General features: G+C 36.7%; 4 protein-coding genes across 5 annotated transcripts; 2 read left to right on the top strand and 2 right to left on the bottom strand.

Moving 5' to 3' along the window:
• Positions 1-26617: 26617 nt before the first annotated feature.
• LOC120255549 (heat shock 70 kDa protein 3-like) lies at positions 26618-27145 on the bottom strand. Its single transcript, XM_039263361.1, has one exon. The coding sequence runs from the start codon at positions 27143-27145 to the stop codon at positions 26618-26620; it is 528 nt and encodes a 175-aa protein (XP_039119295.1).
• Positions 27146-32977: 5832 nt separating this feature from the next.
• Positions 32978-34849, bottom strand: LOC120255552 (protein indeterminate-domain 12-like). 2 transcript variants are annotated; one of them, XM_039263363.1, is made up of 3 exons: positions 34678-34849; positions 34182-34581; positions 32978-33536 (listed from the first exon to the last, which is right to left on the bottom strand). In XM_039263363.1, the coding sequence occupies exons 1-3, from the start codon at positions 34733-34735 to the stop codon at positions 33107-33109; spliced, it is 888 nt and encodes a 295-aa protein (XP_039119297.1). In that variant the 5' UTR covers positions 34736-34849; the 3' UTR covers positions 32978-33106. The 2 variants fall into 2 exon arrangements, with proteins under 2 accessions (XP_039119297.1, XP_039119298.1); XM_039263364.1 differs by having other exon boundaries at positions 34182-34575.
• An 11500-nt stretch (positions 34850-46349) lies between these two features.
• LOC120255553 (double-stranded RNA-binding protein 8-like) lies at positions 46350-49691 on the top strand. The gene is made up of 4 exons (XM_039263365.1): positions 46350-46594; positions 47580-47839; positions 48553-48766; positions 48850-49691. Exons 1-4 carry the CDS (start codon positions 46369-46371, stop codon positions 49260-49262), a joined length of 1113 nt encoding a protein of 370 aa, XP_039119299.1. The 5' UTR covers positions 46350-46368; the 3' UTR covers positions 49263-49691.
• On the top strand, positions 49337-52297 carry LOC120255548 (formin-like protein 5). Its single transcript, XM_039263360.1, has 7 exons — positions 49337-49388; positions 49490-49587; positions 49677-49736; positions 50740-50787; positions 51014-51086; positions 51636-52090; positions 52163-52297. Exons 1-7 carry the CDS (start codon positions 49337-49339, stop codon positions 52295-52297), a joined length of 921 nt encoding a protein of 306 aa, XP_039119294.1.
• The last annotated feature ends 7059 nt before the right edge of the window (positions 52298-59356 follow it).

Below are 59356 nucleotides of genomic sequence, written 5' to 3'. Positions count from 1 at the left end.
GAAAAGAAAAGAAAAAAATTCCTAGGGTTTTTGGAAAAAAAATTTTTTGCGAAAGAAAAGTGGTAAAGGAACAATTGATGGAGAAATAAATAAACAAATAATTGAATAAATAAAATTGATGGACCTTCGCTCTTTGTCGCTTTGATGAGACAATTGGGTCAATAGTAAGATCAGTGTCATCAATGAATATATTTTCGTTGATAAATCTGTGGCCCTTCGAAGATTGCCCTCGCTCCCTATTAATGTGTCTCTTGTCTCAAGTCATCTTGGATCAACAATGAATGCCTCTGCTTGAAAAAAAGCTTCAGCAGTTCTCAGCCCATTCTGCATAAACAAGTATAAGTCTCCCTTCTCTATCATGCATCGGGATGTAGAATGAGCTAGATGTCCTTTGGCGAGAAAGATGGAGCCAGTACCCCGCAAGAATTCCGAGAGAAGGAGCCCTCCTGGGAATGTTAATGAACGCCGGAGTATGCTAATCGTATCCAAATTGGCGCCCAAATCGATGTGGATTATAAGGTTCTGCAAAAATCTCCTCGCACAATCGAGCGGAAGAATTCCACAACGAAGATTTATCACATATTCCATGGTATATGAATCCAATACATATGGTCCGAGCCGGGTATCCGGAATCTCGTACCACCTCGTCATTATGGTGCATGAACGAGAAAGGGCGAGATATAAAATTGCTTTCATGTCGGGATAAAGTTCCTCACATATATAGGATTGGTAAAGCGGAGTCGCTACTGGAATTCATAAATTGCGAGATCTTCGAGTATTCTCAAGAACCCGTGGATACTTGAGGTATTGTCGCTCTATCCTCCTTTTGAGATATATGCTCCGAAAATAATAACTAGCCCAAGCATACAAGAAATGAGCAGGAAACACTGTGGTGGAATATCCTGGTCCTCTTCTGTGTTTAGCCATGGTATTCAAGCCTAAGTATAAGCGTGCTAGCACTGCAGGGGCAAAAGCTACTCTCCTCCCGTGCGCGATGTTGCATGCCATCATAAAAACTCCTGGTCTAATTACTTTGCGATCACCTGGCATGATAAAAAAGCAAATCCACAATGCTATGAAAGCAACTAAATCTGCCTTGAAAACAAGCATTGGAGGGGGATTAGACGCCGATCTATAACGGGAGCTATGTGTCGGTCTCCTGAAGAACTCCACCCAATCCTCAAAGAATACATCTTCATCGATGCTTTGTCTTGAGAGCCATTGAAAGATGTCGAAAAGATTTCTTAAAATAGAAAGTTCAGGGTCATATCTTCGGCAAATTGTGTCATTAGGAGGTATGACTTCATCATAGATGTCTCCGGTAATTGGAAGTCCTCCCAATTCCTTCATATCCCATAATGAAGTCCCAACTTCTCCGTGCAAGAAGTGGAAAGTGTTAGTATCGGGACACCATAGTTCTACTAGCGCTTTATAAAAGTTTATGTCAAAATCGTAGCGACCGACTGAAGACACAATCCCGCCCGTCAATTCTCCTTCAGATATCTCCTGCAAGTAGTTATTCACTATAAATTTGGCCCACTCTGCGTAATACGGAAGGTCAATCAAACTATTTTGGATTGGTTCCCTACCCTTCCATCCGGGCGGTGATTGATGATCTTGATCCAAGGGTTTCGAATGTCTTCAAATCTTTCACTTCTCCTTCGTGTTTCAAGCAAATTGCATCGAGTTAGGCCGCCTTCAAACCAACGGTTTGCTAGGACAATTTGGCAATAGCCATACGATTTGGATAGCGCTCACCCACTCGATTGTTCTCCTCCTTCATATATGATCATGGGTTCGGCTTCAGAATCAAACATAGGAGTGTGGCGCATGAAGGCTTGACCTTTGGGAACTTCATTGTAATTTTGGTTCATATCCCAAAAAGGTTGAGATATATTAGCCATGACAAAAGAAGGATGATTCTTGATCCAAGGGTTTCGAATGTCTTCAAATCTTTCACTTCTCCTTTAGGTTTCAAGCAAATTGCATCGATTAGGGCCGTCTTCAAAACCAACGGTTTGTGGACACCTGGCAATAGCCATGCGATTTGGATAGCGCTTCACCCACTCGATTGTTCTCCTCCTTCATATATGACTCAAGGGTTCGGCTCGTAATCAAACATAGGAGTGTGGGCGCATGAAGGCTTGACCTTTGGGAACTTCATTGTAATTTTGGTTCATATCCCAAAAAGGTTGAGATATATTAGCCATGACAAAAGAAGAAATTGGGGATTCCTACTTCTCTCACTCAAACTCACTAAAAGAATTTCGTGAGACAAGTAGGAAGGGGGCATTTGTTATATGTAAATAATATAATGCATGTGCTAATAAAACTCAATGTCCTAATGGAAACCAAATTCCAATTTAATTTAAATTCTAATATATCCTAACCATAGATATATTTAGAATTAAAATTTAAATGTCCTAATCTTAATCTTAATTGATTATTTGATTGTTTTGGACTAGAATGCAAATTCCAAGTTAAATACAAAATGCAAATTACAAAATTACCCTTGAGAACATATCTCGAGGCATGAATGCAAAATTTACAAGATTGCCCCTGAGAACGGATCTTGAGGCGATTTGAGAAAGTACAAATCTTGAAGCGCTTGAACACACATCCCAAGGCAAATTGAGTTAAGTAAATTTAAAATATATATATATATATATATATATATATAATAATAACAAAAATGAGAAAGCATGCAAATAAATAAATAAAAAGAAAAAAAAACCAAATCTCATCCTAAAAGAGATGCACGTAATAGCATGCATAATTTGTTAAAAAAATAAAATAAAAATAAGATTAAAAAAAACTTTCAAAAAAAAGGTGCGGGTCCCACCGTCATATGCGAACTAAATGAATTGTGAGGTGGGCAAATCATCCACCTTGACTCTATTTGGGTAATTAATAAACCAAATACCGTTTCCCTGGATTCTTTCATGCAAATGTATTGAAATTGATAAATGGTATGATAATTACAAATGAGTGATGATGAAGAAAGCTAGGTGCAGGATAATGCCATCTATTTCGTTCGAGTCCCATCATCATAGACTAAACTTTCCGGGTTGATAAAAAAAAATTCATGTTAAAAAAAAAAGTGCCTGAATATTCGAGGCAATGTTTAAAGAAGCATAAAAAAAAAGGGGAAAGTCCTGTTATGCACAGGACAAGCTTGGATATATATATATATATATATATCCATTTTGAGGCAACTACAAAATTTAAACGTGGTGATGGGGCACAGGTAGTGACTTATTCATTTCCAAATGACAACAAACAAAATTTAAGGCGATCATGAGTCATGCAGCATGGTGATGAGGCACAGACAGTGGTGGCTTATTCATTGTAAGGTGACAATAAGATATGCAATATAGTAACAAGACACAAGTAGCGGTGACTTGTTTATTTTAAAATGGCAACAAAAAAATTTCAAAACGGCAATGCGGTAGGCAACGCAGTAACAAGGCACAGGCAGCGGCGATGATAATTTATATATATATATATATATATATGATGTAATAAATATGTTTATATAATAAAATAATATGAATTATAATTCGCAAATCTTCTTGCTCTTACTTGTACCTTTTGCTCTTAATCGGAGGTTCCTAAGATTTCTAATCTAGGGTAATTAATAATAGAGGCTTGCCTCTATTAGGAATGAAAGAACCCACGCAAAACAAATATGATATTTGTGCTTCGATATATTGTCTGGTGTCTTTTCATGATGCCAGATGCATATTTTCGATCCCACAGTCTATACTAGGTGGATCTCTAGATTCATCACATAAGTACATTAATCATGAATCCTCGGCTTTTGCTATAATTGAATTTAAGACAATAGAAATACCCAATTGAATTCAACAATAATAGATTGCAATGAATCAATTAACATCAAAGCATTCAAAATCCACAACCAATGTCACTCAAAATGTAAACCCTAGATTCCATCTATGTCCAACCACCAACAAATTAGTTCTCCATTAAAGGAGAACACTCATACAATCTAATAGAGATAAGAGAAATGACTGAAAACATGAAAACCCCCTTTCTCTTTTTGCTCCATGGGATGCCAATGAAATCTCATCCTATCTTTCACAAACACTGCTAAGGATGCTCCTCAATGGCTTTAATGGTGTCCTAGATGGTGGATGAGTCTCGTCCCCTTGCTGGATTGATGTAGGAAACCTTGAGAAATTATTTTCTTTTCTACCTTTACTTGGTTATCAAAATATTACCCAAAAACCCTCGAGAAATCTCTTATACCTAACCACTTAAGGGCTACATATGAGCATAAGAACAAGTCTGTAAGGAGCTAGAGATGATGGGGTGTGTGCCTTATGGTATCTTAAGCTGTAAGCTCTACCTATAAGGTCTTCTATCTTACTATTATGGTCCAGCTTACGGCCATAAGTGTTAGACCGTAAACTTTTCGAGATGGTATTTGTGACCTTTCTTACTGGCGTATACTACTCCATATAAGCTTTTTTTGATGACTTATAGTCTGGCTTACAAGCATAAGTCCTGGCTATACATTCCTTTATCTGGTCATTATCCTCCTCTTTTCGAGCATGAGTATGCCTGTAAGGTTCTCTTGATGAGGCTTACAGCCATAAGTCTGGCTGTAAGGTGTTCTGTCTAGCATGTTCCCTTGATGTTGATGTCAAGAGAGCTCTATCTTTTTTTGTTCTGGCTCAAAACTTCTTCGTTTGGTTCTTTCTCCTCAATACGCACTATCCGTCACCTAAAATCATATTTTTTTTCACTATGTTTAACATCATCTTCCAAATCAATACCCTAATATATGCCAATTAAGTATATAAAATAGTATAAAATCATGCCCAATGATACACTTATCAATTGTCTTCCTTGACCACAGCGATCGCAGCATCCTACGGGCCATCCGTGTTTGCATGCCCATACTATGCTCTTGACAAGATCCCCTTGCGTATATCCCGCAAGTGCACGGGTTTGTCGAAGTAATAATCCCGGATGAGCGGGTATCGAATCCACAGGGAGTAGGGAATAAAAAAAACACTTAATCCGCTTCTTAGCTATGTGAAAGATCAGTAGTGATAAGTGTGACAATGATTCAATTCTCAAAATTAAAAGCAACAAGTAAGAGAGCACAAGTAAAGGAGGAGGTAAGACAATCGATAAAGATGGGGTACTCGGATAATGCTCTGCCTAGGACAATCGTTCAAGTACAAGAACCCTCTATTATGCTTCCTAATCAATGCAATGGTGAGTCGTGGAAATCCTTAAATACATAGTCCCAAATCTAAGGTCAACTATGCCTAACTCTATACATGTCCCGGAGGAGAGATTAGATAACCTCTCAATCTCGCACTCGAATAGAATTGCAATGAGCTCTAGGGATTCCAAGTGATAAATCTCTTCCTAATTATAGACCTAATCCTTTGGTCCACGTGGAAGATCCCTAACCACGATTAAGCCCTAGATACTAAGATCGCCTCAACGCTTCACTCCGTTGCACGCGCAACTAAGCCCCAGCGGAGGGTCATCCCTTAGACCATTCACTCTATTATGGCCGCAAAGAACTCGAGGAACGGAGGTAGAATCTATCACGTCGTAGGGGAAAGGGGACGCTCCTGTACCTCTTGACTCACCCTCTCAACCCTCTCCAATCTAGCTTTGTCTAACGCTCGTGGTGTGTCACTCACTCACAAGGTTACCAACAAGAACTCTCAACCCTATTGTCACTCTAGGGGAAATGTTCATACAATCAAGCATTCAAGGTTGGAACTCACTACAAACATCAATTAATTGAAAGCATAATAAAGAGATTCAATGAAATAAATACATCCTAGGGTTCACAAATACCCAAGTACCCACTAGGGGTTTAGCTCTCCATGGAGCTAAGTACAATCAAAGAAATATAATGTAAAAGCAATGAATCCATAGAGAAACCCCCTCGATAGTCGTATCGATGGTCTTGTGGAAAGTCCTCTACTCGTCGTCCAAGGATTCCCTCATCCGGTATAGGATACGCCTCGACGGAAGCTCCCCTACCAACCTTCTTCCTAAGGAATGACGATGTCGGAGCCGTAGAACCTCTCCAAAACCTTAGCCAATACCTCTCAAAACCCTAGCCGAAACCCTCTCTCAAGTTGGGGAAAAGATGGAGAAAAGAATGATGAAATCGGGGCTGAATCGGCTTTAAATAGGGCTGAAAACGAGCGACCACACGGGCCTGTGGATTTTACACACGCCCATGTGGAACTTCCACACGGGCGTGTATAATTTCCACACGCCCGTGTGGATTCTCTGAATTCCTGTTTTCTCGGCCGGCTATAAACAGTGCTGCTACAACACTTTCGCTACAGTGTTCTGCTACAGTACCTGCCCTGAAATACTTCCCGAGTCCATACTTTCATTGAGGTGACGCAAACGGGCACATGTTCACGTCGTGGATCGCTTTGCTTCTTTAATGACAGACAAGTTGGTGGAGATCTTGTTCTATGTGCATAAGTCGGAATGCTTGAGTGTGACTGCCCTTGTGCCCCTCCAAATGGTTGTGCTAACTCAAATACGAGGAGGTTGGCACACACTTTAGCATCTCACACCCGACCTATATCTTCGCGTTTGAACCTTAGCAAGATTTCCTCCAAAATCGGTGCATTATGATCCACATTGGCTTCTTTCCTTCATACTCGGCCTCACAACCCTACCTGCATAAAAGTAACATAAAAACACACATATTAGTGTAAAAACCCGAGAAAGGTAATGCTCAACATAAGGAAAGAACGCTTCGCCTTCATATCGCACAAGCACTTATCAAACTCCTCCACACCTAAGCTTTTGCTTGTCCTCAAGCAAAAATTAAACATTATGTGCATAGATGAAGGAAATATTGGAAGTGCTTGGCCTTAGGTTCACCAAAGTGTACAGAGAGAGCATTCTACAAGTAAGGGAAATTTCAACATTAAATACAAAAAATCAAAGCTCTAGCTAAAAACTTGAATCAAAAAGGACAACAAACCTGAAACCGTGTACGCGTGTGAACTCACTCAAAACAACCCAAGGTATACTCCTCAAAGTTCTAAGTACAAGGGACTTATTTATCTACAAAAGTGATAACAATTTCAAAGATGGTATTAGCTTCACACATCCTCAAAGGTAGCCCTTTCCAAAGCGGCCGCTAAGGTGGTTTTCACACTTTCGAGGTGGTAGCTCTTTCTACCGGAGTGGTAGCTTTCACACATCCTATGAGATAGCTCTTTCTCTCATTAGGGCATAGCTAGTATCCGACTTATGAGAGTAGCTTCATACTTCATAGGTGGTAGCTCTTTCCACCCAACAAGCACAAATAAACAATAAAACTGTTTTGTTCTTTCTTTTCATTTTCCATTTTTTTTTTCAGAATTTAACACAAGAAACAACTATAACTAGTCCCTTTAACATCGAACATGAGTTTCCAATAAAGTTTAAAGAGTGAGCAGTGCACTGAGTGTAATTCGGGTGAAAATTCCTAGAAATTCAAGCAAGAACTAGAGCATGAAAACATTCAATGTTAAAAACTCTCCTAAACTCAAGAATACAATCATTGCAACTAAGGTGAACCGCCATTGGCTATGTGAGCATGTATAACAATCAAAACTAATATAAAAGATATGTGCACTATCAAACTCCCCACACACACACACACTTTAAGTTGTACATTGTCCCCAATGTACACATGCAAAGCTCACTCATAATGTATATCAATGAAGAATATATGTGGGAGAAGCAATCAAAAACAATACTCCCCGACTCCTAGTGTCGCGTTTGATGGAGCTAAATCCTTGGGAGTAATGTTCGATGGGTTGTAGAAGCTCACACGGCCAAGTGCCTAAGCACCTTGGCCGTGCCCATGACAATGTCTCAATTCCCAAGATGACAAGACCATCTGCACGCATATACGAGGGGATTCAGTGAAGCTCAATAAAACTCGAGATGCAAAATGAAAAATAAACTCAGAAGGAGAATCATTTCTGAGTGAACAAGTCTAAAATAAAATGCAAAATAAAGAAAATGCCGAAAAAAATAAAAGTCAAATATCGGTGTCACGCCTCGCCGGGCTCCTCTCGCTCATTTGGTGGTAGGGAAACATAAGGTGGATCCACCGGTCGTTTGGTATAGGAGATGGGAGGGTGCGAGGAGATCTTTGAGGGTCTGGATCTCAATAGATCTCGTAGGAAGTCGAAACGGGCCATAAGATCTGTATACTAAGCTGAATGTATCGCGCGGAGCTCCGCTATATCGGTCTGAATCTCTCTCACATCGCTCTCAAGCCTCTCAATACGATCATAAGGTCGAGGCCCCTGTGCTGCACGGGATCTGGGAACCTGTCCGAAATCCTCCACTGTATCCCCTCCACTCCCAGCGGTCTCTTGGGTAGCTGAAGCAATAATATAAACCCCTGGCCCACATCTCCTTACCAATCCCATCATCCTGATCGTCTCAAGCGCAAGAGCTGTAGGCACAACTGTCCTCTCAACACCACGTAAAGCATCTACCAAACCCATCCCCAAGATGAGTCTGGTAATGTAAGGGCAAGCAAATAATAATCCCACTCTCGCAGACTGACCCTAGTACCTCAGAACATCCGCCACTATACACCCCAAGTGAATCGGCACATTGCGGGCCATGGAGTATAAAAAGAATAAGTCTTGCCTGGTCAGAGCAGCTGTGTTATTGCCTCGACCTGACACAGACCTGTTGAGGACCATGTGCAAATACCTGTAGCTCAACCGGGATAGGCTGGTGGCCTTCGAAATTCCCAATTCAATCTGCCCATGTCCACATAAGACCCTATACACATAGTCTGGAGTCACTGATACTGGAAAATCCACAGGTAAACGTCCATACTCCTCTGTACTGGTATATGCGACATCGTATAGGCCCATCCGAATCGAAAACTCAGTGACACTCATGAAAAATGGATGTCTGAATGCTCGAAACTGTATAGCATCCATAGTGCCAATTCTCCCATACCTCAACTCAAAAGACGCTAAAACCTCGAGCGTCAATGCGCGGTAAGCTGGCTCACGAATCGTCAGTAACCTCCTCCAACTTCCTTCTGCTAACATATCATCAATCTCATTAGCTAGCTCGTCACCCCGCTGAATATCTCTCAGTGCTTGCAAATCCACAAAACAAGTCTGACCAATACCAAGTGCTGAAAGTCTCTCAAATCGAGCTTGATGCTCGGGATTTGAAAATTCCATGTGTATTGGCTCGGGTGGGGTGACTCTGAGACGCTTTACTTCGTTCTTCTTCACTCGAGGTGCCATACCTGTGTTTTGAGTAGACTGGATCTCCTCCACCTCTACTCCATGGTGCAGAGTTTTCCTATTCACTTGGGATACATACTGGCCAACTATTTGTGACATCAAGGCAATTATGTACATGTGGGAGTATCGTTCGTTGGGTTATACATCACGCAACTCATCCGGGGTATAGGTCTTATAGAGGCAATTCGAGTAGCCTAAAAGGTCATCGTTCCTTCACCACTAGGCTTAAATACATTACACATGATGGGTATAGTGAAGAGGGCTGCTTCGGGCAAGTATGTATTGGTTGTGCCTTCTCCAGATGATTCCGAGGATGAGAGAGATGAGCCCAATGTTGCATAGCCAAGTTCATATCGTAGCCTGTACCTATGGAGATCGAGGTCCCCAAACAACCGAGGATGTACAGCCAGGTTCATCATCGCACATCTTTCTCCTCGAGCCTATGATCGTTTAGAGAAGGCTCAAGAATGTTGTGGGAGTCCTCCAGACCGATCTTACTACCAAGCGTATGACGCAAATAGCAAACCATACCGAGGTGATTGCTCACATGGCAGAGTATCATATAGTGATGATGGTGCGACTGATCGTGCTACACTAGATGATGGCATGAGACACTGATTTAACCAGATCTCTCATGCCTCGAGCACCACCGACATCACTGGCATCCCCAGCAGTACTAGCAGACGACGTTGATGCTTGAGGTGTCCTACTCTTGGATCTTCTTATTTACTATTTTAGTGTCTCTTTTGCTTGTCTTTTTGGACTTGTTCACTCAGAAAGATTCTACCTTTGAGTTTTTGCTTCATCGTGTTATCTTTATAAACTCATTTTTATTGTGTTTATGATGAGCTTCACTGAACCCTCTTTTGTGTACGTGTAGTTGGTCTTGTGATTCTTGTGGATGATGAGTTAGTAATTGGCATAGCCATGTGGCATTTCCACATGGCCATGTGATCTTCACAACCAGTTGGAACTTAACTTCCTTGATGTAGGCTCTACGAAATTTTTGCACTCGGAGTTCAGAGGTGTTGTACCCTGTCCAAATTTGGACCTAGGATCTTCTCTTATTTATGTGAAATGCATTAGGGTAAAATGGTAATTTTACATTAATAGATTTTTACTGGATTGCACAGTTGGTTATGTGCGAAAATCCTGCCAAAAACAGGGGGCAATTCGGCCATTTGGATTTTGTTTCCATTCATGTGTTAGAGGGGCAATAGAGTAATTTAGACATTGTAGCAGCCCATTACTATAGTTAAACCGACTTTGTTTACGTAGTTTTTTGCACTCACAGACCGTTGATTACGTACTACATTCTGTAGCAGCCCGATCTTGTAAGCAAACCGACATCAGTAGCGAGCCGAGAGTTAAAAATCAAAAATTCTTTTCTCTTCCTTCTTCTTTCCTTCTCCTTCTTTGCTTCTCCATGCCGGCCGAAACCTCAAAAATATAGAAATTTTTCCGCTGACCAATTCCAGCGAACCAACACCTAAAATTTATTCCCCACATCCTCTTGAGTAAGGTAAGAGCCTTTATCCGAGTTTTTACCATGTATTTCTTCCGTATTTTCATCGTATTCATTATTTAGAAACCTAGACCAAAACCTTAGATTTTCCATGATTTGTGGGAGTTTTTGGGCTTAAAATGAAGCCCTTGATGTCGTCAATTGTTATTCATGAGAATTGAGGCAAAAATTTCATCGCTTTGATTTTTGTAAAATGAGAAAAATCATTTGTAAGGTTCGGGTTTTACTTGTAGCAATCCCGAAAGTTACTTGTAGCACCAAAAACTTTGGTCTTTTTCTTTTTATTTCTTTGATCCAAATTGAAGCTCTTCATTCACTCGAACTTATCTGGGTACTAGGTTTACTCCATTCGAGGTCGTTTGGGTTCAAAAATGACAATGTTTTGCCCTAAAAACCCTAAGGTTTCATATTAGGCATGTATAAATGCATTTGCATGCATTCTCTTTAGCTATCATTCTTGTGTTCATTAGTATTTGGATTCCTGCTTGTATCTAGGTGGCGAAGCATCCTCCAAGGGAAGGAAACCGCCAATCGAGTGTCTGGCGTCTCCACGTGAGGGAACATGTTCTGTGAGTGGGTTATGTTGAGTACACAATTCTAATTGAGTATTGAAAAATATTTTTAATTGTTTTTTTCTGAAAATGATTTCCATGGCTTTTATTATGTTTTTTTAAATCACTAGCTATAGGAGAAAAGAAAGTGTAAATAACCACTAGAGACTATGGTTTATTTAAAATGACTTGTGGTTTACTCTCTGAAAAATCATGAGAAAGCTTACTGATGATGTACTTGCGCTAGTTGAGATTGAATTTGAGGGCATACATGCTTGGTGGATAAATGGAAATTGTTAGTTATTACAACGAGTTCATTGAGCTTATGGGTTATAAGTGAAATTGATTATGTATGTTCAATGGATGATTTAATCTCCCTAGTGATGTATAATTTCTAAAGTTTTGAGGCATAATGTGATAAATATGGTACATGGAACCTGATGAAACCTTGAATGCTAAGGTATATAATTACACTTATGTTGAAATTGATGAAATTTGTTCTTGTAAGTATACGGTAGGGTGCTTAATTATAGTTGATCATATTGTGGTATATATATATATATATATCGGGTGGATGTCAATGATTATGATTATTATTTTAAATGGAATTTCTTTAGAATGTTGATGATGAATAGCTTGAGTTATATGTATGACAAGTGTTGAATTGCAAAAACTGAATATTCTTGTGAATTTCTAATAATAGTTTGATTTAATACTCCTAAGAGGAGATAGTGAACTTGTGAGTATTTTGACAATGGGATTATTATAGATGAAGCAAATATTAATGTTGAGGTAATGGCACTATGATAAGGATCTAAGACCTTGTTGAGTATAAGAAATGGTTGAATAGTAAAGACTTGTGAAAGTAAATACTGATGATGCGTAAAGAAGGATTTAATCAATATATATATTGGCACGTGAGATTATAGGTGATGAGATGAACATATTTTCACGACTTGTAAAGTATTTAGAGGTTGTGATTGACTGGACCTTGGGGATTAATCTTGTACTTTGAGAAAAAATTAGTGAGCTGAAGAAAGAGAAAGCTGGAATGATCCTAAGTAACTTGAGGTTTAACTAGACCAAAAGCCATGTTTGCTCTGACGACTTTTTTTTATTGTATTTCAAACTTAATGTTTCTTTTCTACACTATTGGCATCAACTTTTAGAAATGGTTTGTATAACCTTTCACTTGTATAAGTAAGCTTTTGATATTGATAGTTATGAAAATAAAGGGTTTTTATTTCTGATTGGCATGTTCTTCTGGATTGTGAGTATTACAGTGTATTTGATATTAGCTGCTTTCTTGTCTAAGGCAATGTTTCAATCAACTTGAAGAGCTTCGCATGTTATTGTGTTATTCTTGGCATTTGGGCAACAATGTTTTTGAATGTATTTGCACATCGGGATCAGAATATTATTTGAAAATTTATACGTATTGCTATGCTTTGGCTTTGGATTTGTGGAAATAATGTTTATTTCCGATATGTGAATGCTTGTCCTGGATAAGGAGCCTGTGGTATGATTTATACAGATTATATTATGGCTACATTTACATGATGGTTTGGATGGTGACGGCGGGCTAAGGCCCGACTACTGCAGTAGTGGGTCCCCACGGGCCAGCCTTTAGAGGTGGCGTGGAGGACCTGGGTGTTGATTTGTCCAGATCAGGTGGGAGCGTAGATCCCTGATTGGATGATACATCGGGATCCCGGGGTCACCACACGGGACCGGTGGGCCAACGTCAAGGGTGCGAAAACCTTGACGGCTCTCAACTTAGTCGCGACGGCGGCTAATGTTAGAGAGAGTGTTTTAGGCCATTGTTTATTTGATCGAGATGAGATTTCAATATTTGAGGAAAATTCTATTTTCTTGCAATTGGTATATTCGAATTGTGATCTTTTACATAGCATGTCTGATATCTTAATGCTTTTCGAACATGTATCATGCAGAATTGAGGGTTTGTGATTATCGAGGACTTTTTATTTGTTTAAGTTGGTTTTTCTACTCATTTTGGGAAATTATATCCAGGCATTTGTTTTATACATGTTGATGTTTTTTTTGTCTATACTCGTGAGAATTTATGTTTTGGTTTTTAAATACCAAGGTTTCATATCCTGTATTTTCATTGTGTTGCAAATGTGAACGTTCTAGTTCATTTATGTTATTGTAAAATGTGTTTATTGGAATTTCCTCGATTTGTTTTGATATTCTGTTAGATTTGTGCTAACCCATTCACTGAGTGACTATGGTTACTCACCCCCCTCCTCTCTTCCAGGTTTTAGTGGTTTTGGTCGTCATAGCGAGGCGAAGTGCTTGGCAATTTGTATCCCGAGTCAGGTTGTTTGTTTACTCTTAATCAGGTTGCATTGTATGAGTGCAGTGGATCCACTAGTGTTATTAACTCTGTAAATGTGATTTGTATATCTTTCACTTTACTATTGATTCTTCGAGTGAAAGTTTTGTTTTTTTGGTACCTTTTATTATTGCGGTGTTGTTTAGCAGGAGTTTGTGAGCCTTGCGATGACTCGAGGGTTGAGTGGTGTGTGTCCCTCCTCGGGATCGTCGCGGCGGTTGTCACGTGGCGGGCCCGCGGGTCGGGACGTGACAAGAGGAGTATTATTTTAATTGCCCACTTTCCAACGTTTTCTTTTATTGTCATTATCTTTATTGTGCTTGCATAGGGTGGGGGGAGGAGTTCACATTACACATGTTCTACACTTATGCATTCTATATTCATGCTCATGTAACCAATGAAGGTTTACCTTAGGTGTGAGGGTTGTATTCTTAAGTTTAGGAGAAGTTTGAACATGGAACGTCATCTTAATCTAGTTTTACTTGAAATCCTTAGAAATTTTTGTTTGATTGCCTTTCTTGTACACTACTTACTCATTAAACTCATGAAAACTCTAGTTCAGTACTCTTGGGATGGTAACTGAATTGTTTGAGTTTAAAAAAAAAAGGTTTTGGTTTTGCTTGTACATAGAGGGTGGAAAAAGCAACCACCTATGATGTATGAAGCTACTCTGATAAGTCAGATACTAGATATGCTCTAATGAGAGAAAGATCTATCTAATAGGATGAGCGAAAGCTACTACCTCCGATAAAAAGAGCTACCATCTCGAAAATGTGAAAGCCACTACGGAGGCATCTTGGAAAAGGGCTACCTTAGAGGATGTGTACAGCTATTACCTATTCTTTTTGTCAATAGATAATTTCTCACTAATAAGAACTTCAAGGAGTGGGCATTGGGTTAACATGAGTAAGTTTACACACATGCATGCTTTCGGATTTTAATTCTTTTTTATTTGATTTTTTGCTAGAGCATTGATTTCTTTCATTTAGTGTTTGATATCTTCCTCACTTTAGAATGCTATTTTTATACACTTGTGGTGAACCTAAGTCCAAACACTTCCATGTCTCTTCTTTGATGTTTTAATGTGTTAATTTTTCTTGAGTACAAGAAAAAGCTTAAGTGTGGGGGAGTTTAATAAGTGTTTGTGTATCCCTATTAATTAGTATATTTTACTTACGTGAAGTATTGTTTTCATTAGGTTTTATAGCTCATTATTGTGTTTTTGTGTTCTTTTGGGCATTTAGGGTTATGATAGCATGTTGCGGAGAAAGAATGCAAAAATAGGTAATGGAGATTTTTTTTTTGGGAGTTCTTTTGTGCAACTTAAGGAGCAAGATACAAGCCGTGATTATACATATTAGGGTGTGCGCCAACTTCCAAAGAGTTCAAGTAAATTGGTGATATAAAAGGGTACAAAGGCAGTCACATGCTCATGTTCCAAATTGTTTGAATATTTCAAAAGCTCTCCACATGGTTTTTATGCATCAAGAAATACTGCATGACTTACCACAAGGATGTGTGTCTGTCCGGGTGGCCTTAAAAGAAAACATAATGAAATTTGGAGTTCATTTGAACAGTTTTTAGTCAAGCTGAAAATCCACATAAGGGTGTGAAAATTCCACACGATCGTGTGGATTCCCGATTTGAGGGCTTAAATAGCCACTTTGAAGAGTTATTTGGGAATCTTTTTCCTATCTTGCAGAAGAAACGCAACTAGGGTATGGAGGAGATTTTTGCAAGGTTTGGGAGGACTTCTAAGCCGTTCAACATTGATTTTCTTTGAAGGAGAGTTATTGGGGGAGCCGTTGATGACATCAATTTGCCGAGGTGTGCCCTAAGCTCGACGGAAGAATCTTTGGAGAAGGAGGAGTGGCTCTTGGAGACCATCATCAAGGAACAAAAGGGGTTTATCTTTATGGATTGTCTGCACATTTACTTGCTTTCATCTTTGATTTTGTATTACTCCATGGAGAGCTAAACCCCTAGTGAGTACTTGGACATGTAAACCCTAGGATGTATTTGTTTCATTGACTTTTATTGCATTTTTTTTAATTGAGAATTTATTTGAATTTCAATATTGTGCCTTTAATGCTTGGTTTTCTCTTAGAGTGACACTAGGGTTGAGAACCTGTTTAGATCATCCTTTTGACAAGTGACCATCACCATTAAGATCAGATTGGTGAAGGTTGAAGATAGTTGAAAGAGTGAGTCGAGAGGTAGCAGAACGTCCTCTTTACCCTCCGGTGTGATTTATCCTACATCCACAATCCAATAGTTCTTTATAATTGCATACAGAGTGAGGTATCCAGAGTTCTCTCTCCACCGAGGTTTAGTTACGATTAGGAATAGGGTTTATTACTTCGAATCCATAAAGTTTTAAGCAGTCATACGTGGTGTGAGCATCAAGAGTTTTCTCTCCACTAGGATCTCATAGGGCACTAGTCATGGTTCACCTTAGATTTGGGACCATGTGATTTTGGATTTCCTAGACTCATTAGATCTCAATTATAGAATCATAATCTTATTCCTGCACTCGGAACTAAAATCCAAGGGGGGGGGGGAATTGTCCGAGTACCCGACTTTATCATTGATTGACTCCTCTTCTTGCCCTTTGCTTACTTTCTTGTCTTTTGATAACATCTTGAACATGTTCACAAATTGATTGATAATTTGGCTATTTAGCAATGTTATTTGTTACTAGAGTCTATTCCCTATGGATTCAACTACCCACCCCTTCGGTATTTTATTACTTTGACATCCGTGCACTTGCGGTACACAAGCAAGGGTTTGTCAACCTCATATGCACATATCAAGGAGTTAAAAATAGAAACACTCCTCAAGACCAATATAAATGTCCAGTGTTACCTCCTTCGGCGAACATTTTCTCTTACCTTTCTTGGGGGAAGTGACCTCTCGTCAATGCTTCTTGCTCATGCTTTCCTCAATCAATGTTGGTGTAAGCAAAGGGATGGTCTCTTTAATGTGATGGTCATCCAATGACCCCTCGAAAGGCTCATTGCGTAAAAATTTCTGCACACATTCATCAACAATCGAGTCAGTCTCATCAAGAAATTAATATATATCATCAAAAGTAGAAGGATGTTTCATGGCCTCGGATAAAGTGAACATGACTTCCTCATCCCCAACCCTAAGTGTCATCCTACCATTGCTAACATCGATTAGGGCTTGGAAGGTGGCTAGGAACGGCCTACCGAGAATGAGGAGCACTTCAACATCTTCATCTTCATCCAAAATCACAAATTTTACCGGGAAGATAAATTCGTCAACCTTAACCAATACATCTTCTATGATTCCCTTAGGATGCCTAATATACTGGTCCACTAGCTGCAAGGTCATCCTAGTTGACTTAAGGTCACTAAGTCCAAGTTTCCTAAACATGGTGTAAGGCATTACATTGATACTAGCACCTAGATCCGCTAGGGCCTTTTCATTTACCAAATCACCTATGTTACAAGGGATAGTAAAACTCCCTGGATCTTTTTGTTTCCTCAGTAGTCAATTCTAAAGCAAGACCGAGCTCCCTTCACTCAATGTGACCGTTGATACCTCTTCGAATTTTTGCTTGTTTGTTAGTAGGTCCTTGAGAAACTTTGCATACTTTGGCATTTGAGACAAGGCTTCAACAAATGGTACATTATGTGCAATTGCTTCAACAAATCCAGAAACCTCTTTAATTGTTTATCTGTACGATAATTCTTCAACCTTGATGGATATGGGAGGCCAGGAACATACTCCTTCACTAGTAATGGTGTTCTCTTCTTAACATTTAGGGTCTGTTTGATACGCAAAAAAATGAGAGACAGGACAGCACAAACTCTCTTGTCTTTTGTTTGATTTGCAAATATGTTTAGGGTACAGCACAACAACGTGTTTGAGTAAAGCACAAGTTGAAAAAAAAAATTGTCCCACCAAAACCACGGTACAAGTTTTAAGTTATGGGACAGCATAACAAAAGTCAATTTTACCCCACTTTAAATCCAAAAATTACCATAATTCACTAAAACCGCATCCCATCCAAAAATTTACAGTTGTCATTCAACGCTCTACCCGATCTAATCCACGGCCGTGAACCTCCTTCTCCGGCCTTCCCCTGCGCCGCGGTACTTTCCTTTTCAAATCTCTCTCCTCTTCTCTTGCCTTTCCCCTTCTTACTTTCTATTCTCTTTGAGAATTCTAGGGTTTCCGAGCATCTTTCAAGATCTACCGGTCTTCTTCTATGCCAATTTTTTAAATTTATTTATTAAATAAAAAATTATTATTATGTTAAGATTCTTCTTATCTCTAATTATAATAAACTTATTTAATCTTGAGAATTATAGTTAAAAATATCAAGATAATTAGTTTTTTTAATAAGATAAGAAATGTTAACAAAATTTATAATATATTTTTCATAATAATTATTAGTTAATATATTTAAAATTTTAAAAATATATTTGTGCCAAGTAATTTAAATTTTTTTTTTTGTTAATTTTCTTATTCCACAATACTAGAGGAATATATAAAGGGTATTATAATAATTTTATATTTAACTGTGTTATATTAATTTGTGTTGTCCTTTGAATATCAAACATGGCACAAGACAAATACTTGTGTTGTACTACAAGCACTTGTGATGTGTTGTACTCTTGTGCTGTACCTTTGTGCAAATCAAACGGACCCTTAGAGTAGCTTCTCCTTCCTTTGCCGGACTCTCAACAATCTTAATTTCTGGTCTCTTTTCCTTCTCCATCACCCTTTTACTACCCATCCCTACCTCTTTACCATTCCAAAGACTAATAGTCTTGAGATGCTCATAGGGATTGGCTTCAATATTACTCGGCAAACTTACTTAAGGGCGTTCAAACAATAGTTTAACTATCTGTCCCACCTAATTCTCTATGTTTTAAAGAGCAGCCGGCTGGTTTCTCATCGATGCCACTATGCTTTGGAATCAATTTTCAGACTACTGAAACTTAACATCTGTGCTTTGAATAAACCTAGTAAGTATTTCCTCCAATGCAGGTCTCTTATCATTCTGCCAGTAAGGTGAAAATCCTGGCGGGGACTCTACTGCTGCCCTTGATTACCCCAAGAGAAATTGGGGGCATTCTGCCATCCAGAGTTATAAGTACCACTGTAGGGGTTTCCTTGCTATCGGAGGACACTAGCAACAAAATCTACCTATTCGATTGGTCTGTGCGCCGCTCCTACAATGGAACAATCTGTCGAGGCATGTACTCCCCCATACATGTCAAATACCATGACTACAGCTAACTTATATGTAAAAAAAGTTATCGATCTGACACATCTCTTACGAGTGCATACCGCCAGTGCACGGGTTATCAAAGTAATAAAGTACTCTGGTGAGTGGATAGTAATATCCATAAGGAATAGTGCTCAGAATCACAAGAATTGCTATTTAACTATAGTGAAGATAATTCAAGAGTGGTATGAACAATATCGATGTAAGTAAAAAAATAAAGAAAAGAAGAAAGAGATGCAATAGAAATAAGAAGAGGCAATCGATAAAAAGATGAGACACCCGGAAATTGCTCACCCTAGGACTATTGTTTCAAGTGCAAGACTAATCATTATGTCTCCTAACTGATGTTTAATGAGTCATAGAAATCCTAATACACACGGTCCCAAATCTAAGGTCAACAGTGACTAACTCTACACTATGCCCCGGCAGAAAAGAATACTCTCAACGCCTCACACTATGCAAAGGTTGCTTAAAGCTCTAGAGACTCCAAGTAATAAACCATATTCCCTAATATAGATCTAACCCTTTGGTCCAAGCGAAAGACCCCTAGTCACAATTAAGCCCAGCACTAAGGATTACTTCTACACTTCACTCTGTTGCTCATGCAACTAAGCCCCAGTGGAGTTTGTCTCTTAGCACTTCACTCTATCATGACCGCAAAGAACTCTTGTAATGTGGAGGTAGGATAAATCACACCATAGGGGAAAGAGGACGTTCCGCTACCTCATGACTAACCCTCTCGATCCTCTCCAACCTAGCTTTATCTAATCCTAATGAAGCGTCACTCATTCACAAGGAATACCAATATAGATTCTCAACCCTAGTGTCAATCTAAGGGAAAATCAATTCAACAAGCATTCAAGGTTGGAACTCAATTAAAACATCAATTAAAGAAACATAATAAAGGTCAATGAAACAAAATCATCCTAGGGTTTACAAGTCCAAGCACTCACTAAGGGTTTAGCTCTCCATGGAGCAATACACAATCAATAATAAAATCGAAAGTAAAAGCATGCTATCTATAGATAAAACCCCCTCATAGTCTATATCGATGGTCTTGTGGAGTCACCTCATCTTCTCCAAAGGTTTCCTCGTCAAACCTAGGGCACACCTCGCCGAATCGATGCCGACAAAAGCTCCTCCAATAACTTTCTTCTGAATGAACGCGATGTCGAAGGCCATAGAACCACTCACATGACCTAGCCAAAGCCTCTCCAAACCCTAGTCACGAGCACCTCTATGGATGGGGAAAAGATGAGAAAAGGACCCCCACAAAACGTCCCGAAATCACGGTATTTATAGGGGCTAGAATCGGGCATCCACACGGGCGTGTGGAATTTCCAGAATTTGATTTTCTGCGAGCTGTGAACATTAAATGCTACAGTAATTATGCTGCAATAAACTGCTATAGTCATTCGCCAAAATGCTCCCGAATCCACTCTTTTCATCAAGGCCACATGAATGGGCACACATCCATATGGTAGATCGCATTGTGTCTTCAATGAAATCACATCGACGAAGATCTTACTAGTACTGCACAAGTCGGAACACTAAAAGTGACTGCCTTGGTGCCCCTCCAATTTGCGTATTTGCTTGAGCACAATAAAGGTTAGCACACACCCACATGCCTTTGAGCACACTTGTGTCTTCACGTTTGTTCAATTCAAGAACTTCATCAACAAATGCATCCACGATCTACTTTTTCTTCTTTTCTTCCAAAATTGTCTCCACAACCCTAAATGCATAAAAGAACACATATACACACAAATAAGCGATAAAATCTGATAAAAGTAATGCTCAATGTAAGAAAAGAATACTTCATATTACTTATACACAAGCACTTATCATGATCTTTTTGCTCAAAGATTCCACTTGGGTTGCTAGTGCTGTAACTTCATTAAAATGCTTGGTTGGTAGTTATTCATGGCTATTTCTTCTATCAACTGCTTGGTTGCCTATTAGACTAGCTTCACAACTGGCTTTCCCCTTAAGTTATACTGGTAGTTATTCATGACTATCTCTTCTATTAACTGCTTGGCTGCCTCTAAGTTCTTATTGCCAAGTGATCCCCCAGTTACTGAGTCTATAAGCTGTCTGGTACTCTGATTCCGGCCCTGATGGGAAATATGAACTTCCATCCATTCAGGGAGGTTATAATGCATACACTTCCTTAACAAGTCTTTAAATCTTTCCCACGCATCAAACAGTGATTCAGTGTCCAACTATACATAAGTTGTAATATCCTAACGCCATCGAGGAAAAGCCAAAAGCTACTACTTAGCTCTTCCTTTCAATAAGAATGAGAACAGGTGGAGTCTGATGCCGTTATCCAAAAAGTTGTTGATTTTCAGCATATCGCACACCTCGAGGAATCCTCCTATGTGACTGTTGGGATCCTCGTCTGATAATCCATAAAACTATATTGAATTCTGGACCATCTGAATAAAGGCAAGTTTCAGTTCAAAGTTATTAGCTACAACTGGTGGGCACACTATACTTGACTGAGAACTATCAAGAGTGGGACAAGCGTAATTAGAAAGGGTCCTTTGTCGGTTTCCTTGATCTACCATTGTGTCCAACTGCTCTCCCTCAACACTCATAGTCAAAGATCCTGTCTCGTTCAGTAAAGTTGTTCTCAATCGAGATCTAATCACTCTTTCTATATTGCTCTCGTCTTCTACCAGTCTTGTTTACTTTCCCTTTGGTGGCATATATTGAAATTAAACAAAAGAAAATGAATCAGAAAACAATAAAAAAAAATCAAAAGAAAAACAAAGAAGAAATAAAAGAATTGGCTAAAGTGACTAATATTCAAGTGGTCCTAATATCACTATTCTTCCCCGATAATGGCGCCAAAAACTTGATAGGGACGCAAGTGTACGTGCCAATTGCGTAATAAAGTGTACATAAAAACATAGCATCGGTCCACATGAAAGAAAATGAATACTAGTAGTAACCCTAACCCTGAAAAATAGCCTAAGTGATTGAATGTTGGGTGTGTGAACAAAAGAAAGTAAATATAAGAAAATATTGAAAATAATAGGAGAGAAGTCAAGAAAGAAAACGATGTCAGGGCATAACATCTCTCTAGGGTTATAAAGTGCAGTATAAATGTTATTTATGCATGCAATCCTATTTGAACTAAGAGGTTTCCAATATCTCAATCGAAGAGTAACTGACTAGATGCAGAGCTGATACGGATATTCACACAATCGCATTAACACTTTTTGAAACCTTACTGTGAGCTAATAATAATCTCTTAAGTAGATAACCCCCCTGTAGAAAGAGATTATCCCTAATCTAAATACAAAGTAGAGATGCGATTTCTCCTAAAATACACTCTACATGATTGCAAAGAGCACAGAGATTATCACTAATCCACTCGAAAGGATTGCGGGAGACGAAGTCTCCTAAGTACTCTAACCAGAGGTGTACTCACTATCCTCTTAAATTGCGGCATGTCTATACTAGGCGAAAATTTTTTCTCGTCACATAGCACACCAAACATGATAGCTAGGGATTTCACTTTGTTAGCAACCAAGCATTCAACCACGCAATTAGATTTAAATAGAAATAATTGTAATTAAATAATTAAAGCATCAAAGATCTAATAACCAATGTCAAAAAATAAACCTTAGAGTTCAACCATGCCTAAACATCTACAAATTAGCCCTCCATTAATGGGGGGCAAGTATCCAAGATACAAATAATAGGAGTAAACATGAAAACCATGAAAAGTCCCTTCTCAATCGTGCCGATGAAGGATCACCGGAGAAGCTCTAGGAAAGCTTCCACGCACGCCGCCAAGGTTACCTTGACGGCTACTATCTTCAATCCCCTTGAATGTTGATCCGAATGCCCGTTGAAATTACCCCATAGTGCTAGAGATTCATCTCTTATCTTTTCTAACTTCACCTCCAAGAAACACCCCAAAAGAAAAGAATTCAATGCCCTAAAAATCTTCATAAGTTCTATTTATACCTGACTGCTTACGGGGGCTTACGAGTGTAAAGACATGGTTGTAAAGGAACTAGAGATGATGGTCGTGAGCCTTACGGGAACACTTACAGCTGTAAGGTCTTCTTTTTTATGTTTTGGTCCAACATATGGCCGTAAGCAATGGACTGTAAGCTTCACTTTTCCGCTTCTTCTGACCGCCCTTACAGGCGTTAGCTATAGTCGTAAGTTCTTCTAGATGATCCTTACAGGCATAAGCCTTACCCATAAGGTCCTTTGAATTGGCTCTGAATCCCTCTTATGGGTATAAGCATGCCCACAAGGTCCTCTGGAATGGACTTACAGTTGTAAGCTGCCCATAAGCCACCCAGTTTGCCTTGTCCTTGATCAAATGATGCCGAGAGAACTCCAACTTCATTGGTTGAGGTCTAAAATGTTTCTTTTGGCTCTCTATCATCTTGAAATGATGTCATAAGCCTAAGAATGTGAAACACACTAGATTTAGCATTGAATTCCACAATACAATTCTAATACATAACCGAATGGGTGTACAAAGTGATATAAAATACATGCATGTGTACACTCATCACTCTTAACACAAAGCTCACCAATTTCAACAAGTATAAACCCTAGATCTAACATTCAAGAAATGAAATACAAGTAGGAGGAATGGAAGGATCAAGCTTGTAACAATGATCCTACCCTCTCACAAACAAGGATAGGGCAACAACCAAGCTCCACATGTGCATCAATCAAAGCTCTAGATTTAATGTAGCAAGGATGAAGAACATGGAGTAAAATAAGGAGAAAGAAGATGGCATGCCTTGTCAAGCCCTAAGGAGAAAGAGAGATGAATGGAGCTTCTTCCAAGAATGAGGATGAAGGCATTCAAGTGGAGATCTTTCATCCAAGAGGAGAAGCTAAGAAGATGATAAGGAGAAACAAGGGAGAAGAGGTATAAAAGGGTTTAGGGGCTAAAATTACAAAACTAGCCATATAACATCAAGAGAAGAGGGTGCGAGAAAATTCCGCACAAGGTGTGCGGTTTGGCACAGGGTGTGTTGTTTCACACGGCCTGTGTGAATCTTAGCTCAACAAAGGTTTTAAGCTAAAACTAGCATAAAATGTGATGATTCGCGCGGGCTATGCGGATCTCAGCCCAATAAAAGATTTGAGTTAAAACTAGCATAAGCTGTGCGGATCTTAACTCAAAAAATGATTTGTGAGCAGGTTGTGCGGATTTCAGTATGTTAAACAATTCCTAGGCTAAAGATGGCACAGGAGATGCCGAATCACACAACCCGTGGTAGAACCCTATCACAAGCACTATTCTACAGCTGAAAACTCCTAATACTAAACAAAGACCTACTGGGCAGACCCAAAGTAGGGAACCAAACCAAAGAAAGTTTCTTAGTATCACAAAATCACCAACACTCAAAATGCCCAAATGATTTTCTTTACTGAGAATGAAGAAGGTCACTAGTAGTCTATCCTTGGAAAGTGTTAAAAACGCAATGTAAATAACAAATAACAAATAAAAGATAGATGTTCACGGACAAGAATCAAAACCTGTAGGTTAAATGGAAACTTGAATCGAGACCGAATCCTTTGAATTCTTACTCTCAACTTAAGTATATGTTGCTCTCCTTATGGATTCCATTCAAATCAATGTTAAGGAAAGCCCTACTTTGTATCATTGTTCCCTGTCTTCTTAAACCTTCACCTTTCTCTTACTCCAAGCTTAAAACATGAATCTTATCTTGCATTTTCCTCATCATGTTTGCTTTCATTGTAGCCAAGTGTGCTCCAAGTGAAGGCTAATTAAAACCAGCCTTCTTTCTACAGTCTAGGATGGTTGAACTGTGGGAGCCTAAATCATCCCTCCTTTGCAGTTAGTTGAAGAGACCTTAGTTAAAGTTGGTTGGTTTTTATTATTTCTTTTTATTTTTTTTATTGTTGCAGCTAATTTTGGGTAAGGCTCCTCGATTAGTAATGTTTTTGGTTGAATTCCCACAGTCTAGCATGAGAAAACTTGGTGTTTGTTGTAGATGATACCTTGTGATCCTTGTAAAAGATTCAGCAATTCCAATAGTATATTGCTTAATTTGTGACTCTATGTTATTAGTTACTTGGCAATCTGTTATGAATCACAATGAGGATTTCACCAGGATTGATAGATCGAGGACTTGTAATGCTATATCAGTAGCTAAACTATCAATGATTCAACTATTCTTCCACAATCTGAACTAAATCAGAGAAATCACTTCAAAAGAACTCCAAATAGCATTCATTCAACCAGAAATTAACCACATATCACCAGATCAATCATCATCCATCACTATCTAGCAATAAAAGAACTCCAAACATTCACAGCTCGCCAAATGAGATCAAAAGAGTCACAGATCGATAGATCAAACTCTAAGATGCAAGAAATAGAAAGAAAACAATAAATGGGCTTACTGCCCTCCTGTCCGATCGCCAGCAGAGCTCACCGAAGCTCAGCTTCTTCCCAGAACCAGGCCTCACTTCGATTCATCCATCCCCTCTCCCTTCTCCAAGCAACCCATCTTCTTTTATAACCCTCCTTGCCTCGGGATAAGTTTACGAAATCCCTATCCCAATACATCGTAACATTACCCCACCCATCAAATTTGACCTTGTCCTCAAGGTCGGAGTGAAATAGAGTGATGACCATCATGTTGTACATCCTCAATATGGTCGCGGCAAGGATATCGTTTAAGAAACTCAAACATACCTTCATTGTAAGCTGGTCAATCAAACCTCCCACTTGTAAGGACTGGCCATTGACAATCAATACCTTGAAGGAATGAGCAAGGAGAATATCATCCACTCTATGTGTGAAAGCTGCAAGGATGGTCACCATTATATCAAAGAATTCATTTAGACAAGTAGGTTTGCTCCTGAATATCTCCTTAGTGGTTGTCAGAGTCTTAATTGGTGGCAATGCCTGTTGTGTCCAACCCATCATAGTATAAAATGCATGGAAGTGCATATTAATGTCACTGTGGCATAGTGATGAATCGCAAAGGAGTCGAGAATGGCCGGTGGCCATAAGCGGTGGCATAGAAGAATGGAAACAAGAGGAGAACAAGAGAAAGTCCTCTTGGCCAGCCACAACGACGGTGTATAGAGAATCGAGTCTCCAAGGTATAACATCAAGATATAATTCTTGTTGCCAACCAATTGTAATAGAATGCCGAGCCAAGATTTCGAATGGCATCAAGAAAGAGTAAGTCTTGCATATTTTTCATTTCCATCACCATTGAGAATTGTAGCTCTGAACAAGATAAATTCCATCATCATCACTCAAAGGCACCGTTATCATAATAAAACCGGCATAGGCATATCCCACAAACAAAATGTTCGAATAAATTGCATTTCGCCGATCCATCACAACAAGCATTCGGTGGGATTCAAGCAACTCATTACACCAACCATACCGATCCATCAGTGCTTTGGTGATTCCAAATACCACAAGAAAAGTATGGTATTGATGGTTCATCATACTAGTCCAAAACAATGCAACATGTGTTCGATACACTTGTTCGAGAATGCCGACAAGCATCGGGGATGCATTGAATGAACAGATCGGCAAAAACAAGTTCTTTTCGTTAAAAGGAGTTGAGGCCACAATAGGGAGAGATATCATCGAAATTCGTCGTGAGGAAGACACATCCATCCATTGGTTAAAAGGTGAGTGATTTGTATCAATATGCTATAAGGGTTGTCCATATTCTGCATATATGATAGAGAATCATGATTTTCAAGAGTCTTGAGTAGTTGCTCAGTTCTAGAAATCAATGCAAGTGAGTTAGGGAAGTATATAGCTGCAGGCCTGTATGCTTCAAAAAAAACATCTGAAGTTGCTTTTGCCGCATCAATAAAACTCCTATAGAGATCCACCATGTAGTCATCAATTGGACCACCCCCAGGATCGAAAATAAGGACATTCTTCTTACCGAAGATGTTGGCCTTCTTGGCGAGACTATAAGCAATAACTGTAATCGTTGATGCACTGCTAAGTCTCAGGACATGAAGTTTACCAATGACACTAGCATTATTTGAAGTCTGGTGTCGTGAGTCAAAAAGGTAGGCAGGAACAATAACCACAACATTCTTGATGTTGGTGTTGAGGTAACTTTCAGCAGTGTTTCTCATGTTAATGAGGAACATTAACGAAATCTTTTCAAAGAAGAAAGAGCTTTTCATTACCCTTGAAACTCTGCAAGGAGTTGTCATGAATCACATCAACAGAAGAATTTCCATTAGAGTGGTTTGTGATAGCATGTTTTTGCCTCAAAGACAAGTATGTATTTATCATCTGAACATCACCAATAACTAGCTGGGCAACAATGGAGCCATCCAAAAACACAACCCCATATAGGAATATGCACATGGTTCCTGTCGTACCATGCTCAAATACATTTTGCAAGAGCAATTGCCATTGTTCAAGCTGACAGTGTACATCTCGAGCATTCAAAAAGACAATGGGATGTAAAGCTCCTTCATTGAAATATTCTTCAACACAACAGCCGTTGGTGTCCTTCAAACCTCCACCATCATATGTTTTCCCAGATAAAATTGTTAGATCAAGCTTATCCCCTTCAACTTCAAGTGCATTATGATTAAAGGGCCTAGTAAGATGAAGGTTATCACCTGTTTGCATCTTCCTCACAAAAACCGGAGTGACGATGATGTGCAAACTCTTGATCAAGATGGCCATTGTGATATCAATTACTTGGTCAAACATAGAAAGAATATATGTATAAGGACGACACTGCCCAGTAGTAGAAGTGCCACCGCTTTGTACAACATCATCATTAGAGCCATAGGAAAATGAACTATTGTGAGAAGGAGTTGCCATAATACTACTAGTTGGAACAACAAAATTAGGAACAACAGATTGCCCATCAACAACAAATTCCAAGGTAGACATTGGACTAATGTGATAAAGAAAATCTAGTCTATCACATTTCTCAGGTATTTCTGCAAATAATTGAGGTGTATCGTACGAATGATGCATGCCTTTGTCTAGATGAAGCATTTCTAAAGATCCATAGGTTGATGTGATGGCTTTGGCTAAAATTGACCAAGAAGAAAGAGTACCAAACTTCTGAAGCTTCTAAAACCAAGGTAGCACCGGTCCATCCATATTTATTGCTGCAATTTTTAATCGATATGGATCTGAGATTGCAAAATATTCAAAGAATTGTTCAGCCTTAAATACCCACTGTAAGGCATTTGTTCCGTCAAAAAGGGAATATTGACTTTCACCATTCTCCTTTGATGTGGAATACACAGCTTTTGTTCACAAGAAGTTGATACAGGGCACTGCTGTTGAACTAGGCGTGATATAATGCGATTCAATTTATTGGAGATATCAGCAAGAATGCTATCGATTTCATCCATAGAGTGAGTATAGAACGAAAGCACCAAATGTTATGAATCACAATGAGGATTTCACCAAGATTGATAGATCGATGACTTGTAATGCTATATCAGTAGCTAAACTATCAATGATTCAACTATTCTTCCACAATCTAAACTAAATCAGAGAAATCACTTCAAAAGAACTCCAAATAGCATTCATTCAACCAGAAATTAACCACATATCACCAGATCAATCATCATCCATCACTGTTTAGCAGTAAAAGAACTCCAAACATTCACAGCTCGCCAAATGAGATCAAAAGAGTCACAGATCGATAGATCAAACTCTAAGATGCAAGAAATAGAAAGAAAACAATAAATGGGCTTACTGCCCTCCTGTCCGGTCGCCAGCAGAGCTCACCGAAGCTCAGCTTCTTCCCAGAACCAGGCCTCACTTCGATTCATCCATCCCCTCCCCCTTCTCCAAGCAACCCATCTTCTTTTATAACCCTCCTTGCCTCGGGATAAGTTTACGAAATCCCTATCCCAATACATCGTAACACAATCCTAGTAGTTAAGTTAAAAAAAAAATTCTTGGTAATAGCTGCTGTCATGAGTTCCTGCTGTGGTGTAGATGAGTTATGTTATTAGTTTTAGCTAATATGTATATATATATATATATATATATATTCCCTTACTGTAAAATCTTCAAACCAAGGTGCATGACAACCCATTCTCAAGTCTTCTGGGTCTTTTGAAATATATATATATATATTCCATGCACGCCCGTTTCCTTGAAGATTTCTTTAGTTATAATCATGTTTTGAACATCACCTAAGCTGCAAAATATTCCTTTATAATTAAGCTCTCCTTTTTCCCTTGATGCAAGCCATTTTCTTCCTTCTTTCACTCACTCATTCTTTTATTTATATCTTTTTTACAATCTTACTTTTGCATCGCTATTAAACGTGAGTGGATTGTTGAAATTCGCATCACCTAACATGTTTCTTAACTTGTTGTATTGCCTTGTAATTAGTTTGAATTTTATACTCTCCTTTCTGTATAATTATTCTAAATATGGCTAATATAACAAATTACCTTATCTATGGGATTTGTTATCAATTTAAAAATATTAACAACACCTAAATAGGAAACAAATGAGATAATTACACCATTAAATGATTATTGATATTATAAAGATAAAATTACTCTTATGCCGACAACGTGACTCATTTTATTTTGATTTTGAGATTCCATTTTATGGTGATGGTGGTGAACCGAGGGCTTAACGTACTACAATAGAGGGTTCTACCCACTGATCAACCTATTGAGAGATGGCGTGGATGATCAGGGGTATGTTATTTCTATTTAGGGTGGCATAAGAAACTCTAATAGATAGGAGAGACACTCCTTAATTCTAAGCCACTATACTTCACCACATTGGTAAACTCAGGCCAACACCAAAGCAGGTAATATTTAAAAAAAAAAAAAAAGGAGTAAAATGTAAAATGTAGCTTTGGTAGACCCCCAAACTAAGCCACGGCTATGGCCAATTCGAAAGGTACTTTGGTAGGCCCATAATTTGTATTTCAAAAATCCAACCCTAGGTTAAATTATTTTTTTGAAAATATTATATCATTGATTTTTTATCACTATAATGTGTATTCAAGAGCTATTTATTGAGTTTTATACATTTATTTTTGTCACTATTCTTGTACTTGGAATATCTATTCTCCTATTAGTGCATATATACTGAAATCTAATCTACTAATGTTTATATTTGAGCTTATATTTATTGTAACTACTATAGGAATCTCCTTGAGTTCGAAATATTTTTTTTTTTTAACTCCTCATTGAGTGAATGTAACTGTGTTACTCATCCTCAATTTTTTTTAATTATTTTTTAAATAACTTTTGTCCATCTTTTGAAGTGTTAACGAGCAAAGGTACCACTAAATCTTGCGGTTTTTAAAAGATGGATGTATATACATGCCACCTACTCGTGGACATCACGACGGTTGTCACGTGCTAAGAACATGTCGAGACATAATAATTTTTAAAAAAAATAAATAAATAATAATAATAATAATAATAATCCTTTTTAAAAATTTGAGTTTAAAAATTTGAATTTAATCATGCATATTTTGAGCTTATAATCTTTAGTCTATTTCTATCGAGGGAAAGTAAATAAAAATAAAAAAAATGTTGGACTTTATCAGACATTTTAAATTTCCAAAAAAAAATCAAATTATAATATATTAAAGTACAAAGATAAATATATATATATATATATATAATCAATGTATTTTTATCTATTTACTCCTATGTGATAATGTTGATTATTGATATACCACCTACATAGAGTCTAAGCATTATTTATTGTGATAATTCACCACAAAATACGTATTATTTATAAATAGAGTCTATGCACTATTTATAAATAGAGTTTACAAAGAAACCACCAGTAATATAGTAATAACTCATCAAAAAAAAATGTAAGGGATTGAAACTTAACTCATTTAGTATTGTTCACGCACTATTCACTATGGGTCCAATACAATAGAAAACTATTCATTTAATGTATACTGAGTCCCGTATATATATTAGGTCCCATTGTGTGTTCCCTGTGAGATAAATCATATTATCCACTTTTCAAAGTTGCATAACAAAAAAATTTACCATTGTCGAGTTGTGGTCTCTGATACATCATCTTGAGCACAAATGACATACCTTTATTATCTCGCTGGTTAGTCTATCGCATATGATAAATCTCTAAAAATCATTAAGTCACGCAATTTATGTACCTTCATACCAGTCTATCTCTTCAATAGCTAGCGTTTATCGCTTTTGTCAAAATATAAATATATACATGTAGAGAGAATCTCCACCAACTCATGATAAATTATCGAGGTTCTTATTTGCCACCCTTGAAAATTAATGAAATTACCTATATCACTCCACTTTTCAGGAATTACTTCACCCACGATTTAAATTAATATTTGTCCCTCTTCGAACAAATTCTGGTGTTTAAAATTTGATTAAAATAAAATCTTTACTCTTTTATAAAAAAAAAAACTTTTATAACGTATTTCATTGGATATTACATATAATTTAAAAAAAATAAAATAAAATTTTCTTCATCAAGTCAAATTACATATCCCTTTATTTTTAATTAAAAAAATCCATTGTCTATTCATGAAAATCAAACACATATCTAATAAATATGACATGCATTACCTTCGATATAAATAAATGAGTAAAAAGAAAGACAATTAATCTAATTGATTTGATTTTTTACCAACTCAGCAGAGAGCACATGTCTCTTTAAGATTCACCAAGTTTGTTTCTGTCTTTGTTATTTATTTTTATGTTAGTTATGTTGTCTTTTTCTCTTAGATGTTGTACTTCTTCTTGTAGCTGTGTCTGTTTTTTATCTATTTACTTTTGTGAAATGTAATCCCTTTTTCTTTGGATGAATGTGGCAAAATATTTTAATATTTATAAATTTTCAAAATTAAATATTTAATATTTAATTTAAATAATTAAATTTCATAGAAGTAGGGATGGCAACGGGTAGGGTATGGGTAGGGTATGCCAAAACCCTTACCCGTACCCGTAACCCCTACCCCATACCCGTACCCTTACCCGCACTCTCTGCGGGTAAAAAAAATCATACCCTTACCCTTACCCGCAGGGTACGGGTATACCCGCAGGGTACCCGCTTACCCGTTGTTACCCATTGTTCAAATTATCGAATTAAATTTAAATAATAATAAAAATAAATTAATTATACATTATATTACAATCTTTAAACACATGTCCATAAATTCAAAATTACAAGTTGATATATATTTGTTTATCTTAAATTATATAATCACATAAAAATGACATTTATTTAGAACTCAATGGTAACTCTACCTTTTTGTTTTTATTCATGTTTAACTATCTTGGTTTTTGTTTTTAAATTTTTTTATATATCTACTATTTATATTTTTATATAGCTTCAAATTTTTATAAATATCTAGTAAGATTTTGAATATAAAAAATATTATAAGTAATTCTCATAAGTTATATCCAATTGATTTTTTTATTAGTATCTTATTTTTTTCGGGATGTTTTTATAATTTATAGAATAAATTATTATAACATTATTTTTTTATATTTGTTTATTTTTTTAAATTTAATTATGATTTTTAATATATATCTAAAAATTCAATTTTGATAATATTATCAAATATAAATATAGAAATTAAATAAAAATTTAAAAATAATATATTAAGAGAAAAATTTGAAGTATTATTTTCAAATTAATCACCATGAAAAATAGATATTGAGTAAATGTTTAGTTTAATAAAAAAATTATATATATATATATATATATATATATATATGAAAAGGGTAAGAGTGCAGTGCAGGGTTTTCACCTGCACTCTTCAACAGGTGAGGGTAAGGGTAAAGTGCAGGTAGGGGTAGGGGCATACCCTTACCCCGACCCTGCACTCCAAAAACTAACTGTACCATCTTTGCAGTCATCCCGTGCATTTGACTCAAAGAGGGTAATCACCTCTTTGACCGAGCACTGGCATCGAGTATCTCCCGTCGGGTAGGGTACAAATTGCCATCTCTACATAGAAGAAAAACATTAATCCATCACTCAAAATAAACTAGTTCTATATATTCTCATACTCAAACCAAATTTTCACACACAATGAGGACCATAACGAAAAAAGGACATACATACATACATCTATATATTATTAATAGTCACCCAATTCTCTTCGGGTGACTCGCGGTGAACCACCGCGTATGCTCACCGCGAGTCACCGGATCCACGGCCACGCTCACAGGCTGCTCTACATTATCCTCCACCGGCGCCGGCGCCGGCGCTGCCACCGCCGCAGCATTACCAACTCTAACATCGACGGCGCCAATGAAGTCCCTGGTCGGACGGTCCTCGTTTCTCCACGTGGTCAAATCACAACCATTTAAAGGGAAAGAACGCATGGCAGTTGCCTTTTGCAGCAAAGCCATGGCCGAGAGACTAGGGTTAGGTTTAGGGTTAGGGTTCAAAGAGTGGAGTTCATGGTGAAGAGAAGGTTGAGGAAGCTCATGAGGTAGTTTCATGGAGATCAGTGTTGCACTCTCTTGTGCCAGTGCATCACAGAAAGCTCTGTGAGTGAGGAAGCTGTCCTTCCTGCATGCATGCATATGCATGCATTTATCACAAAAACAAAATTAGGGTTTCATGTTTTCATCATGCAGTTCAAAAGTAAGATCATATATTTTCATCTAATTATTTTTTATAATTTCTGCTGAAAATTATGAACAAAATGATGATAATATAAATGTCTGAAATGTTTGAACTAGCTAGTGATCGATCGATGCAGAAATATATTTTTCTATTTTGTTTTGGAGTTTAAGAAATAAAACATTTCTAAACAAAATCATGAAATCTTTGAAATATTTCAATAAAATTCAGCAGAAATACATATTTATATATATCCTATCATGAGAGATGTATAAATTTCTGATATGTTTATGTCATCATACAATTTTGTCCCTTCCTTCTGTAATGAACCTATCACTTTATTATATATATGTTTCAAAATGTTAAATATTTTCCCTGAATTTGCTGAAATGGCAGCACGAATTTATTTCTTTTTCCAGATATGAATGATTTCACCTGACATATCTCTTTAAATGTATTCATTTTCTATCTTCAGACAAGTCACATATATGTATATATATTATATGTATATGCAACTCACCTGCACATCTTTAACACCATAAATTTCAACAAAATTAACCAAAAATAAATAAATAAATAAATAATCATCACCTGGAGAACAGAGTTCCACAATCACAAGTGTACTCTTTGGTTCCACAAGTCTTGAGATGAGCTTTCCAATCAGAAAGAACAGCATATCTCTTAGAACACCGGTCACACTTCCACTTCTTCTCACCATGTTTTCTGCAGTAGTGTTTCTTGATTCCAGTGAGATCACCAAGAGCTCTTGAAGGGTGATGGTGCACACAAGTTGATTCAGGACAAACATAAACCTTTTTCTTCATCACTTCCTTGTTGCTCTTCTGTCTGAGCTTCCATGGCAGGTTGTGACCTCTTCTGTGAAGCTGCAAGTTCTGGTCCCTTTGGAAACCTTTGTTGCATATTTCACATACAAATCTGTTTGTTGCCATCAAGCTCTTTGGTGACATTGCTACTACTTCAGCATCTGGATCTTCAAACATATATAAATATATATATATATATTCCATCAACTGAAATGATCAATGAATCAAAAGACAACATGTTTGCATGTAGAGATCATATATACCTGGGTTTCCAGGTTGGTTTCTCTTCTTCTTGAGCATGGACATGGAGTGTTGAAACATGTTTGAGTAATGGTTGAAAAGATGAAGAAGAAGGAGAAGAAGAGGGGTTTAAAAGGGAGAAAGAAAAAGGAAAGATGGGTATATGTTTCCAAGTGATCTGATCAGAAACATACAATGAAGGAAGAACATTGGATAATTTCAAAGCAGGGAATGAATGCTCTTTTTAACTCTCTGAACTTTTTGAGAAGGGACAGTTCAGAGTAAGTTTAGGAAGAGGTATAATTATTATTATTATTATTATTATTATTATTATTATTATTATTATTATTATTTACTTACCACTCTTTTGAAAAAATACCAAATTAAATTTGCTTGCCCTTTCTTTGATTTTACCAAAATTATATGTTTTGACTTAAATTTAAATCACCTCTCTTTAGGTCTTTGTTTATATTAAATATTTGTTTTAACATATATCGTCGAGTCTTAAATATATTTTGATGATTTTTAATGCATCAACTAGAAGTTGTTTATTAAAAATATAAAATATTATTAATGTATCACAATTATAAAGATTTTATATAATAAAAGTTATTTAACTTAAATTAAAATATTAATTCTGAGATAATTATCTTTATAATAAAAGAATTAATACTTGATTGAGAGTTTGAATTCGTGGTTTTTCTACTTTTATAAAAAAAAAATTGAGATAATTAATTTTTAAATAAATCAAAAAATATAAATAACTTGGCCGTTTTTTAGTGGGTGGTGAGTAAAAACCTGTTTTAGGAAGTGGGGTTCCTTGTGGAGAAGTTGGTATTCTTTTTGCTAAACATGCAAGAGAAGGGATAAATGCACATGAGTTTCAGTGGTCACCAAAATAAAGATGTATATATATATATATATATATATATTAGGTTATGTGGTTGATGAATCCCATCTCTTTCATTCACCAAACCTTTTCTTTTCTTTGTTTTAAATTTTGTTATTTTCAAAAGAAGATGATTTTTATGAGAAGATGGTCTTCATCAAAATCATTAATATGATATAATTTATATGGAATCTCAAACCTAGTCAAGTGTTCATTAGATATGGTAGACTATATATAGTTCATTTTTTAATTTGACTCCTTGATCATCATGGACTCCGATTAGGTTAAGATGTGATATATTTTAGATTTATTAAAGAATCTCACCGTTGTTTAGTAGACACATGTATTCACATGAATTCGTTTTTTTTTAAGTATTCTTATTAATAAGAATTTAATCTATTTTACGAATAAATGTTAATAATTAAATGATTTGGATGGTAGGGTTGGAGTACTAGCTAGCGTGAGTTGATTTATAATGGCTTAGAAAAGGGATTTAAGCATTTTAATTGCAAAACCTTTTTCTTTTTTGTTAGCCTGCACCCAACGTGATTGAGCCATTGATTGATGTACTCATGTGACTAAAAAAGAGAACTTTTTTAAAGATTAGTTTGGTGGATAAATTTTAAATGACTTTACCATATTTTAATTAAATTAATTTAATTAAAATTAAATGTTTACCCTTCATTTCTTGTGTTTTTTATATAAATCATTGCTTAACACACTTAAAACTCAATAGCATAATTTGATTCCAATGTTTTTTTTTCATCCGTTTTCTATAAGTTATGGGTTTTAAATTAATTTGGAGCATTGTTGGCATCTACAAACGGTGCTATCTTTTTTTTTTGGGTTATGTACCCAAATAATTAAATTTAAATGATTTTGTGGTTTTTAATGAGAAAATAATAATAAATTATTAAATATTGTAAAAAAATTTAAACATTGTGACCTGATTGACTCGGCCGGGTCAACCGGTTCCTGATTGAAACGCTCGGATAACCGGATTAACACCGGGTTTTTTCATACCCGATTTAATGGGAGTATAACTAGGGCCACATACGGCTGGGTTTTAATTTTCCGGTTGAGCCAGGTTGGGTCGATCCGAGTCCCGACAACCTTACAAAAAAATAGAGTACTCTTAGTAATTGATTGTTTTACTCTTGTTCAAACAATCCTGTCAATTATTGTTTTTTGAAGTGACTATTGCAGAAATTAATTATATAATCTTACATGGTAGATTCTAAACAAATGCCCATTTTTATTGTGTAATGGATTCATTCTTTCTACTCCTATTACTATTAATTGGGTCTCTAGTTTATAAATGATTTTGATCACTTTTCGTAGTTGATTTAAGTTGTCAAAGATTTTTGTTTTTATAGCATTTTATTTTATTTATATATTTATTTTATTCCTTAATTTTAGGATTAATTGTTTTGCATTTTTTTAGAGTTTTTATTGCTTCTTGTAACCATTATTTCAAAAGAGAAATAAAATTTCTGAAATTTTTTAACTCAATTGATCTATATGCCGCTATGTTAAGAGGCCAACTAGTAACATAGTAAATATACATGGTAATACATTCTTAACATGAGAAACACCTTGTGGGACATCAAATTGATATTATTTATTTATTTATTAAAATAAAAATTGATATTTTTTATTCGTTTTGGGTTATTATGTTATTAATTAGTAATATGTTATTTGTCTCTTGTTCAGCTCGAAGTTGTAGATTTCTTTCCCTTGTTTTGCTGAGATTGGACTTTGTTACACTTCTCTAGAGAGGAAAACCGTTGCTCTTATTCTGAGTTGTATTGATCAGGGCTTAGAATAGGAATTTGATACATGTTTAAGTGGTGGAGGTGATATATATCATAATGGTTCAATTCTGTTGTTAAATGACAAGTGACATGTCTCTTAAAGCAGTGCTAGGGATGAATATTTCAATAAAATGTCTTGTTGTTTGATTTTATTGTTTGTTACTGGAATGGTTATATAAGTCAAAAAAGCTATTTATGAGGTGTCATGTTGGTCTAACTAGCATGTACCATACAATATTAGGACTTTCTGCCTTTATGTTGTTAGTCTTCATACTTAAATGGATGCTCTTTAACTAATGTTTTTAGCTTATTGAGCACATCTTGTTGGCAAAATGCTTAGAGGTTATGTTAATACTTCTCTAAAAAGGTTGCTTATATGCTGTTAATATAGGATAAGTCTCTCATATATATATATATATATATATATATATATATATATATATATATATATTTTGACAAATTCAACATGTGATGTTAGTTAGAGACATCCGTGTTGATTGGGAATTGATCGTCTAACCTGATAATACAGGTATTATATGTTAATTATAATTCAATACTGTTTGCTGCTCGAGTGGTTATATACTTAGGTGTTGTTTGGATCAGCTTATTGCTGATCCAAAAGCACTTATTTTATAAGTTAAGTGCTTATGAGGAGAAAAAGAGTGTTTGGATGGGCTTTTTTGAATAAGCTCAGTTCGTAAAATAGCTCAAAAATACAACTTATTTTATAAGCTGCAAGAGAGCGACTTATGAAATAAGTCGCTTTTTGATAAGTTAGTTGGTTAAGTGCAATTACTAAAATGCCCTTAACCAATCTCAAAAATTCAGACTTTTTCTAACCCTAACTTCTATCATCCCCATCTCCAAAACCAGCAGATCCATCACCATCTCTCCGAGATGCCGATCGTCGCCATCTCATCTTCGAATTGGTGGGCTGTTTTCCAAGGTATCCATCCAAAGCTTGTGTACCTTTGTTATTGTATTTGCTATTCTTGGTTGAAAATGATGGATTCCTCTCTCTCTCTCTCTCTCTCTCTAGTTGAGTTTTTGATGTGTTTACTCGAGAACGAGCATGGAGATTTGAAATGATGAAATGATGACAATTTTGTATGGGAAAATATTTTTTTATGTTCTTTTTCGTAGAATTCAATATATTCCCAAACTTCTCTTTTGCATTCATATAAATGTCAAGTCGTGATGGTTTTTGGTAATTTGATATAGTTGATGATAGAGTTGGCTAAAAATCCCGGTGCAAATAGTTATTATTTTGTTAGTCTCAATGAATTATTCCATTAAGAATTTAGTTGGATACTTAGATGATAAAAAGCTATTTGATGGATACTTGGGTTCTCTCGCAAAAATTGAGTCCTTGATTGACATTGTGCATATAATAGCTAATCATAACTTCATTCCTTCCATCCAAACTTTGTGAAATTGTGGTCAAATTAGCTATAGATACTAAAAAGGTTTCAAACATGTAGATTCGACAAAATGATCGATCATTGTAAGCAAGCTTGTTACAAGCTTGACAAAGGGATCGATCCGGTCACCTTTAGCTCGATGTCTTCGATCCGCTACACTAGCCGGTACCTTTCGATTGTCATTTTGAAGGAGATTAATGATATATTAGAAACTTATCGGTTTCTGTCATTGTTCAGTACTATAAATAAGGTCTCGTTTTCTGTCATTATGTTCTCAACTTAAGCACCTCAAATTATATATATACATATCTCCATGATTTGCATGCTCAAGTATTTTCCCATACCTGATAATGACTGGGTTTTAATTGCTATACAAGACATAAGACATAGTTTGTATATTTTTTGTTTGCATACCAGTGTATATTAGTAGGCTGTAATTTTGAAATGATGAAATGATGACAATTTTGTATGAATGCAATGGGAGAAGAAATAATTATTGTCACTATTCGTCATACCTATGCTAAAAGTTGGTTAATTAAATCTAAGTTTGAAGGTGATTTGGATGTCAATCCTCTCATTTATCACTCACCATCTTTTATTCCACAATTTTTTTTTATATTTCTTTGGAGGTGTGCAAGTCAGTGTATTCAAAAATATATCTTAAACCATGTAATTAATTAGTACGTTTTAATCATTCAACTATGGTTGTTATTTTGGGCATCTACTATGGTTGTTATTTTGGAAATCATGACTATTTGTTTTTCTTTTTAGGAATCATTTTTATAGTCAAGAATTCTAGTGTGGTGTATAAGGGCACAAATTCATAATCATATTCTCTTAAAAATGGCCTCAAAACTAGCACCCAAAAGAGCAGCAGGTGGGATAGATGTAAGTGATGGAAATGCAGTTGTATCTGAAACTATTCCAAAAACTAGATGGGATGACATAAAGACTGAATCGTTACTGAAGATATGTGTTGAGGAGGTTCAAGCTGGTAATAGGCCACACACCCACTTCACAAAAGAAGGATGGAAAAATATCATGGGCAATTGATGGAACACATGTGGCAATTCATGTCCCCGCTGACAAACAAATCCCGTTCATGAATAGGAAAGGGTACACATCAACAAATATTTTAGCTGTATGTGACTTCAATATGTGTTTTACATATGCACTTATCGGTTGGGAGGGATCGGCGCACGACACACGTATTCTACTTGATGTTTTACGAAATCCAGTTATGAAGTTTCCTCAACCACCAGAAGGTTCGTAATTAACTAAAATAAATCTTAATTTCTACTTCTACTTTCATATTTTTTTAATTATATCTTTTGATTGTATTTTTTTGTAGGAAAATATTACCTTGTGGATTCTGGATATCCTACCATGAAAGGGTTTCTAGGCCCATATAAGAGTGCAAGGTATCACATTCCACAATTTAAGATGTCTCGTGCTTTTAGGTCCCCTAATGAAGTATTCAACTATCATCACTCTAGTCTGAGGAGTGTTATTGAAAGAACATTTGGGGTTTGTAAGGCGAGATGGAGGATCCTACAAAATATGACTACTTACACAATGAAGGTACAATTTCAAATTATATGGGCATGTTTTGCTCTACATAATTATATTCGAAGAATTGGAAACAATGATTTAGATGCTCTTGAGGGCCTTGAAGACATTAACCAATTCCAAGAAAGAGAATTGGGCTTTGAGGATGATGGTGAAAGTTCATGGCAACAACCAACCAATGAAGACACCGAACAAATGATTAGAGTTAGAAACACTATTCGGAATCAACTCTCCAATCAAGGTACAAGTTGATTTTGGAATGTTTGTAAAAATGTTGTTATGGCTATTGTGAGTGTTAAAAAAACCATTTGTATTCTGTTTATTAATTGTTGTATTGGTTGTTGTAGTTGTTAGAGCATATTAATATTGTTGTTGTTATTATGGTAAAATATGCAATCGATGTTATTTAATGTGATTTTTATTGTACTAGTAATTAACAATATTGTTCCTCCATTGTAGAAATTATTAGTTGAATATTTATTATCATAATGTAATAATAATAATAATAATAATAATAATAATAATAATAATAATAATGAGAACAACAAAAAAAAATAACAACAACAATCATAATAACCCTTATAATAATAATAATAATAATAATAATAATAATAATAATAATAATAATGAGAACATAACAACAACAATCATAATAACCCTTATAATAATAATAATAATAATAATAATAATAATAATAATAATAATAATAATACATTAAATTATAAAAATAACAATAGTGACAAATATTATTTATTTGTTAACTAAGGCATGTGAGTAATGTATTAAGTTATTGAGTTATTATCATAATTCAGTAAAAGGGCATTTTAGTAATTTCTCGCTATATAAGTACTTTTGAAATAAACATCCAAACATTTTCACAACTGAAAAAGTGCTTGTGAATCTACTACATCCAAACAAAAAAATATACATAAGCACTTAACTTACTCTAAAAGTACTTTTTCCAAAAAATGCTTTTAAAAAAGCACTTTTATTAAAAGCCAATCCAAACGAGCCCTTATATAGGTCAAGAAAGCTTTTGATGAGGTGTCATGTTGGTCTGACTAGCATGTACCATACTATAATTGGTCTGAACTCTACATTTGATGTTGTTGGTCTTCATATTTAAATGGATGGTTTAACAGTTTAACTCATGTTTTTAGCTTGGTGAGCATGTATTGCTGGCAAAATGCTTGGAGGTTACTGTAATGCTTTTCTAAAAAGGTTGCTTATATTGCTGTTAATACAGGATAGGTCTCTGACTTTTTGGATCACATTGCTTCAGTTCAATGAGCAAGATTCTACTATTCATGTATTAGGTTTCCACTAATTAGGTTACATTGATTACTTGAATTATGGATAAAAATGCAATAGTTCCAACTTATATATATTATATATACATTGGGCAGTCATAAATGGTTACCTCCTCTTAGAGCTGCAACGAGTTCGATAATTAATTATTTAAATTTTTTGGCAACAAGTCATACATGGTCCAGCATAATGCAATGTTTTCCTCCTTATTTGATTTGCAAATAATATAGGAATGCAACACAATAGGCCGGCTGAGTCAGCATAACTTGATAAAATTTTTGTACCCTAAAATTATGATACAAAAATTTTATTAATATACGTAACAACTAAAAGACATATTTATCCAAGTCAAAAAAAAATATTTCCCTATGTGGTTTGAGTAATAATTTTTGTTAGTTAATAATAAACTAAAATTTGTTGTTTTAACTTATAAATAAATAAATATAGTAAATTATTTTTGAAAATCCAATTGTTCACTTTAAAATTTTTTAGTAATTAATTATTAATCAATATATTTTGAAAATTAAAAAAAGCGTAATTATGATTTGATAATTTATTAATGAATAGTAAAAAGTGAGAAATTTTAAAAATATCACTCTTTCAATTATTTTTATTGTAAAACAAATATTGAATGTTATAAAAGAAGTTACAGTAATTTTTTAATTTTTTGTCATGTACTTGTGTGAATCAAACAACAAACAACAAACAACACAAAACTTTACGTTATCCATTATATATCAAACATAATATAGTATAAATATTGTACCTTAACCATTTGTACTGTATTATACTATTTGTGCTATTTTCACTTATAAATCAAATGGACAATAAAAGATTTTTATATTATAAATCGGACCATTAAAATAAAATAAATGAATTCTTATATTTAGACATGAGACACCACGAGGTAAAATAAATATGTATTATTTATTTTTAACCGTAGTGTCACCAAGGTAAAATAAACAACTCTAACTATAGTAAGATTGAGAAACATAGTTTTGACAAACTATTTTCTTTATGATATATATATATATATATATATATATATATATATATATATTAGATAAACTATTCTGTATCATGCGGCATATTTGGATCTATTTGAATATATTGATTTTTGGAAAAAGTGGATAAACTACTTCAATTACTGAAAAGAAAGAAATACAACCAACCACTAGATGAGACACATGCTAACAAACATACAGCACAAAACGAAACACAAGTCAACTACAAGAGCTATCACAATAGGTAAAAACGCATACCAGGCTGGAACCCAGCCCAATCCCCATAAATTCAAGACGATCTAGCCAAAGAAGTGGTCCCTTGCCTCCTCGGCCAACAAGTCAACAATGCTAGCCTGCTCCGAGCGCCGCCCCAGCAGCTCCAAACTGCGTCTAATAGTGGAAACAGAATCTTCAAGCTTCTCCTTGCCACCTTCTGACTCTACTGAATGCCACGAAATAATCAGGCAATTACATTTCAACATAATGGTACAAACAGGCATAATTTTAACATTGAAAATACGATCATTTCTGGCAAGCCAAATATTCCATACAATAGCTTTTACCACCAATCCCCCATTGCCCTACACGGCGGCCTTACATGGGAGCGCCAAGTCCCCCAAATTTAACTCATGGACAACGGAGGATTAGGTAAATGAAGCAAACGAATAAAAAATTCTCACACAGAATTAGCGAATGGGCAGTGGAGAAAAAGATTATCAACAGATTCAACTCCTCCATGATACATGACACAAGTTGCAGTCAGCAACTTATTGCATCTTCTTTTTTCAAAATTTTCAAGAGTGAGAATCTTGTTTTTTCAGACTAGCCAATTGAAGAGATTGATTTTCCTATGACACCTACCACGCCAGAACCATTTAGCAATCAGACAATGCAAACCCCCATCATTAAGAAAGTTATAGAAAGATTTCACCGAGAATACCCCATTCGAAGTAAGCAACCACCACTTCTTGTCTCTGTTACCCACATCAATAGAATACAGCAGGTCCCTAATCGGTCTCATAGCAATGCATACCGAGAAATGGGCTTCGTCAAGCAGATGTACCGATTCTTTGAGCGTGGTTTTATGATTTTGGCAATCGCGAAACAAATCTTGCCACAAACACATCGGTGCCCTGCCATTTTTCCACTTACCATTTATTCATACACATTATATAATATATATATATTGATATAAATACTTGAAATCTCTATTTTGGTGGAATGATCTGTAATATTGCTATATTGGCATGATGTAAATAAATTTTACATTTGTGATATTTGTGAACTCAGTAGATTGCTTTTCAAGCTGTGCGAGGATTTATCAAGGAGCACAACGATCACTGATCAGCAAATATAGCCCTAGCTAGTCTCTTTTTAGATTGTCAAAACTTTTACATTTGGATATTACACAATTTGGTTATTGTGGAATAATATATTAATAATTTTCTATTGAAATCAGAGATCATTGATTTATATTATTAATATTTAATACTTATAATTTTGAAATAAGTTTTTGAAGCCTTACATGTTTACTTAGTTCATGTACGCCTTATGATCATACTACTATTTATATTATATGTGATCTTTGATTCGCCTGGATGCATTACATTTTTGTTTATTCACAACACATCTTTGTCCTCTTGACAAACTTGATCTAAAATTATACACTCACCTGTATTTTAAAGTAAATCTCTCCCATTGGGACTATATATAATAGGTTTGTTCCTCTATAACTATTCTTGTGCCTTTAATGTTTCATTGAACTCTTGTACTATTATGCTGTTAATCTTTCCTAGATATGTACCAATATATTGCAAGAGGAAAGTAATAATAGATCCTAGAATATATTGAATTTTAAAGAAAATTATCAAACTTTTTGAAGTCATGAATTTCTAACCTTATTATTGAAGGTTGGAAAAGACCATGTTCTTGTTCTCCTCCCAATCCTCTCATGCTTTAAAGGCCTTATCCTGCATTCTTATTCAACACTCCTAGTCATCCTACTCTGACAAAAGTACCTCTATTAATGGCTACATCCATCACCACTTTGACAAAAATGGAGAACCATCAATTAACCTCCATTCTTTCCCTTTCATTCTACTCATTTGTCTTTATGAACTACATTTTTGCCAATTACATCATCAGTATTGTCTACAATATTTAGTATATACCCTATGATCTCACTTTGCTCTATAGTAATTAATAACACCCAAGGTTATCTTCATCTAAACTCTCAAACTTGATGATGTGCCCTATGATCTCATTTACTATGAGTTTCATGAAATTTTAGATATTATTTTTTTGCTAGAGTTGCTTGAAATTTTTAGATATTATTTTTTTGCTAGAGTAGCAACTAGTGCTATCAATACTAAAAATTAGACCAAAAGCTAGTGATGTTGAAACTACAAAGATAAGCGTTAAGCTATTTTAAATGATGTTGAGTAAGGATAGCTCAAGGATAAACACTAGATCAATGTCTTTAAGCCTTCAAGTTTTATAGCCTTCATTATTATTAATTTTAAAGTCAAAAAACTTTTTGAAACCTCAAAATCATAAGCGTCATGTATTATAATAAATTAAAATTGTTCACCTTCTTTATAAATAAAAAGCTTTATGATTGCTTCATATGGTTACTCTTTTAACATTTTACATGGATATCTATTAATAAAATAAAATAAATTTTGATTTTTTTATTAACAAAATTAAAGGCTTCATTTTGGTCTTTTGTTTTTGGCCTTTAGTAATTTTGGGTCTTCTCCCATAAAAAATCTTCAAAAATTAATGATGTCTTTCAATAAATAGTTTTTTTAAAATAAAATGTGAGCAAATTAGTGTCAGAATTATGCACGATTACAAAGTTAATAACTCAATATATCTATGCTTTCGCTTTGTATGAACTAAGATTTAAATCCGTCTCACGAACAACACATGGTACCTAATACCAATAAATCAAAAAATCATTAATAAATAGTTGTTTTTTTTTAAATCTAGCTCCGGTCCATTACATCTCCATCGATATTACTTTTTAATATAGGCATATATGTTTGCCATGTGTCATACATCCTTTTAGTGGTATGGATTCAACTCTTTTCTTTGTTCTTTCTTTTTTATGCTTATTAAATTCTTATTTTACAAAACAAACTTTTTTTTCTGGTAATTTGATTTTTTTTATTTTAAAAAATTTAAGAATAACTTTATTATTTTATGCAATAATTGGATCAATTTTATATTTTAAAAAAAAACTATTTTATTTTATTTTTATCTTTTACAACAATGGTAACAATTTTTTTATAATTTAAATATAATTTTAATGTCTTGCATATATATATTTCTATGATCTACCTTTTGTCAAATAAATACAAACAAAAAAAAAAACAATTAAATCCTAGCAATTGACAAACATCCATGCCTGTATTAGAAAGTAATAGATAGAGATGTAATACTCGGAGCCGAAACTTTTTTTTTCTAATTATTTTTGTGTTTCTTGATTTTTTTTAATCTAATATAATCAAAATAATCTTTGCTCTAGATTTTTATATATACACATTGTAGTATTTTTTTTATTATTTTTAATTTAACAAAGTATATTAATAGTACAAATATCTCCACATGTAAATACAAAGGGCATATTTGTAAAAAAGGCAATGAAGGCAGATCCAACACTTTGTGTCTGAATAAGCCCTAACACAAAAGCTCTTCTTGCTCGACGATGGAGGTCGATCCGTCGTCCCTCCCTTCGCTCCACAAGCTCCCACCACCTTCCATGGAATCCGACGATACCCCTCCCTCCCCCCCTCAACCCGCCGCTCCCGACACCTCGCCGCCGGCGCCCAGGTTCGATCACTTCACTGACCCCTTGCCGTCCTTTCCCGGCCCTCACTGGCGGAACTCCACTCACCAGTCCGATTCCGGCTTCTCCCCATCTCCCTCTGCTGGTAATGAAATGTTCTCCCTTTCTTTTGTTTCTTTTGATCGTGTTGTTATTTGTTTTCGTTTTTGAATGTTTGGATTCATAGGGTTTTGTGATTTGCCTCAAAAGATTTAATTTTTTTTCTTGATCTTAGTGTAAAGAGTTCTTGTGCGAGCTTGTGAGATTCTTGGATTGTGGATTTTGGGTGAGTGTTTGTTTGCCAGTGTGAAGTGATATCAGGAATTCATGTTTTAGTGCAAAGAATTTGGTGCGAGGTTGAGAGTGTTTATTTGTGTGAAAATGGCATAAAAAATTCGCCAAAAGATGCTGCTTTTATGCTTTCCATGGATTCTTCAGGGTGTGGTATGATGTGTCAGAATTCTGTGGGAGAAATTGTTGTATGGGGATGTGGATGTGGATGGGTCTATTTGCCAATGTAAAATTAGTAGTTGGTGTCTTTTTATTGTTTGGATTCATGTGGTAGTATTATGATGCTATGATGTATCTAAAAATCTCAAAATTTGATTCCTTGATTGGTGTTATTAAGAAGTTGGTGTGGTTTTGAGAGCTTGGTGTACTGATAAGTGGTTGAGGGTCTATGACTTAGTGTGATGATAACATGAGAATGATGCATGTTTATATATTTGTTAAAACCAATCATTTAAAGCAATTGAGAGTTTTGGTACTATCATTACCTAATGAGAATTCTTTATATCCTAGAAAGCAATATAAGATACTGGTTCAAAGTCCTTTTGAGTGGATGATAATATGATGACACGGTGAGTTGTTTTCCATCATAGTGCTATTGTTTTAAGAACACAATATATAATTTACCTTTAAGGTTGCTACATTAACATTTGTTTTCGAGTGCTGTGTTCACTCCTGTACTCTTACCTTTCCTACACCTTTCTTTCTAAAGAGTGGGCTTCATTAGTTTGGGCTTGCATTGTTGATGGCTTTCACGTTTCAAATGCTTCTTAATGCGGCATCTCTCTTTTGTTTAATTTCAGGGGTGTCGAATTGCTATGTGTTTAAAAGTCGTTTGCAAGAGTATGCACAGAAAGCTGGCATTCTTAACCCTGTTTATGAAACAGTGAAGGAAGGTCCTTCACATGAGCCTGTCTTCCAATCTACTGTGATTGTTAACAATGTCAAATATGATTCTCTACCTGGGTTTTACAACCGGAAAGCAGCAGAACAGTCAGCTGCAGAAATTGCACTTATGGAGATACATAAATCTGGCTTAAGGACAGAATGCATCCCTACACTCGTGAGTTCATTTCATATGTGAGCTAATTGCATTGCTGATTGACTAGGTTATTATAATGTATGCTTCTGCTAAGGTAAATTTATTTGAATTTATCCTTATTGTCAACTATCATACTTTTGACATTAGGTTACTTAGGCAATAGCACTAGCCCATTATGGAGACCTCCTATGCTTTACTCTTCTCATTGAGTTCAGATTAATTAACCCTTGATTGTCTTATTGTTTGGGTTGGTAGTTCAACTATGGGGTTATCTAAACTGAATACTAGGAGATAATTAGGATAATTATAGATGTTCCTTTAGGAATATATAAGATACATCTTTTAGATATCAGGAAATATGGTTGACCAATTTTTATGATCTAACTGGAAATGTTGATACTTCAACAGGCTTTTATGGTTCAGGAATATGTCTACTTAATACTTACAAACTAACTTGATATGTTTAACATTCCCATTTGTTGTGTGAACCTTTTGATGCTATATATGTCAAATAAAGATCAGTTTCTATTGAAAACAAAATTACGAGGAGATTGCTTAAACTAGTTAAAAGGCAGTTGTTTTCACTGTTTATTCTTTCACTCAATGGCCAATGTAGTTGGTCATCTGTATGAGCTTTAAATTGTTAGGTGGATTAGCTCCTAGTATTAAAGAAACAAATAAATGGCTTTAGTTGCAATCTTCATTTGCTGATGGCTAGATCTATCATCTTGCAGCATGAAACAGGATTATGCAAGAATCTTCTTCAGGAGTATGCTCAAAAGATGAATTATGCAATTCCATCCTACATATGCAGCAAACAACCATCTGGTCCTACTCCATTCACTTGTACGGTCGAGATTGGCGGGATTCAATATATAGGAGGTGCAGCTAGAACAAAGAAAGAAGCAGAGATTAAAGCAGCTCGAACAGCTCTTCTTGCAATCCGGAGTATGTGCATACTTCCTTTACTTTCATGATCTTTAAAGTAATTTTTGAAGTTAATGTGCTCAGTATGATGTTACTTCTGGCAGGTGCTGAGATGAACATGAATGGTGGCTCGGAATATACGGTGGTTCCAGGAAAGAAAAAGATGAAGGAGCCCGAAAAACCAAGTGAGGCCACCCCAATAAGTATCAAGCCAAGAAAGGGCAAATTCAAAAGGAAATGGTCTAAAAAGAAGTTTGCACAGAACAATACAAACAATCAAGGAGTTGAAGTCGAACCAGGGACTTTCAAGGTAGACACAGAAGCGGTCGAGCCGAAGATAGATACTCAAAGTCAGGAGTCGAGTGTATTGATCTCACATGAGAATGAACAAGTTTCTGAAAAAATAGCCGGTGAACCTTCTGTCCAAGATTTCGTTAAGTACTCCATGGAGATGACCGGGTATCTACAAAACACAGGTCAACAGGAATCAAGTACTCTCATGGATCCTGTGTTTTAAGAGCAATAAACTACAAATATCTATTCAGGGAAAAAATGCCAGAGGTTTAAGTCCATTTGTTGAACTGGATGTTAATGGCGTTTCCGTGTAGTTGGCGACTGCCAAAAGTTGGACGTATAATGAGCGGTATTTTATTTCCTGCGCTTTCTAGTTTTTCAGTATTCTCGTGCTTTTCCTTTTGTCGTTTCGGTTTATACTTTCATTTAATATGCTTTTTTTGTCATTAGAACTGTTATTTAGCTCTTGGAATACTTTGGATGTCCTCTTAAACAGGGTGCATACCGAAGATTCATTTTGGGATTTAGATTTGAATTATGTGACTTTAGTTTGTACGATGATTATAAGCTATTTGCATCCATGTAATTTAAGTTTAGCTCAGCTACACTATTAACTTCAACTTGATCATTTCTTTAGTGCCTGTTTGGGTTATATTTTGTTATCTCCCAGAAGTTGCTGCTGTACATAACTGCCAAAGTATTTTGCTGCTCTTGAAAATGTTGGTATACTTGCTTTGATTTTTTTATATTAGTTCTTCTAAGAAATTGTTTTCTTAATTCAAAACATCAATTATTTAGGTCTTTGAAATGGAATGATGGATTTTTAGTTTCCATGTTATTATGTTGTTTGATTTGATTTTATTCTTTTATATATTCTCCTCAAATTATCAATATACCCTTAAAAACTTAAGCCTTTTGCTTATATACCTATTCCCATCAAGTTGATTAGTTCAACATAACATTACCACAATTGCAGGAAAATTTGAATATATAAATGGATTTAATATTTTTAAGTTTATTTGGGTGGGCTAAGAGTTTAAGTCAAGATTGGTATGGAAAGAATTTTTTTGGGGTTACCTACAATTTCATTTTTAAGATTTATTGGCTATAAGTCTTTAAATTTTTTTAGTGTTATAAATTAATTCAACAAAGGATAAGAAGTAGAGAAAACAATACTAAGAAAAGCAGAGAATGCTTTTAAGTAATTGAGAGTGAATACAATGTCTTTTAGTCTCTATTTATGGGTTTTTTGTAAAGGAAAAAAAAAATGACCAGAGTTAAAGAATAAGTACTCAAATCACAAAAGATAATCTCATAAATTTGGTATAAATCATAAAATCAATATCATGAAATCCGCTAAAACCAAAATTTTAATCTCATCAAGTTTGGATATCAATATAAAATTTTATATTTGTAACACACCCTTTTAGGTGATGACTGATAAATGATGTGCCTCATTACCATTACTAAGAAATAGAACCTTGTAAAAACTATTAAAAAAGAAAAATCTTACTGATTAAAAAATTCTCCTCTTACAATTCGCATAGTAGATTGTTTTATTAAATACCTTACAATGACAACTTAATATAATAAAATTTTGATTAAAGGAAACAGAAATATTGCTCATATTTACTCCCTCTCATGATAATATTTGTTCATATCTTTGATGCATTCCAATATTGTATATCAGTTTTTTACAGGTAGGCACTGTTTTTGTTGAACATCACTTGAATGAATTTGTTAAATGGGTAAAGTACCTAATTAGTCACCCCACAAGTATTTCTAATTGAGTTATTAAATTATAAAAAATTTCAATTTGGTCACTTAACTTAAGCATTGCAATTATTTAATTTTGATCATTAACCGTCGGTTTGGATGGCTTCAATGAATCCCCTTAAAAGAGGGTTAATTACTTACATAAAAATATTCATCTGTTTGGTTGTCTGACATCTTTATCTATTCCTATTTGTAAAGGATTATCAATTCATCCAAAGAGGAAATAACCATTCCACCCAATATACCATTCTGCTTAATATTGGCCGGAATGGTTATTCCATTGGGAGAAGATTACAATTTTGGCCCATATTATCATAGAATAGGGGTTTCTCCTCAAATCTCACAGCTTCTTTCTCACCTGCGTGCAATGTCTCTCTCTTGACCATTCCCTACGAATAAAAAAATAAATTTACAATTAAACTATTTAATTATATTATTAACATAAATAATCACATTTGAAATACATTAAAAATTAAAACCATTTTAATATTTTTACATAAAAATAATTTCTTTTATTATAAAGAGTATGAAGGTAATTTCCTCATCCCATCATCATACTTTTTATCTTCCCAAAACGTTATCCTTCCAACTAAATAAAGTTCTCATTTTCATCCTCCTCTTCATTCCCCACATTCCCATTGTTAGGGAATGCAGCTGTATACACAGCTGTATATCTATATTTGTATAGCTACCTTATTTATATAACTGTGTATCTATATATATCTTGTACATTGTAGGTTTTGTGAAAAAATGAAAAATTGACTAATCTTTTCCACCTAACATGGTATCAGAGAGGTTTTCTAAACCTAATTTTTTTCAGCGCCCAGTCCTCGATCCAGCGGCGTGCCGTCTCGATCGCGCAGCCCGCCCTCGGCAGCCGCCCGCCGCGCGCCCGGCCGTCAGCGCCGCGACCGGCCCGCCGCCGCCCGCCCGCGCGCGCGCCAGCGCGCCTCGCCCTCGCGCGCGACCGGCCCGCCCGCCTGCGCCCGCGCGCGCCCGTGCGCGCCGCCGCCAGCGCCTGCGCCTCGCCAGCGCCGCCCGCCGCCGCCGCCCGCCGCAGCGCCGCCCGCACCAGCGTCCCAGTCGCGCCGCCCGCCGCCCAGCAGCGTCCCGGCCCGTAGCAGCGTCCCGCGCATCCCTGCGCCGTCCTCGGCCCAGCGCGTCCGGCGCGCCCCAGCGCCCGCTGCGCCGTCCTCGGCCCTCAGCGCGCCCGTGTTGCCCTTGGCCCCCGCGCCGCCCTCAGCCCGCGGTGTGTTTTCCATGGCCTCTGCCCAGGTTTCTTATCTGCAAAAGGCGGACGTCATACTCAATGGCAAGAATTATAAAGCATAGTGCGTCCACTTTCAGTGTGCTTCTTCAGCGGACTTAATCTTTGGGGGTCATGTTGATGGTACCCGTCCGCCTCCGATTTCTTCTAGTGCCGCCTCTTACGGCTCGTCTTCGTCTCTGATTACCGGTGCGTCCTCTTCCCGCGTCTATTGACTTGCTCAAGTGGGTGAGGATGATGCTTTCGTACCATAACTATCATCATCGATCCTGTGAGCTTCCTATTCGCTTGGTGTTTGTGATCTTTCTGACCAAAGGCGATTTGGGATCATCTGCTGCGCACTCTATCTTTCTTCCAGTCAGGCGTTGCGTTACTCCTTGCTCTGAGACTCTCACATCTACCTATAGCGTGAGGGCGTGCATCTCGATTCTTTGCCGTGCTTTCGGTGATTTATGGCGTCGGTGTGATGAGATAACACCCTCTCCTTCTCCGACACTGTGCCCGATGTCTTGCCATTGCTCGGGATCGTGATTATCTTCGCATTTATGAGTTTCTCATGCGTCTTCGCCACGAGTTCGAGCCGTTCGGGGCTCGGCTACTGCACGAGGTTACACCTCGAAATGCGCTAGTGATACTACGGCATATGTGCTGCTGAGGAGACTCGTCTTGATCCTTAGATGTGGTTCCACCACTGCTGCTCCTCGCTCTATTCTTCTTTGCTCCCCAGCGAGAACCCGATCCGACCATTGCTCCTTTGATGCCGTCTCACAGTCTTAGCGCTCTGTCCAGTCCTACATCTCGGGTCTCGGGGGACGGTTTCTAGTGCACCTCCTCGGCGAGTCGATTCGAGTGTCATTCTTGCCATGCTCACAGCCATAGTACGTCTTGAGTGTCTGCAGCTCCGGTGGGCTCGGATGGCGGCACGGCCTGCGGCCCCATTGCCCCACCCTCGGCTACTCAAAGTGGTCCGTTGTCTGCTGGCGGTTTTACGACTTATTCGATGACTTTCCGGGAGTCGAGATATCTCGCTTCTTGACCCCGGTACTCACTCGGGGATGCCTCAGGTGTCTCCACTCACCCATCGATCGGCTCCGCTCCCTACGGGTATTTCTTCGTCCTCTTGGTTACTTGACTCGGAGCTTCTTTTCATATGACCTATGATGCTACCCACCTTCACTCTCTTCACCCTTTTTCCTCCGATCTTCGGTGTCATTATTGCTAATGGCGACGACTTCCTATCCTAGTCAGTGGCCTCCTACACACCACTCATTTTCATATTCCCCGATGTTGCCTTTGTACCCACGACTCTCCATGAACCTTATTTACTGCTAGCCAACTCGCTTCTCTTGGCTATCTTGTTATTTTGATGAGTTTTGGTTTGTCGTGATGCGAGGGATTGTCTTCGAGGGACCCTCATTGGAGCTAGCCATCGCCATAGTGGGGTGTATGTACTCGATCATCTTCAGTCTTCCATCCTCTTCTACATTACCAGTGACCTCTATTTATTGTTTTTCTCTCGTTCGTTTCCATCGGTGGCATCATCGGCTTAGCCGTCCCTAGTGGTTCTCGTCGTCTTCTCTTATTCATCGAGGCGTTTTTAGGTCGTGTTTTTAGTTGATAATTCTCATTCTTGTTCGGGTTGTAAGCTTGGCAAGCAGCTACAACTCCCGTATCCTTTCAGTGTGTCTAGAGTGCAGGGTCTCCGTTTGAATTAGTTCATTCGGATGTTTGGGGTCTGCCCGTTTGTTTCCAAAGGTGGACATCGTTATTATGTTATTTTTTTTGATGATTTCTCTCGTTACACTTAGATTTATTTTATGCGTTCTCATTCTGAGTTTTTAAAGGTTTATATTGATTTCTCTAATATGGTGCGTACCCAATTTTTTTACGCCACCATTCAGTACTTTCCGTTCGAGTTCGGGAGGGAATATCTTTCTCATGAGTTTTCGTGAGGTTCTTGCCTCCCACGGCACTCTTCCTCGACTCTCTTGTCCACGGTGCCAATGCTCGGAATGGCTGCTTTGAAGAAACTGTCGTCATATTCTTGAAACCGCTCGTACTCTTCTCATTGCCTCCCATGTTCCCCCTCACTTTTTGAGGTGTAGTTGTCTCTCTTCTTTGTTTACCTCATCAATCTTCAACCCTCTTCCTTTCTTGAGGGTTGTAGTCCGAGGAATGTTTTTTTCTCCGACCCACCACGTTATTCTCATCTTACGTGTGTTTGGTTGTTTGTGTTATGTCCTTCTTATGCCTCGAGAGCGGACTAAACTTTTACCCTTTCGATCTGTTCCTTGTGTCTTCCTTGGTTATAGTCCACGAGCACAAAGGCTATCGGTGTTATGATCTGTTACACGTCGCCTCCAGTATCTCGGCGTGATGTCTCTTTTTGTTGAGGATCGTCCTTTCTTTGTCCCTTCCCTTCCTCTTCTTCTCACTCCTCTACTACATCGACCCGATGTTCGAGTTTCTCATTGTGTCCTCACCACCTCCTCATCCCCCACCTCCATCTCTATCTCCTCCATCTGTTTCACCGTGTTGATTGACCCTCACATCCATGTTTCTATTCCCGCTCCTCCTCTTCCTGAGCGATCACCCTCTGGCGCCCAGCAGTTTCCTCGATGTGTTCCCTGCGGATGATCCCCACCGCGTCGCTATCCTCTTCGTGATCGTCATCCCCACGATCGCCTTAATCTTGCCTCTCGACTTCTTGACCTACCTATTTCTCCCTCAATGGCCCTCGAGCCATCTTCTTCTGAGAGGCTGTCGAAAATACACAGTGGCAGGCTGCTATGTCTGCTGAGTTGGGCGCTTTCGGCGCACCTCTACATGGGATTTGGTTGTCCCTTTCTCACAGTCTTTGTTCCCATTACGCAAGTGGGTCTATAAAGTCAAGACTCGCTCGGCGGTTCGTAGAAGCGGTACAAGGCTCGCCTTGTGGCTCGTGGTTTTTCGAGGGAGGCGGGGGCGAGATTATGATGAAACTTTTTGCTCCCGTCGCTCGTATGACTACCATTCGAGCTCTCATTCTTTGTAGGCTGCTATTCGACGATGGTCCCTCTTTCGACTTGATGTGAAGAATGCTTTTTCTTCACGGGGGATCTTGACGGGGAGGTTTACATGCTTCCTCCCCTGGTTTTTCTTCTCATACGGTTTTGGTATGTCGCCTTGAAGGCTCTCTATGGTCTCAAAGCGAGGCTCCTCGGGCTGGTTTGAGCCGTTTCGATTCTCGTAGTTGCTGCTTTGGTTTTTCGACCTAGTCCGCATGATCCCGCTTTGTTTGTGCACTCTTCCTCTCGTGGTCGGGACTTTGTTGTTGCTTTATGTGGATGATATGATCATCAGCTGGTGATGATCCTGCTCATGTGGATTTTTGTCGAGCATCAGCTCGGCAACATTTCGGATGGTGATCTTGGTCGATTGAGCTATTTTTGGGCATTGAGGTCACTTCTACTTCTCTCGGTTTTCGGTTGTCCCGATGGCGTTACACATCGATATCCTCGCAGGCGGCTCTCTCGACTCTTGTCTTTGTAACCACTCCTATGAAGCTACATCTTGATTGCGTCTTGATGAGGGTGACTCCTTATCGATCCAGACACGCTATCGTCACTTGGTTGGGAGTCCGGTCTATCTTACCCTCACTCGTCCGGACATTGCTTATCTTTGTGTATGTTTTGAGTCGGTTTGTTAGTGCACCTACTTACATTCACTATGCCCATCTTTTGAGGGCCTTTTGCGCTATCTTGAGGCGACTCCGTCTCGAGGCCTTCTTTTTCTCTCGGCCGCAGTTCTGCGGAGCTTCGTTCTTGATACGATGCTACTTGGGCTAGTGATCCAGATCGATCGATCGTTACATTCTGGGCTTCCGTTTGTTCTTGGGCTCTTCTCTCATTGCTTGGAAGTCCAAGAAGCAAACTGGCGTTTCTCGGTCTAACACTGAAGCAGAGCTTCGCGCTATGGCTACTACTGCTGAGAAGATTGTTTGGTTGCGTTGGCTTTTGCATGATCTTGGTGTTGTCTCCATGCTCCTACTCCTCTACATTGTGACAACACGGTGCCATTCGGATCACTTTGAATCTGTCAAACATTCCCTCTCCAAGCATATTGGTGTTGATGCTTTCTTCTTGCGTGATCGATACAGCAAAAGGCATTACGGCTCCCGGTTTGTTCCTTCGGCGTCGACGAGGATCTGTTTACTAAATCTCGGAACACGGGCACAACATGATTTTTCTCTTATCCAAACTCTCGATGTTTGATCCCCCAGTGAGTTTGTTGGGGAGGGGTTAGGGAATCTGGTTTGTGTATCTGTTGTATATCTATATTTGTATAGCTACCTTACTTATATAACTGTGTATCTATATATACCTTGTACATTGTAGGTTTTGTGAAAAAATGAAAAATTGATTAATCTTTTCCACCTAACACCCATCTCCCTTCTATTCTCTTCATTCCAATCCCCATCCCCATCCCCATCCCCATCCCCATTTCGTCATCCAAATGGACCCGAACACCTACACCGTTAACGGTGGGCTAACATGGTGATTTATGTCACCTATTTCTCACCACATTAGCTATACATGTTACTTATTTCACACTAAGCTAACATAGGCATGTTAAGTGACATGGTATTCCGCGAGGCATCATTAGTTACATGGAAGTGCTGGTGAGGAAAATGATGTTTTTAGTAGCCATGTGACAGTGCTAATGTGCCGAGAAAATGGGTGACATATACCGTCATATCAGCACATCATTAACGACGCAAGCACCAATAACCTAATTGACTATAATTCTAAAGTTGGGTAGCCCAATTGAAATTTTTTATAATTTGGTGACCCAAATAAAAATATTCAAATAATTAGATGACGATCTAGATATTTTACCCTTGTTATATATATATATACACACACACACACACGTGTGTACATCACTAATTTTTTTTAAATCATGCGTAGAACAACATTGGTAAAATATATTTTGTTTTTGTGTCTTTTAATGTACCCTCTTTTCAATAAAGTTTTTCATATAGTATTGTTGGAATATCATTTTGTAAAACCAAATCACACATTTTGAATTTATTGGGTTATCAATCTTAGCTAAACATATTATCTATTTATTTCATGAATTGAAATTATTTCGGCATGATTTGAACAAGTTGCAACTATAAGTTGTTTAATTAAATGTCATGATATGATATGACTATATCCCTATTTGTGAGTAAATAGCTTGTTTGAGATACAGATTTATGCGAATTAGATAAATATCCTACATTTTCATTCTAATTTTTTCATGCATGGGAGGAACTAAATCTTGCTAATAAGCTTACAAAAAAAAGCTATATTGGATTGTATATTATCATCAAGATACATTAGTGCCTAATGGCACTAAGATAAGGTACCCCGGAACAAAGGAGCTCTTCATCATTTTTTTCAAGTTAAAATAGATTCTTATTCATATCAAGTGATCTTATTACCATTGGGGTATTCAATGTGTGTCCTTCAGCCATGTAAAATCCCTTTAAAAATATATATTTTTTTCTATAAATTAATTGATAAAAAAATAAATATTTTTTTTAAAGCACTCCATCTACAAAAACTATTATTTTGCAAACACCTTTCGTGTAATACCCTGAACCTTTGGATAATTACTGGAAAAATATATTTAGGGTATTACTACAGTTGCAGTAAGATTTTTCTACAGAGTAATCTTGTTGAGAAACCCCAAGTGGAAAGAATAAGGACCTAAGTGTAAAAGTTTTTAAAAGATTTTGGGTTAAAGAATAAATGAAAAGGATGGACATGAAATGTTTATGGAAACCGAGGACTGAAAGGTAAGATGGAAGGGATCTTTTTGAAATGTTGTGGTATAATCCAGGGACCATTGGATAATTTGAAAGGACTTTTTGAGAATACTATTTCATAATTCAAGGAGCATTTGGGAGTTTTCAGGGACTGTTTTGTAAAAATTATGTTTTTCGGGGACTAAAAAATGAATTTCAGCTGAAGAGTTAATTGAGAAAAAAATCTGAGACTTTGTGTTGTTCATCTTCTTCTCCACCATTTTCTTTCTGATGACCCGAGAGTTAAAAAATGAAGAAATGGGAGAAATTAGAGGTTTTTAAAGAGAAAAAAACTTGGAGATCGTAGGGAGGAGATTTCATGGGAGTGATTACTTTGCTTGGTAAGGGTTTCTTTGGTGTAGTTTTTGTTTAATGTTTGTGTATGTTTGGATGTATATATATATTGTGGATTTGATGAATAAAATGATAGATTTGAGTAGAAATAATCATGGTTTGTTGTTGATTGATGATGAATGCTTGAAGTTATTTGGAAAAATCTTGTATTTGAGTTGAAATTGCTTGAAATGGAGGATGAGATTTTCGGTTTTACTGTAGCAATCACTGTAGTACCGAGATTAGGGTTTGGTTTGATTAATTAAGTTGATGATGATGATGAATAAGGTGTTAATGATGATGGTTAGATTGGAATTGGTTGAGTTAGCCAAGTTGGTTTGGTTGGATCAAACCAAGTTAGAATTGATTTGATTGAGTTGGGTTTGGATGAGAATTGAAGTGTTTGGGTTTAATTGAATTAATCCGAGTGCGGGTTTGATCAAATCGTGTTGAGATGGTTTTGGGTTTTGGTTCAATTGATTTGGGTTAAAGATTTTTGGACTGAACCAAGTTGGTTCAATGGATTTTTGTATAAGAATTGAGTTGGTTCAAGGCTGGTTCGAGTGAAATTGAGTTTGGTTCGAGTGAATTTGAGTTTGGTTCGATGGAATTGAGGGTTGGTTCGAGAATGGTCTAGCCCGATTTGAGTTGGCTTAAGTGCAATTGGAGACCAATTTGATTATCGCAAGGTCGGTTTTTAACGATTGGAATGAGTGGGCCGATAGAGTCTATTATTGTTCGTTGTTTTTTTCTTTTTTTATTTAAATGTGTTATTTATTTTTATTATGTTATCCTGCTAGGTGTTGATTAGGCTTGGGAGGAGTTCTAGGTCTAGCAAGGAACTCAAGGACACCAGGTGAGTTGGTAGTGGCTATTATTTTAAATAATTGATTTAATTATTATTATTTTGAAATAATTGTTTAATGGCTAGTATTTTGGAAATAAATGTTTAAATATTTCATTTTATCATGTTTGATTTCATATATAGTTGAAATATACGTATATTTGTTTGCCATTGATGTTCATGATAACTGTATTGATACATCAGTTTTGTATAATTATACGTATTTATGAATAGTGAAAATACATGTATATGTGATTTAATTAT

This window comes from Dioscorea cayenensis, unplaced genomic scaffold (genome assembly GCF_009730915.1).
Source record: "Dioscorea cayenensis subsp. rotundata cultivar TDr96_F1 unplaced genomic scaffold, TDr96_F1_v2_PseudoChromosome.rev07_lg8_w22 25.fasta BLBR01001060.1, whole genome shotgun sequence".
In the NCBI taxonomy this organism is placed as follows: domain Eukaryota; kingdom Viridiplantae; phylum Streptophyta; class Magnoliopsida; order Dioscoreales; family Dioscoreaceae; genus Dioscorea; species Dioscorea cayenensis.
Note: the sequence above shows the minus strand (reverse complement) of the source record. Positions and strands in the feature narration are given on the sequence as shown.

Excerpts from the sequence above, each read along its gene's own strand:
- LOC120255549 (XM_039263361.1), bottom strand. The coding sequence starts at position 27,145 with ATGTTCCTCATTAACATGAGAAACACTGCTGAAAGTTACCTCAACACC.
- LOC120255552 (XM_039263363.1), bottom strand. The coding sequence starts at position 34,735 with ATGTTTCAACACTCCATGTCCATGCTCAAGAAGAAGAGAAACCAACCT. Across the intron at positions 34,582-34,677 it reads AAACCAACCTGGAAACCCAG|ATCCAGATGCTGAAGTAGTA; the intron begins GTATATATGATC and ends ATATGTTTGAAG. Across the intron at positions 33,537-34,181 it reads TGTGGAACTCTGTTCTCCAG|GAAGGACAGCTTCCTCACTC; the intron begins GTGATGATTATT and ends GCATGCATGCAG.
- LOC120255553 (XM_039263365.1), top strand. The coding sequence starts at position 46,369 with ATGGAGGTCGATCCGTCGTCCCTCCCTTCGCTCCACAAGCTCCCACCA. Across the intron at positions 47,840-48,552 it reads CAGAATGCATCCCTACACTC|CATGAAACAGGATTATGCAA; the intron begins GTGAGTTCATTT and ends ATCATCTTGCAG. Across the intron at positions 48,767-48,849 it reads AGCTCTTCTTGCAATCCGGA|GTGCTGAGATGAACATGAAT; the intron begins GTATGTGCATAC and ends TACTTCTGGCAG.
- LOC120255548 (XM_039263360.1), top strand. The coding sequence starts at position 49,337 with ATGGCGTTTCCGTGTAGTTGGCGACTGCCAAAAGTTGGACGTATAATG. Across the intron at positions 50,788-51,013 it reads TGAATGAATTTGTTAAATGG|GATTATCAATTCATCCAAAG; the intron begins GTAAAGTACCTA and ends CTATTTGTAAAG. Across the intron at positions 51,087-51,635 it reads GCTTAATATTGGCCGGAATG|CGCCCAGTCCTCGATCCAGC; the intron begins GTTATTCCATTG and ends AATTTTTTTCAG.